The 72,089-nt window shown below is 43.8% G+C and overlaps 1 protein-coding gene across 4 annotated transcripts; it reads right to left on the bottom strand.

The window, feature by feature from the left end:
- Window positions 1–30,981: 30,981 nt before the first annotated feature.
- LOC103639174 (guanine nucleotide exchange factor SPIKE 1) lies at window positions 30,982–60,014 on the bottom strand. Of its 4 annotated transcripts, none has more exons than XM_008661964.3 (31): window positions 59,586–60,014; window positions 59,383–59,489; window positions 57,174–57,336; window positions 56,970–57,088; window positions 56,420–56,532; window positions 56,246–56,301; window positions 56,029–56,126; window positions 55,755–55,892; window positions 55,345–55,659; window positions 55,001–55,264; window positions 54,722–54,889; window positions 54,446–54,637; window positions 54,320–54,363; window positions 52,113–52,182; window positions 51,845–52,006; window positions 51,374–51,481; window positions 51,191–51,228; window positions 47,108–47,252; window positions 43,177–43,303; window positions 42,890–43,083; window positions 42,579–42,709; window positions 41,900–41,975; window positions 41,633–41,743; window positions 40,348–40,530; window positions 39,462–39,605; window positions 33,996–34,169; window positions 33,573–33,920; window positions 33,165–33,494; window positions 32,789–32,974; window positions 31,731–32,705; window positions 30,982–31,623 (listed from the first exon to the last, which is right to left on the bottom strand). In XM_008661964.3, the coding sequence occupies exons 2-31, from the start codon at window positions 59,473–59,475 to the stop codon at window positions 31,369–31,371; spliced, it is 5,520 nt and encodes a 1,839-aa protein (XP_008660186.1). In that variant the 5' UTR covers window positions 59,476–59,489; window positions 59,586–60,014; the 3' UTR covers window positions 30,982–31,368. The 4 variants fall into 4 exon arrangements, with proteins under 4 accessions (XP_008660186.1, XP_020399984.1, XP_008660184.1 ...); XM_020544395.1 differs by having other exon boundaries at window positions 59,571–59,705; XM_008661962.4 differs by having other exon boundaries at window positions 33,573–34,169; window positions 59,586–60,009.
- Window positions 60,015–72,089: the final 12,075 nt, after the last annotated feature.

Below are 72,089 nucleotides of genomic sequence, written 5' to 3' on the forward strand. Positions count from 1 at the left end.
AGTTTTTGTGGCTATAAGGTTAAGTTTTCACAGGATCACCTATTCACCCCCCCTCTAGGTGCTCTCAATTGGTATCAGAGCCGTTCTCTTCAAGAAGGGACTAATCGCCCGAAGAGATGGATCCTAAGGGGAAGGGAATCGTGATCAACGACAAGGAGAAGGAGTCCTTCGTCAACGAGCCAAAGGATGACAAGCCTACTGACTCGGGCTCGGGACACAAGCGAAAAGATGGGAAGAAGAAGAAGACAAGGCGCATCAAGGAGATTGTCTACTACGACGATAGCGATGAGTCTACTTCTTCCCAAAAGGACGACGACAACGACTACAGGAAGACGGTCAATTCGAACTTTTCATTTGATTATTCTCGTATTCCACATAGTTCGAATTCGCATTTGCTTTCCATTCCTCTTGGCAAACCTCCACACTTCGATGGGGAGGACTACGGATTTTGGAGTCACAAAATGCGTAGTCACTTATTCTCTCTCCATCCAAGCATATGGGAGATTGTAGAGAATGGAATGAAATTTGATAGCTCGGATAGCCCTATGCTTATAAATGAACAAATCCATAGAAATGCACAAGCTACTACTGTTCTATTAGCATCTTTGTGCAGGGAAGAGTACAATAAGGTGAGCGGCTTGGACAATGCCAAGCAGATATGGGACACCCTCAAGATCTCTCACGAAGGGAACGACATCACCATGCTCACTAAAATGGAGTTGGTGGAGGGCGAGCTTGGAAGATTTGCGATGATAAGGGGCGAGGAGCCAACCCAAACATACAACCGGCTCAAGACCCTTATCAACAAAATAAGGAGCTATGGAAGCACGCGATGGACGGACCATGACGTCGTCCGACTACTACTAAGGTCCTTTACCATTCTTGATCCTCATTTGGTGAATAATATTTGTGAGAATCCCAGGTACACCAAAATGTCGCCCGAAGAAATCCTTGGAAAATTCGTAAGCGGGCGAATGATGATCAAGGAGGCAAGATACGTGGACGACGCGTTGAACGGTCCAATCCATGAGCCTCAACCCATTGCTCTCAAGGCAACAAGGAGCAAGGAGGCGTTACCTAGCAAGGTGGCGCAAGTTGAGGCGGCAGGGCTAAATGATGAGGAGATGGCCCTCATCATCAAGCGCTTCAAGACGGCGCTTAAGGGTCGCAAGGGACAGCCAAGCAAGACCAAAGCCAAGGGGAAGCGCTCATGCTTCAAATGCGGTAAGATTGGTCATTTTATTGCTAATTGTCCCGATAATGAAAGTGACCAGGAACACGGGAGCAAGAGGGAAAAGAAGAAAAATTACAAGAAGGCCAAGGGCGAGGCACATCTAGGAAAGGAGTGGGACTCGGATTGCTCCTCCTCCGACTCTGACAATGAAGGACTCGCCGCCACCGCCTTCAACAAGTCATCCCTCTTCCCAAACGAGCGTCACACATGCCTCATGGCAAAGGAGAAGAAGGTATGTACTCGAGACAGTAATACTTATGATTCTTCTAGTGATGATGAGTCTAGCGAAGAGGAAATAGATTACTCTAGCTTGTTCAAGGGATTGGATAGAAATAAAATTGATAAAATCAATGAATTGATTGATGCCTTGAATGAGAAGGATAAACTCTTAGAGAAACAAGAGGATTTATTGTATGAAGAACATGATAAATTTGTAGAAACACAAAGATCTCATGCTCTAGAAGTTAAAAGAAATGAAATGCTTTCTTGTGAATTATCTTCTTGCCATGAGACATTTTCTAAATTAAGGAGCATTAATAATGATTTGAATGCTAAGTTAGAGATTGCTAGTAAATCTATCTCTTGTGTAGAAAATGTTGTAACGTGCACTAGGTGTAAAGACATTAACATTGATGCTTATAGTGAACACCTAGCTTGCATTACTAAATTAAATGAAGAGGTAGCTAGTCTTAATGCCCAACTTAAGACTAGCAAAAGTGATTTTGATAAGCTAAAATTTGCAAGGGATGCCTACACGATTGGTAGACACCCCTCAATTAAGGATGGACTTGGCTTCAAGAGAGAAGCCAAGAACTTAACAAGCCATAAGGCTCCCTTCCCCACCAAGGAGAAAGGGAAGGCCCCTATGGCTAGTAGTGCTAAAAAGAACCATGCTTTTATGTACCATGATAGGAGACAAACTAGAAATGCTTATAGGAATTATAATGCTTATGATGATTTTGACTCCCATGCCATGTTTGCTTCTAGTTCTTCCTATATGCATGGTAGAAATATGTCTAGGAGAAATGCTACTCATCATGTGCCTAGAAAGAATATTATTCATGCTCCTAGGAAAGTAGTGAATGAACCTTCTACAATTTATTGTGCTTTAAATGCTTCCTTTGCTATTTGTAGAAAGGATAGGAAAATAGTTGCTAGGAAGTTAGGGGCAAAATGCAAGGGAGACAAAACTTGCATTTGGGTCCCTAAGACAATTGTGACTAACCTTGTAGGACCCAACAAGAGTTGGGTACCTAAGTCCCAAGCCTAAATTTGCCTTGCAGGTTTATGCATCCGGGGGTTCAAGCTGGATTATCGACAACGGATGCACAAACCATATGACGGGGGAGAAGAAGATGTTCACCTCCTACGTCAAGAATAAGGATTCCCAAGATTCAATTATATTCGGTGATGGGAATCAAGGCAAGGTAAAAGGGTTAGGTAAAATTGCAATTTCTAATGAGCACTCTGTCTCTAATGTATTTTTAGTAGAGTCTCTTGGATATAATTTACTATCGGTTAGTCAACTATGCAATATGGGATATAACTGTCTATTTACAAATGTAGATGTGTCTGTCTTTAGAAGAAGTGACGGTTCACTAGCTTTTAAGGGTGTATTAGACGGCAAACTTTATTTAGTTGATTTTGCAAAAGAAGAGGCCGGTCTAGATGCATGCTTAATTGCTAAGACTAGCATGGGCTGGCTGTGGCATCGCCGCTTAGCACATGTGGGAATGAAGAACCTTCACAAACTTCTAAAGGGAGAACACGTGATAGGTTTAACTAACGTGCAATTCGAAAAAGATAGACCTTGTGCAGCATGTCAAGCAGGTAAACAGGTGGGAGGAGCACATCACAGCAAGAATGTGATGACCACATCAAGGCCCCTGGAGCTGCTACATATGGATCTCTTCGGACCCGTCGCCTATCTAAGCATAGGAGGAAGTAAGTATGGTTTAGTTATTGTTGATGACTTTTCCCGCTTCACTTGGGTGTTCTTTTTGCAGGATAAGTCTGAAACCCAAGGGACCCTCAAGCGCTTCCTCAGGAGAGCTCAAAATGAGTTTGAGCTCAAGGTGAAGAAGATAAGGAGCGACAACGGGTCCGAATTCAAGAACCTTCAAGTGGAGGAGTTCCTTGAGGAGGAAGGGATCAAGCACGAGTTCTCCGCTCCCTACACACCACAGCAAAATGGTGTGGTAGAAAGGAAGAACAGGACGCTAATCGACATGGCGAGGACGATGCTTGGAGAATTCAAGACCCCCGAGCGTTTTTGGTCGGAAGCCGTGAACACGGCTTGCCATGCCATCAACAGGGTCTACCTTCATCGCCTTCTCAAGAAGACTTCGTATGAGCTACTAACCGGTAACAAACCCAATGTATCTTACTTTCGTGTATTTGGGAGCAAGTGCTACATTCTAGTGAAGAAAGGTAGAAATTCTAAATTTGCTCCCAAAGCTGTAGAAGGGTTTTTGTTAGGTTATGACTCAAATACAAAGGCGTATAGAGTCTTCAACAAATCATCGGGTTTGGTTGAAGTCTCTAGCGACGTTGTATTTGATGAGACTAATGGCTCTCCAAGAGAGCAAGTTGTTGATTGTGATGATGTAGATGAAGAAGATGTTCCGACAGCCGCTATACGAACCATGGCGATTGGAGAAGTGCGGCCACAGGAACAAGATGAACGAGATCAACCTTCTTCCTCAACAATGGTGCATCCCTCACCTCAAGATGATGAACAGGTTCATCAAAAGGAGGCGTGTGATCAAGGGGGAGCACAAGATGTTCACGTGATGGAGGAAGAAGCGCAACCGGCACCTCCAACCCAAGTTCGAGTGATGATTCAAAGGGATCATCCCGTCGACCAAATTCTGGGTGATATTAGCAAGGGAGTAACTACTCGATCTCGATTAGTTAATTTTTGTGAGCATTACTCTTTTGTCTCTTCTATTGAGCCTTTCAGGGTAGAAGAGGCCTTGCTAGATCCGGACTGGGTGTTGGCCATGCAGGAGGAACTCAACAACTTCAAGCGCAATGAAGTTTAGACTCTGGTGCCTCGTCCTAAGCAAAATGTTGTGGGAACCAAGTGGGTGTTTCACAACAAACAAGACGAGCACGGAGTGGTGACAAGGAACAAGGCTCGACTTGTGGCAAAAGGTTATGCCCAAGTCGCAGGTTTGGACTTTGAGGAGACCTTCGCTCCTGTAGCTAGGCTAGAGTCCATTCGTATCTTGCTAGCATATGCCGCTCACCATTCTTTCAGGTTGTACCAAATGGATGTGAAGAGCGCTTTCCTCAATGGGCCAATCAAGGAGGAGGTGTACGTGGAGCAACCCCCTGGCTTCGAGGATGAACGGTACCCCGACCACGTGTGTAAGCTCTCTAAGGCGCTCTATGGACTTAAGCAAGCCCCAAGAGCATGGTATGAATGCCTTAGAGACTTTTTAATTGCTAATGCTTTCAAGGTTGGGAAAGCCGATCCAACTCTGTTTACTAAGACATGTGATGGTGATTTGTTTGTGTGCCAAATTTATGTCGATGACATAATATTTGGTTCTACTAACCAAAAGTCTAGTGAAGAGTTTAGCAGGGTGATGACGCAGAAATTCGAGATGTCGATGATGGGCGAGTTGAACTACTTCCTTGGGTTCCAAGTGAAGCAACTCAAAGACGGCACCTTCCTCTCCCAAACGAAGTACACTCAAGACTTGCTGAAGCGGTTTGGGATGAAGGACGCCAAGCCCGCAAAGACTCCGATGGGGACCGACGGACACACCGACTTCAACAAAGGAGGTAAGTCCGTTGATCAAAAAGCATACCGGTCAATGATAGGGTCTTTACTTTATTTATGTGCTAGTAGACCGGATATTATGCTTAGCGTATGCATGTGTGCTAGATTTCAATCCGATCCTAAGGAGTGTCACTTAGTGGCGGTGAAGCGAATTCTTAGATATTTGGTTGCTACGCCTTGCTTCGGGCTCTGGTATCCAAAGGGGTCTACCTTTGACTTGGTTGGATACTCAGATTCCGACTATGCTGGATGTAAGGTCGATAGGAAGAGTACATCGGGGACGTGCCAATTCTTAGGAAGGTCCCTGGTGTCGTGGAACTCTAAGAAACAAACTTCCGTTGCCCTATCCACCGCTGAGGCCGAGTATGTTGCCGCAGGACAGTGTTGCGCGCAACTACTTTGGATGAGGCAAACCCTCCGGGACTTTGGCTACAATCTGAGCAAAGTCCCACTCCTATGTGATAATGAGAGTGCTATCCGCATGGCGGAGAATCCTGTTGAGCACAGCCGCACAAAGCACATAGACATCCGGCATCACTTTTTGAGAGACCACCAGCAAAAGGGAGATATCGAAGTATTTCATGTTAGCACCGAGAACCAGCTAGCCGATATCTTTACCAAGCCTCTAGATGAGAAGACCTTTTGCAGGTTGCGTAGTGAGCTAAATGTCTTAGATTCGCGGAACTTGGATTGAATTGTAGCATACATGTATTTATGTTTTTAATCATGTTCCTTTTGCATTTTGTTGCTTATTATGGTGCTCAAGTTGTACAAACACTCCCTGGACCTCACAAGTCCGTTGCAAAGTGATGCACATGTTTAGGGGGAGATGTGTTACAACTTGACCTCTTGAGACTAACCATGTGCTTGAGTCTGATGATTTAGTCTCAAAGGAGGATTGAAAGGGAAAAGGTGGACTTGGACCATGAAAGACTTCCACTGCACTCCGATGAAAAAGAGTAACTTCTCCAAGTTCATCTTTAGACTCTTATTGCCTATTTGCTCTTAATTGAAGATTTTGGTGAGGCAATGGGGTTAAAGGGCCAAGATTGATCCCGTTTTGGTGCTTGATGCCAAAGGGGGAGAAAATAAAGGCCAAAGCAATTGATGGATCAGCTACCACTTGAGGAATTTTGAAAATAGTAGATTAGTGCTTTTGTGTTGTCAAAACTCTTGCATTGTCTCTTTTGTCAAAAGTTGGTCTCTTGTGGGGAGAAATGTTGATTATGGGAAAAAGGGGGAGTTTTTTGGAATCTTGAATCAATTTTCTTTGGAAAACCTCTCTTTGTGTCTCTACAAGTGGATTTGACTTAGAGATAGGATTTTGTGTTTGATTTGCAAAAACAAACCAAATGGTGGCAAAGGATGATCCATATATGCCCAATTGAATCAAAATAAATTTGAGTTTTTATTTGAAGTGATATTGCACTTGTTCTAGTTGCTTTATGTTGTGTTGGCATAAATCACCAAAAAGGGGGAGATTGAAAGGGAAATGTGCCCTTGGGCCATTTCTAAAGTATTTTGGTGATTAAGTGCCAACACAAGTGCTTAAATGTGAATCTATGCCCATGGATAAACAAAGTGCAAATCAAGAGCAAAGGTATGTTTCTAAGTCTTAGTACATTGGTTTTGTGTACTAATATACTTGTCTAAGTATCAGAAACAGAATGAAGAAGAAAAGAGAAGAGTTGGCTGTGTACAGCCAAGAGGCTGTTTCGGTCTGGGGCACCGGACTGTCCGGTGGTGCACCGGACAGTGTCCGGTGCGCCAGGCTACCTCGGGCGAAGTGGCCGCTCTCGGGAATTTGCCGACGGCGTACGGCTAAAATTCACCGGACTGTCCGGTGTGCACCGGACTGTCCGGTGAGCCAACGGTCGGTCGCGCGATCTGCGCGGGACACGTGGCCGAGCCAACGGCTAGAAGGGGGCACCGGACTGTCCGGTGTGCACCGGACATGTCTGGTGCGCCAACGGCTCCCGCATCTGCAACGGTCGGCTGCGCTGTTTAAGGAAGGAAATCGGGCATCGGACTGTCCGGTGCGCCCGACGACAGAAGGCAAGGATGGCCTTCCAGAATTGTTCTCAACGGCTCCTAGCTGCCTTGGGGCTATAAAAGGGACCCCTAGGCGCATGGAGGATAACACCAAGTATTCCTACAACATTCCTAAGCACCAAGACATCGATTCCACGCATTTGGTTCATTGTGATAGCATCTAGAGCTCTTGTTGAGTGGTGAACTCATTGAGTTGTGTTGCGAGCTCTTGTTGTGACTTGTGTGCGTGTTGTTGCTCTGATTTTGTCTTGTGTGCGTTGCTAGTTTCTCCCTTACTCCATATTTCTTTGTGAATCTTAAGTGTAAGGGCGAGAGAGGCTCCAAGTTGTGGAGATTCCTCGCAAACGGGATATTTAAAGGCAAAGCAAAACACCGTGGTATTCAAGTTGGTCTTTGGACCACTTGAGAGGGGTTGATTGCAACCCTCGTCCATTGGGACGCCACAACGTGGAGTAGGCAAGCGTTGGTCTTGGCCGAACCACGGGATAAACCACTGTGTCATCTCTGTGTTTGATCTCTTGTGGTATTGTGTTTTGTTGAGACTCCTTTCTAGCCACTTGGCAATTATTGTGCTAAAACTTAACAAGTTTTTGTGGCTATAAGGTTAAGTTTTCACAGGATCACCTATTCACCCCCCCCCCCTCTAGGTGCTCTCAATCGGTTCTCTTAGGAATCTTGCCACATACTAGGGTGGTACTTTTTGAGGAAACGTCCATTCAAAGCCTTGGGTAAATCCTTGCCTTGTAATGTTTGTAGTAAATAGGCGTTACCAGACATTACCTATTTTACTTTATAAGGACCCTCCCAGCTTGGCGACCATTTCCCAAACTTTCGGTCTTTATTCCTTAGAGGCAGGATAGTCTTCCACACCAGGTCCCCTACTTGAAATGACTTTGCTTTGACCTTCTTATTGTAGGCCCTGGCTACCATGATCTTGTCCTTTTCTATTGCTCCCAAAGCTATCACCCTCTTGTCGGTCACCTCATCAATATTATCCATCATTGAATTATAATAATCAATGACGGTTAGATCATTTTGTCTGGCGAACCTGACAGCATTCAAACTTATTTCCACAGGCAACACTGCTTTCTACCCATAGATAAGCTCAAAAAGAGATACTTTAGTAGCACTATGTTTAGATATTCTGTGAGCCCATAAAGCTTCGGACAAAATCTTATTCCAATGCTTGGGATTATCGGATATCTTCTTTTTTATCAAGTTAATCAATGTCCTATTACTAGACTTGGCATGTCCATTGGCCTGAGCATAATATGGAGATGAATTAAGCAACTTAATTCTATATAATTCAGTAAATTCACGTACCTCTTTTGACATAAAGAAGTTCCTTGATCTGTAGTTAAAGTCTGGGGAATGCCGAATCTATGAATAATATGCTCAGTTATGAACTCAATTACCTCCCTGTGTGTCATTTTTCACCTTCTTTGCCAAACTTAAAGCATCGGCTTGTGACTTCTTAAATATATCTTGAGTGAGAATTTCTCCCAATACTTCGGTTGGAGAGGTTGTAGATAGATCACTCCTTACTAGCATTGTCACAATAGTCTCATATTTCTCCGGAAGTGATCTAAGGAACTTGTGTGTGAAATCCACATCCGGTACATTAAAACCAAGTCCTTTGAGTTCATTTACAATCTCATTCAATCGATTGAACATATCGGATACACTCTCATCTTCTTTCATAATAAATTGCTCAAACTTCCCTTTGCACACATATAGTTTGGCACTCTTCACAATTGTAGTTCCTTCATGAATTTCCATTAGTTTTACCCAAATCTCATGAGCGGTTGTGAGATTCTTGATACGATTGAACTCATTTATATCAAGAGCATCATAAAAGACATTCATGGCTTGATCATTTGTGAGGATATTCTCATTATCACTAACGGATGGTTCATCTTCCTTCAATACAACGAATCCATCTCTAACAATTGGCCAAATTTTTCCACCCATTGCTCTAAGATGCATTGACATTCTTATTTTCCAATAATCATAATTGTTTCCATCAAAGTGCGGTGGCTTCCCAATGTGCACATTGTTGTTACTAGCCATTTTGTCCCACTCCGGGATGATTAGATCCACAAACAATGGAGTCCTCGGCTCTGATACCACTTGTAGGATCTAGGACACCGGCTAGAGGGGGGGGGGTGAATAGACGGTTTTGACTAAAAACCACAATACTAAGTAAATTTAATCAATACAACAAGAGGAATAAATTTACTAGTGTCAATAAGTAAACAATGTATGAAAGGCAACTACGGAGATTGAATACTAGAAGAACAATAAGCAAAACACTAATCAATTGCAAGGCAATAAGTAATGCTAGAAGGAATAGACACCGAAATTTATCCCGTGGTATCGGTGATTTGCCGATCACCCCTAATCCACGTTGAGGTGGACTTCAAGCTCTCACTTGCTCCTCTATCAAGACACGACTTGATCTTTGAGCCAAGTGGACAAGAAATCACTCAATACCTCGATTCCACTAATGTCACCTTTGCCGCTCCGGCGAGGTAGGCGCGAACCCCTCACAATCAACACCGCGGCTTCTCCACAATCTTCTTGGAGAGCTCGACGGAGACAATCACCCGAGCCGTCTAGGAGGCGGCAACCTCCAAGAGTAACAAGCCAACGACGCTTGCTCGGTGTACCACCTAGTGCCTCAAGAATCACCAAATGATGCAAATGCACTAGGAACCCTCAATCTCTCACTAGAATGCAATCTCAAGCAAAGAGTGTGAGAGAGTGAGTTGGAGGATCACAAATGAGCTCAATGTGTGCAAGGAATGGCCAAGAGAGGTCTCACACACGAGCAACCCTTCTATTTATAGTCCCCCATCTAAAACCAACCGTTATGTGCAAAAGGGGGCAGTTCTGTGCAATAGTACGGCTATCTAGCCTACTAATCCGGTTAGGTATCTTCTCTAAACTCCTCAAGACCGGCAAAAGTAAAACCTATATTATACCTTTGCCTTCATCTGATCCACAACCAATGCGTATGACTCTTCAACATTTCAGTTCTATGTGGTCCAACCCTGCATTCTTATTTCTCCAAGAATCGTTAGTCCACAAGTAGTTGTCATTAATTACCAAAACATTATCAAAGGGGCCTAGATGATTCACAATCTCCCCCTTTTTGGTAATTGATGACAACACCACATAGTATATTAAAGAGAAGTTTGGTTTCTCCAAATCTCTCTCATACCAAAGGTATATGATAGATTTTGGAGATGAGTTTCATAGGACTTATCTTGATTTGAAGTTCTGTCCAAAAGATAGATAAATCCCAATAAAAACTCAGTATGCAAGAAAGGCTCCCCCTAAGTGTGTGCAGGATTATTTGAAGTTGAAGATATAACACACATAATATATTTGAGCTTGATGGAGACTTTCCTACAATCATGGTTATCGAGGCATACAAGAGATGATTCGTAGAATGAGCGCAGTAATTATAATCACATCTCGATTGACCACACACAGAGTAATTTGAACTAAAACATAGTTCATCCCACAGAATATTACAGATAATAGTCCACAGACATACGACATAGAGTTAATAGATCAAACCAAGTTCCAAATGCATAAGACATAAACTAAAGCGGCATGAAAAAGTAAAATGCATATGCATGATCTTAATGTCCACATAGAACCACCAACTCCCCCTGAAGGAGACGCCTGACAACTTCTCATCACTTCTTCTCTCCCCCTTTGGCATCAATTGCCACAAAGGAGAGGCCTTACTGATCACTCGGCGGAGGATGCATGTTGTAATAATGAGTGCTGAAGGTATCAAACAGGGAGGAGAACTGGCCAAAGTCCTGCTGGAGCTGCTGCTGCCTCTGACTTATATCATGCAGGTTGTCAGTTGTAGAAAGATTGTCAAACTGACTGGAGAGAGCACCCATGTTATCTTGAAAACTTTGTTGCATATTATTCAGCCTGGACATGATGGGATCAGTGACATTAGTGTGAATTTGATCACGAAAGTCAGAAAATTCAGAGTTGAGCGCATCCCAGTTGCTGTCAAAGCGAGACTGCATGTCATCAAGGCGGTGATCCACATGTGACATCAGGCCATCAAAGCGAGCATCAATATGAGTCTCCAGCCCTTGCTGCATATTGTGAAAATAAGGATCAAAATATCCTGGAGCAGGCTCCCAATAGTGCTGAGGCTGAGGAGGAGGTGGAGGAGGAGGCATCTGCTGTTCCTCAACATTAGGAGCTGCTCCACCCGCATAGCCAGGGTCTTCCTCATCATCTGGGAATGGAGTGAGTGGCCTGGTGAGGAACCCTATCTCATTCTTAAAAGGCCTGAATGGAGTGTGAACAATCTCACATGGGCCCTCAAATCTTGTCTTGGATTTTATGAGAGCCATAATGTAGGGAGCATAAGCCAAGTTTTGATTCTTGTCCATCTTTAAATCATTAAGTTGCCTCATCATGAAAAGAACAATGTTCATGACTTCACCATTCATGATGTGCTGGATTATGTTCCAGAACTTATCTCGAATTTTGCTCTTATCACCACTCTTGGGAAGAATGGTGACTCTGGCAATCTTGTTGATGACAGCAGGATGATGTCTGAGTCCTGCTGTTTCTCCAAACCTCCTGGGTATACCGAGCCTGGCTGGCTCATAAAACTGCACAAAATCCTCAAAATTATCTTCAGTATAAAGATCCACCCCAGCAGAAATGGTGCCATAGTTCAGACTGTTGGCAGCGGCAAAGTCAGCAAAAGAAGCAGAATACCGCTTGAAGCCAGTCATCCATGTGATAGATTCTTCTGCAATATCAATCTCGGAGGTAGCCAAGAATTGCTTAACTGCCATTTCATTGAAATCAGTGCGCTGCCCCATAAACTGATATAACCCACATGTTTCAAATTTGGGAATGAGACCCTCCATGACTGATTGACTGAGCAAGAAGGACCAATCAATCACCTGATGCTTATGAAAGTTGGTATCCACCAGGGTGCCCCAAAAGACATCAAACTGCAGCTGAGTGTGGAAAAACTGAATATTTGTATCTGATGGCAGAGCATACTGGTTCACAGTCCGTCTAGAGCAGTACTCAGCCATAGAAAATCTCCGCTTGGGGTAAGTCCATCCTTGGATATCAATGGGATAATCAGGGTGAACATGAAGAAAATCTTCAGCATCCATGGATTCAGTGCCCCCAGCTGAGGATTGGGCCTCTGAATCAGTGGTCGGTGTATAGTCATCATCATTGCCACGAGGGCGCTTGGATTTAAAGCGACCTGCAAGTTTCTTGCGGAGACCACCAAAACCACTGCAACAAGGTGACAGACATCCATAGATAAATAATTGCTACCAATCACCACTTATAAAAAGGAATGGAATGGTAATGCTCTGCCAGGGTCCGGACGGTCCGCGCTAGGGGGCCGGACTGTCCGCGCCAGAGGCCCGGACGGTCCGCGTCCACCGGGCGGACGGTCCGCGACCGACCAGGGGCGACTCCAAGAACCCTAGCCGCCACAAGAGTTTAATTTGATGATTTTGCAGATAATACCCAGCAAAACAAGTTCAAAATTTTGCAAAGCATTGATATTGGGGAGAACTATCAATCCCACCAATCAGATTTTGAAATCCACTGCTCAATTTCAGATCAGAGAAGAAACCCAAATAATCTCAAAGTTGATAAAATTTGATTAACTCCACAAGATTTGAAGATACCGTGATGAAGACATGTTGAGGGAATGTTGCTGCAAGCTGTCGGACTGTCCGCACGCAACTGCACTTCACGGTCCGCGCACACTCGACACAAGAAAGTATATGGCGAGTGGAGAGCAAGAGAGATAGAGCGAGTGAGCACAACTGGCAAGTCTGCGGGCACTGTCCCTTTTTCTGCCCTGTCGCGGACGGTCCGCGCTAGGGCGGCGGACGGTCCGCGCCCTGAGGATCTCAGACGGTCTGCGAGGCTGTTCGGACTGTCCATTTCCTGATTCCGCGGACGGTCCGCGGTCCATGGGCGGACGGTCCGCGGCCTGACACTCATTTTTCCAACTTCTGTCCACTTTCTGATTTTGAATTCCGAAACCGAATTGGTGCTCATATATGGACATTTTGACCAATCCAAGAGTTGGTATGCATGCATAGACATATGATGTAATTGAGTAATGCAAAATTTTTGAATTAAACTATCTAGAGCAATTAGAAATGAAAAATGCACAAATAATACCAAATAAATAGCATAAAGAACATACTTAGACCCGAGATGCAAGATGACACATGTGTGATCAACTTCAAGCCACATTTGAGATATCGATCACATTCATTTCACTTCTTAGAGAACAAAATCTTGTTTCATCCAAAGGTTTTGTAAAAATGTCTGCCAATTGATCATCGGTGCCAATGGAATAAATAGAGATGTCTCCCTTGCCAACATGATCCCTTAAAAAGTGATGCCGTATATCAATATGCTTGGTTCTTGAGTGTTGGACCGGATTGGTAGCTAATTTTACCGCACTCTCATTATCACACATAAGAGGCACATTCTTGAAAATAATTCCATAGTCCAATAAGGTTTGTTTCATCCATAATAGTTGAGCGCAACAATTTCCGGCCGATATATATTCCTCCTCGGCGGTAGATAGAGCAACCGAATTTTGTTTCTTAGAAGACCATGAAACAAGAGATCTACCAAGAAATTGACAACAACCGGAGGTGCTTTTTCTATCAACTTTGCATCCCGCATAGTCCGAATCCGAATATCCAATTAATTCAAATTGAGCACCTTTGGGATACCATAGACCAATATTGGGAGTATACTTTAAATATCTTAGAATTCTTTTAGCGGCCTTCAAGTGAATCTCTCTAGGAGAAGCTTGAAATCGAGCACACATGCATACACTAAACATAACATCGGGCCTAGATGCGGTAATATAAAGCAAACTACCAATTATTGAACGATAAAGTTTTTGATCAACCATAGTACCTCCTTCATCTAAGTCTAGATGACCATTTGTTGCCATTGGAGTCTTGATAGGCTTAGCATTTTCTAAACCAAACTTCTTGAGCATGTCCTTCAAATATTTTGATTGACTTATAAAAATTCCATCTTTCAATTGTTTGATTTGAAGGCCAAGAAAGAAGCTCAATTCTCCTATCATAGACATTTCAAATTCTTTTGACATCATTTTTCCGAACTCCTCACAAAATAATTCATTAGTAGATCCAAAAATAATATCATCAACATAGATTTGACAAACAAATAAATCTTTGCCAATTCTTTTAGTGAATAGAGTAGTGTCAACCTTCCCAATTTTGAAGTCTTTGGAAAGCAAGAAATCCCTAAGCCTTTCATACCAAGCGCGAGGAGCTTGCTTAAGCCCATAGAGAGCTTTAGAAAGCTTGAACACATGGTTAGGTCTTTTGGGGTCCTCAAAATCGGGAGGTTGTTCAACATACACTAGTTCACTAATCTTACCATTTAGGAAGGCGCTCTTTACATCCATTTGGTAGAGCTTGATATTGTGTGCACAAGCATAAGCAAGTAGAATCTGGATTGCTTCTAATCTTGCTACGGGAGCAAATGTCTCCCCAAAATCCAATCCTTCAATTTGAGTATATCCTTGTGCAACTAATCTTGCCTTGTTTCTTACTACCACACCATCTTCATTGTGCTTGTTGCGAAATACCCATTTTGTACCAATAACATTGTGGTTCTTTGGTCTCTCAACAAGCTCCCAAACTTCATTTCGAGCGAAGTTATTTAATTCTTCATGCATTGCATTCACCCAATCAACATTAAGTAGAGCTTCATCTACACGGTTAGGTTCCACACAAGATACAAAAGAGAAATGTTCACAAAACGAAGCTATGCGAGAGCGAGTTTGAACACCCTTACTAATATCACCCACAATTTGATCAACCGGGTGATCCTTCACAATGGAATGATGAATTCTTGATACCGTTTGATAATTGCTTGTTGAAGCATTAGGAGGAATTGGAGGTCTTGAAATACCTTGATCATGAGTATCAATGGTTTCATTGAGTTGTTGGCTTTGGTGATCTTCCTCATTTATAGTTGAAGATGAGGGAATGACAACCACACTATTTTCATCATCATCTTCTTTTGGTTTTATTTCACCAATGGCCATTGTTTTCATTGCATTTATCAATTGAGTTCCCCCAACATCATCGAGGTTATCATTCTCATCTTGAGACCCATTTGTTTCATCGAATTCAACATCATATGCTTCCTCAATAATACCATGAGTTTTGTTGAAGACTCTATAAGCCTTACTATTTGATGAATATCCAAGAAGAAAACCCTCATCACATTTCTTCTCAAATTTAGAAAGCCGGCTTCCCTTTCTTAAAATATAACATTTGCAACCGAATACCCTAAAATATGAGATATTTGGCTTTCTACCAATGAGCAATTCATATGGAGTTTTCTTCAAGAGCTTGTGACAATATAGTCTATTTGATGAATGACAAGCGGTATTTATTGCCTCGGCCCAATAAGAATCCGATATATTATATTCCGCTAACATAGACCTTGCCATATCAATAAGAGTTCTATTCTTTCTTTCAACAATACCGTTTTGTTCTGGGGTATATTTGGAAGAGAATTCATGCTTGATACCCTTGTCATCACAATATTGATCAATTCTTGCATTTTTGAATTCCGACCCATTATCACTTCTAACCTTTTTGATGTCGAAATCAAATTGATTTTGAGCCAATATAGCAAATGACTTGAATGTTTCAAACACATTGGATTTGTCTCGTAGAAAATAAACCCAAGTAAATCTTGAATAGTCATCCACAATCACAAGACAATAAGAATTACCACCAATACTTACAAAAGATGTGGGCCCAAATAAATCCATGTGAAGTAATTCCAAAGGTCGATGAGTGGACATTTGACTTTTATTTGGATGAGTATTTGCCACTTGCTTACCGGCTTGACAAGAGCTACACAATTTGTTCTTTTCAAACTTCACATCTTTTAAGCCTCGAACTAAGTCATGCTTGGTTAACCGATTGAGTTGCTTCATCCCAACATGACCAAGTCTTCTATGCCATAACCAACCTAGTGAAGCTTTTGAAAATAAGCAAGTTGTGAGCTTTGCCTCATTAGATGAGAAATCAACAAGATAAAGATTTTCATGTCTAAAACCTTTAAATTTAAGATTGCTACCATCAACACTAGAGATAATAACATCTTCAACCGTGAAATTGCAACAAAATCCTAAATCACATAATTGAGCTACGGAAAGTAAATTAAAATTCAAAGACTCAACCAATAGCACATTTGATATAGAATGATCATTTGAAATAGCAATTTTACCCAAACCTTTAACCTTTCCTTTACGATTATCTCCAAATGTGATACTATCATAATTTGAGCAATCTTCATCACTCATTTGGGTAAACATCTTCGTATCCCCGGTCATGTGTTGAGTACATCCACTATCCAACACCCAATGATTCCCTCCCGCCTTGTAGTTTACCTTAGCATCTCCCTTTGCCATGAGACAATGGGGGGATGAGAAGAGTGAGGGAGCTTCCTTGATGGCAATTCCGGCATTAAGCTTGGATGAGGTGTCATCATCATCATCATCCGAGCTATCATCCGAGTCCCATTCAACTAAGTAGGCTTTGCCATCTTTCTTCTTGTTATAGTATTTCTTTTTCTTCTTGTCACTTTCATCTTTGCCCTTCTTCTTCTTGCTTGGACAATTCATGGCAATGTGACCGGGTTCCCCACACTCAAAACATTTTCTATCATTGAAAGCATTTCTTCTAGATGTTTGACCTCTTCTAGGTTGACCTCTTTTCATCTTCATGAATTTATTGAATTTCCTTACAAATAAAGCCATGTCACCATCACTCTCACTTTCATTTTCTTCATCATTGCTATCTTCCTTTTCAATTGCCTTTGAGGCCTTGGCTTTGAGAGCAATAGATTCATTTTTCACCTTCTTTGCCAAACTTAAAGCATCGGCTTGTGACTTCTTAAATATATCTTGAGTGAGAATTTCTCCCAATACTTCGGTTGGAGAGGTTGTAAATAGATCACTCCTTACTAGCATTGTCACAATAGTCTCATATTTCTCCGGAAGTGATCTAAGGAACTTGTGTGTGAAATCCACATCCGGTACATTAAAACCAAGTCCTTTGAGTTCATTTACAATCTCATTCAATCGATTGAACATATCGGATACACTCTCATCTTCTTTCATAATAAATTGCTCAAACTTCCCTTTGCACACATATAGTTTGGCACTCTTCACAATTGTAGTTCCTTCATGAATTTCCATTAGTTTTACCCAAATCTCATGAGCGGTTGTGAGATTCTTGATACGATTGAACTCATTTATATCAAGAGCATCATAAAAGACATTCATGGCTTGATCATTTGTGAGGATATTCTCATTATCACTAACGGATGGTTCATCTTCCTTCAATACAACGAATCCATCTCTAACAATTGGCCAAATTTTTCCACCCATTGCTCTAAGATGCATTGACATTCTTATTTTCCAATAATCATAATTGTTTCCATCAAAGTGCGGTGGCTTCCCAATGTGCACATTGTTGTTACTAGCCATTTTGTCCCACTCCGGGATGATTAGATCCACAAACAATGGAGTCCTCGGCTCTGATACCACTTGTAGGATCTAGGACACCGGCTAGAGGGGGGGTGAATAGACGGTTTTGACTAAAAACCACAATACTAAGTAAATTTAATCAATACAACAAGAGGAATAAATTTACTAGTGTCAATAAGTAAACAATGTATGAAAGGCAACTACGGAGATTGAATACTAGAAGAACAATAAGCAAAACACTAATCAATTGCAAGGCAATAAGTAATGCTAGAAGGAATAGACACCGAAATTTATCCCGTGGTATCGGTGATTTGCCGATCACCCCTAATCCACGTTGAGGTGGACTTCAAGCTCTCACTTGCTCCTCTATCAAGACACGACTTGATCTTTGAGCCAAGTGGACAAGAAATCACTCAATACCTCGATTCCACTAATGTCACCTTTGCCGCTCCGGCGAGGTAGGCGCGAACCCCTCACAATCAACACCGCGGCTTCTCCACAATCTTCTTGGAGAGCTCGACGGAGACAATCACCCGAGCCGTCTAGGAGGCGGCAACCTCCAAGAGTAACAAGCCAACGACGCTTGCTCGGTGTACCACCTAGTGCCTCAAGAATCACCAAATGATGCAAATGCACTAGGAACCCTCAATCTCTCACTAGAATGCAATCTCAAGCAAAGAGTGTGAGAGAGTGAGTTGGAGGATCACAAATGAGCTCAATGTGTGCAAGGAATGGCCAAGAGAGGTCTCACACACGAGCAACCCTTCTATTTATAGTCCCCCATCTAAAACCAACCGTTATGTGCAAAAGGGGGCAGTTCTGCGCACACGCGGACCGTCCGCGCCCTAGGGCCGGACGGTCCGCCGTACACCATAACGGCTATAATGACCGTTGAAACATGTCAGAGCAGACTCAAAAGGTGGGTCCGGACAGTCCGCCCTTCAAGGCCGGACCGTCCGCGACCTGGCAATTTCAAACACCCGAGCCTCGGATCAAACGGAGTTAACACACGCGGACCGTCCGGCTATAAATCCCGGACCGTCCGCGACCTGAGACAGTACTGTCCGGACTGGTCCCCCGGACCGTCCGTAGTACAAATCAATAAAAACACATAGTCCCTGTCCAAAAAGAGTTATACACAGGCGGACCGTCCGCGCCTCACAGGCGGACCGTCCGGCTATAATTCAGGGACTGACCCGAAGCCACCTTCCTCTGGTCAGGACTGCGGACGGTCCGGCCCTAAGGCCCGGACGGTCCGCAGTGCAAAAAGAACACAGAGACAACACAAATGGTCAAACCTCGGACCCTCTGGAGGATCGTGGACGGTCCGCCCCCAAGGGCCGGACAGTCCGCGTGACCAAGACTTCTCAAATCTCAAACATCCTTTTGAATGAACTTTTAACTCACTAAATGAGAAGCGCTGTTAGTCCTTATGCAAATGCAACTACTTGATGCTTTATGAGGCACTAAGTTTTACACAGATCTAAGTCATTGACCCCTCTTAATAGTACGGCTATCTAGCCTACTAATCCGGTCAGGTATCTTCTCTAAACTCCTCAAGACCGGCAAAAGTAAAACCTATATTATACCTTTGCCTTCATCTGATCCACAACCAATGCGTATGACTCTTCAACATTTCAGTTCTATGTGGTCCAACCCTGCATTCTTATTTCTCCAAGAATCGTTAGTCCACAAGTAGTTGTCATTAATTACCAAAACATTATCAAAGGGGCCTAGATGATTCACAGTGGAGTAGGCAAGCGTTGGTCTTGGCCGAACCACGGGATAAACCACTGTGTCATCTCTGTGTTTGATCTCTTGTGGTATTGTGTTTTGTTGAGACTCCTTTCTAGCCACTTGGCAATTATTGTGCTAACACTTAACAAGTTTTTGTGGCTATAAGGTTAAGTTTTCACAGGATCACCTATTCACCCCCCCCCCCCTCTAGGTGCTCTCAATCGGTTCTCTTAGGAATCTTGCCACATACTAGGGTGGTACTTTTTGAGGAAACGTCCATTCAAAGCCTTGGGTAAATCCTTGCCTTGTAATGTTTATAGTAAATAGGCGTTACCAGACATTACCTATTTTACTTTATAAGGACCCTCCCAGCTTGGCGACCATTTCCCAAACTTTCGATCTTTATTCCTTAGAGGCAGGATAGTCTTCCACACCAGGTCCCCTACTTGAAATGACTTTGCTTTGACCTTCTTATTGTAGGCCCTGGCTACCATGATCTTGTCCTTTTCTATTGCTCCCAAAGCTATCACCCTCTTGTCGGTCACCTCATCAATATTATCCATCATTGAATTATAATAATCAATGACGGTTAGATCATTTTGTCTGGCGAACCTGACAGCATTCAAACTTATTTCCACAGGCAACACTGCTTTCTACCCATAGATAAGCTCAAAAAGAGATACTTTAGTAGCACTATGTTTAGATATTCTGTGAGCCCATAAAGCTTCGGACAAAATCTTATTCCAATGCTTGGGATTATCGGATATCTTCTTTTTTATCAAGTTAATCAATGTCCTATTACTAGACTTGGCATGTCCATTGGCCTGAGCATAATATGGAGATGAATTAAGCAACTTAATTCTATATAATTCAGTAAATTCACGTACCTCTTTTGACATAAAGAAGTTCCTTGATCTGTAGTTAAAGTCTGGGGAATGCCGAATCTATGAATAATATGCTCAGTTATGAACTCAATTACCTCCCTGTGTGTCATGTTTTTGAGAGCAACGACTTTAGTCCATTTGGTAAAGTAATCAGTGGCAACTAACATGAACCGATGCCCCTTTGAGGATGAAGGATGAATTTCCCCTATAAAGTCTAATCCCCATCCCCTAAAAGGCCAAGGCTTGATGATAGGATGTAATTCGGCTGCAGGGACCAACTGTAGATCGTCGAATTTTTGACACACTTGGCATCCTTTGTAGTACTTGAAATAATCAGCTATCATGTTAGGCCAATAAAAACCAGACCTTCGCAACAACCACTTCATCTTTGGAGCCAATTGATGGGTACCACAAATTCCTTCATGTACTTCGGCTATGGCTAATATAGCATCATCTGACCCAAGCACTTAAGCAGGACGTCGTTGACTGTTCAGCGGTAAAGTTCATCACTCATCAAAACATACTTGAAGGTTGTACGCCAAATGTTCTTATCTGTCCTGATATTGGGATTTTGTAAATAATTAGTTATGGGCGTCCTCCAATCACTTGCATCGGCTTTATTATCAGCCGAATCAATTAGGAGAACTTTCCTGGTAACTCCGGACAGTCCGGAGTCTCTACTCGAACGGTCCGCGACCTGGGGAATTGGCCCTGCACCGGTTATCAGATTTTTAGTGTTGTGAAATCTCCCTTGCTTTATCCGATAACCTGATGCATCTTGTGCCAAATTGTTAGCTCTATGATTCTCAACTCTAGAGATATGCCGAATACTGAATTAGTCAAAAGAATGAATTATGCCCCAACATTTTTTAAGGTAAGTATTTAGAGTACCATCAAAACATTGATATTCTTCTAACACCTGTTGGACGACCTACTGAGAATCACCAAATGCCTTCACATGTTTTACTCCGATACAATTTAAAAGTTCCAAGCTGAACAAAAGGGCCTCATATTCGGCTTGATTGTTAGTGCAATAAGTTTTCAATCGGCTAGAGAAGTCGAAGGAGACATCACTTGGTGAAACAAGTACTATGTCAATTCCTTGCCCTTCAATGCAAACCGATCCATCAAAATATAAAGTTCAAGAAGTAATAGTGAGGTATGACATGTCTAGTTTATGAGTATCATTAATCCGATGTTCTACAATAAAATCCGCTATGACCTGGCCTCTCATAGATTTCAATGATTCATAGGCCAAGTCATATTCTATGAGTGCATAAGCCCACTTACCAATTCTTACACTCATAATTGGGTTATGCAACATGTACTTGATCACATCGGCTTAACCAAAAACAATTCAATGACTAGACAGTAAATAACATCTACACATGGTGCATGCATAAAACAAGCATAAGCATAACTTCTCAATAAAAGTGTACCTTGTCTCAGCATCCACCAACCTCCGACTTAGATATGTCACCACATGCTCCTTTCCTTCAGTTTCCTGTGTCAGAACAGCACCAATGACCTTATCTTCAGTTGCAATGTATAATCGGAATGGTACTCCTGCTTGTGGTGCTTTTAATACGGGAGCCGAAGACAGATATTTTTTAATGAGATCAAATGCTTCCTGCTGCTCTACCCCCAAGCAAATTCGGCATCATTTTTAAGCCGAAGGATAGGGGTGAAGGCATCAATCTTTCCGGCTAGGTTAGAAATAAACCTTCGTAAATAATTCACCTTACCGAGAAACTTCTGCACTTCGACCTTACAGGTCGGAGGTCCCACATTCCGAATAGACTTGATTCGGTCAGGGTCTATCTCTATACCATGTTCATGGATGACAAATCCTAAAAACTTACCAGCCGACACTCCAAAAGCACATTTACGTGGGTTCATTTTCAAACCATACCGACGCATATTATCAAAGGCTTTGCGCAAATCAGCTAAATGAGAACTAAACTCAACCGATTTTACTACAATATCATCAATGTAGACTTCCATAGTGTTTCCCAACAGTTCGTGAAAGATCAAATTCATAGCCCTCTGATAAGTAGCACCGGCATTTTTAGACCAAATGTCATGACAACCCACTCAAATAAACCAATGAAGTCTGTACATATAAAGGCATTTTAGACGCATCCTCTTCGGCCATGAAAATCTGATTATATCCGGCATTACCATCAAGAAAGCTAATAATTATATTTCCTGATGCATTATTGATTAATATGTAAGCTATGGGCATGAGATACTCATCTTTAGGAGTTGCTCTATTTAAATTGCGAAAATCAATGCATACTCTAAGCTTACCTGACTCCTTCTTCTCCACCGGCACAATATTGGAGACCCACTCTGCGTATCTGCACGGTCTAATAAAATTAGCTTCTAGCAGCCGGTGGATTTCGTCCTTGATTCGTGGGAGAAGATCGGGACGAAATGTTCTAGCTCTCTGCTTGAAAGGTCTGAAACCGGACTTAATGGGCAGCCGATGCTCTACGATCTCTCGGCTTAATCCTAGCATCTCAGTGTAATTCCAAGCGAAGCAATCCGAATATTCCTTCAATAGACCGATCATCTCATTTCTAGGATCGGTCTCCAGGGTCTTGTTTACAAAAGTCGGCCTTGGAGTTTTACCATCTCCTATGTCGATCTCCTCCAAAGGATCGGCCGATGTAAACCCCTGTTCTAGTTTATTGAGATCTCTGAATTCCTCTATCATGTCTCCCACAGAGGAATCAGATGATCTTTGTGTGATGGCGGACCCTCCGGTCTTGGGGGCCGGATCATTCGTAATACTGTCTTTACGCTATGGTAGAAGTTCGGTCTTGAAGTCCGAACTGTTTTGTGAAAGACCAGACCATCCAGCCTTAGAAGTCGAACTGTCCGTGACCAAGGACTCATGAATTTTGTGTGTACTCATCATTTAAACTTTATTTAGGATTTAGCCGATTCTCCATCGGCTCTAGCATTATAGGAATGAAACCTTTCTTATCTATACTTATAAACTGATAATCAGAAAAATCTACTCCTGTGAGACATGTAGCAGTCTCATAAGTCCAGAGTACAGGGGCATCGACCACAGCGATACAGGCCGATACATCAGCATGTACTTGTTCTATATCATCGCCTACCCATTGTATAAATTGGTTGGCATGAATCCAATCTCTGCCTAGGATTAGACTATAATTTCCTTCTACATCAGCGACGAAGATTGCAGCAGCAAGGGTCTTAGTCCCGATGGTTAATTCAATGGACGTGACTCCCCTGGCTTTGATCGAACTATCAGTTCCAACACCGCTAAGGGTCATGTTGGTCTTGACAAGTTCATCATCTTGTTTACCTAACATTCTGTACAATGAATAAGACATTAGATTTACAGCCGCCCCTCCATCTACCAACATTTTAGCAATCGGTATCCCATCAATGTGACCGCGCACGAAGAGCGGCTTTAAATGATTTACCGATTCCTTTGGTTTAGTAAAGGCGGCTTCTTTAGGACCAAAATCAAACTGGGCAACAACAGGTTCATCGTCACCGACAATAGTACAATTGGCGGAAAATGTAATAACATTTACACTCATACCTGGGCGTTCTGGAGAAGCTTCGTAGTCGACCAGGTCTTCTCCCAGTAGGTTGTCCTCCTCCATTGATGTTGGTACGTCGTCGGAGGCGTCCTGGTGTGGTGCGGATGGTCCAGACTCAGGGGTCGGACGGTCCGCGCCTTCTGTAGCTGGTCCAGCCTTTTTAGCCGGGCTGTCTGCCATACCTGCAGGGTGCTGCACAAGTGCTGTTTTATTTTCTATTTTTGTGGTCATTTGCTTTTCCTCAACGGCCTTTGGTCTCCATTTCTTTTGCGGTGGCGGGTACTATGGATGTGTGTCATTGAATATCTTTTCCGTCTCCTTTTCCTGGTTCTCTTTTGCTCTTAGGCGTTGCAATTTTCGCTTTTGGGACCGTGTCAATCCCGTTGGGCACCATCGAGGCATGGAGTATTTTGGATCGGCTGTTTTGATGCTAGTCGTATCTTCTTTTTTGGTTGTGTTGGCCGATTCACCAAAAATAATCGGCCTTTCATTATCTTCCTGTATGATGACATCTGCAGTACCTATTTTGATGATATCCTTTTTTGTTGTTCTTTCGGTCGCTGCATTCCTGTATGATGACATTTGCAGTACTTATTTTGATGATATCCTTTTTTGTTGTTCTTTCGGTCGCTGCAGGTATATGCCCTCTGTCGGATTGGTCGACCTTTGAGGCCGAGTACTCCGATAATCTTGTTGGGTCTGTGTCTGGTGACCGGATTGAGCGACGCTCAATCGGTCTTGTGCTAGAGGTGCCAACCTGTTGAATACAGATATTTGGGGTGTCCCCCAAGCGGGGTACTGTGGCATCCCAAATGGATATGATGTCATGCCCCACATTTGATTTGGGACATATGGTGGAGGTAAATATGTGTATGGATATGGCATAGGTGGATAAGGGGGTGGAGGTGTCCATGTAGGTGTGTTAGGTCTCAATTGGATAGTATGACCTTCCATTTCTTCCGATTGGTGGGGTGGTCCAATCGGTCTTACCTGACATTGCTCACGAATGGGCGAGCGAGGTCGCTTTGCTGGTCGGTCACTGGGGTCGGCCTTTTTTTCACATATTTGGACAATAGTTGATCGAAAGTCGGGCCAGATTTGACCAGCCGACCAGCTGCTTTAAATGTATTTGTTTTCCACGTACCTATCTCGGGTCATCGTGGTTTGAAGGTACGCGGTCGTTGCGGGTCTTGAGTATGATCGAACTGTCCGCTGGAATTCTCCGGACCGTCCGGTGTGGTCCCGGATCGTCTGCGCCTGTGCGTCAGACCGTCCGAGATGCGCAGCACGGGCTCCTGCTCCTTGGTCTGCGCTTGCCCCCCAGCGCTGGAGGTCGTGATGGTCACCTTAAGAGTCTCCCCTCCATCGGGATTCTTCTCGGCCACCACTTTCCTGCAAGAAATTTTGTGATTGTCATCGGTCTCTCTTGTGTTGCCGATGATTATCTCTTTGTCTTTGCCCTTATCGGATGTGTTTGGCCAAACCAGGATCCTTTTGCCCTCAAAATCGATCAAGTTCATCGGAAAGGGCTCCGTGTACACCTGCATTTCCTGAAATTTCAATCGTCCTTTGTTAATGGCCGATTGAATCTATCGACGGAATACATTACAATCATTAGTGGCATGAGAAAATGAGTTACGTCACTTGCAGTATGCACGACGTTTCAGCTCGTCGGTGGATGGAACAGTGTGATTTATTTTAATATTGCCATTTTTAGTAATTTATCAAATATTTTATCACATTTACCAACATTAAATATAAATTTAACCTCCTCTTGTCGTTTCTTTTGAACCGGCTGCAAGGAGGAACAAGCCGAATATTTGGCCTGCTTTGGCCAAACCATTTCAGCAGTGTATACTTCTGTTGATTCGTCGTCCGAGCTACTTTGGTCGCACTCTACTATATGGACATTGTGACTAATGGTTTTGGCAGTCTCTTTGCTTCGGCTTTCACAGGCCAAAGCTCTTTGGTGTAATTGTGCTAGCGTGAAAAATTGGATGCCTTCTAATTTTTCTTTTAAATAATATCGCAGTCCATTAAAGGCTAATCCTGCTAGCTGTTTTTCTGCTAAGTGTATTTGGAAGCATCGTTTTCTTGTATCTCGGAACCTCCGGATGTATTCATTAACCAATTCATCCTTCCCCTATCGCAGGGCCACTAGGTCTACCAAATCTAACTCATAGTCACCAGAGAAAAAATAGTCATGGAATTTTTGTTCTAACTCCCCCCATGACGAAATAGAATTAGGAGGTAAAGTGGCGTACCATGCGAACGCGGTTCCTGGTAAAGACAATGAAAATAAACGCACGCAAAATGCTTCTGTGTCGGCCAATTCTCCTAATTGTGCTAAGAAATGGCCTATATGTTCGCGCGTGTTTTTTCCTTGGTCACCCGAAAATTTTGCGAATTCGGGTATCCTGGTTCCCTGGGGTATGGGTGGTGATCAAATCGGTTGTCATAAGGTTTTCGATATGATTGCCCCCATATACCATGCTTACTCCAAGCTTATCCCGGAATGCCCCGGTTATTTCCTCCCTCAATATATCGATGGCAGCCGGTGTGAGACCACCGGCTCTCTGGTGAAACATAGGTGGGGTTGGCTGGATATTAGCGTGTTGTCATCCCCCCATTAGTTTGAGCTATGTGGTGCATTGCCATTTACCCTATATGACTCATAGAATTGATCGTTCCTTTTCGGCCTTCTAGGCGGGGCCGGAAATCTTTCCTAGGCTCGGGATTTTGTGTTAATAGGCTGATGCATCGCATTGTGTGATGGGAAGTGTTGCTGGGATGGGTGAGGATTCAGGTAACAATCCTCCTCAAAAGACTCATGTGCGGACTGTCCGGACATGTACCCGGACCGTCCGTGATTATATGCGGACCGTCCGTCGTTGTATGCGGACCGTCCGACTGGGTAGTTTAGATTTTGTGCCATATGTGGTGGCTCGGGTACATGTCTGGGTAACTCATTAAAAATGGGCCCGGCCGTTGCTGTCCCGGACGGTCCGCGCTCACGTGCGGACGGTCCGGGCATGTGCAGATCGGTTGATTTACTGCCGATCTGCGGTTGCTCAGTGTATGTATCCATCGGCATCCCATAAAGGGGTTGTGACTGGTCGTGATAACTTATAGCCGATGTATTACGTGTGTTACCCCCTAATTCAACCTTGTGCGAAGGAAAATCTGCAATACTAGATTTATCAAATACACGTACTAGTCTCCTATAATCGTTTTGTATACCCCCTATGATATTTTGCATTTGTTCTCGTTGTTCGTCTACATAATTCTTAAGAGATTGTATCTCGTTTGTATTACTTACATTGGGAATATCTGGTGTGGGTCGGAGCGAAGCCGGATCCGTCGCCCGTTGTCGAATGACTTTATTGTTCCTGTCCACCTTGAAGTTGGCCAGGAACTTCGCCCTCGCCTCCTGAATCAGCTGCTCCTTATGCTCCTCGAACTGGAGCTGTTCGTCAGCCGGCAAGGTTTCCCAAGTCGGCTCTATAATGTTGCTGGGGGAGACTTCAGAACTATCCCTTGAACCGACCATTGAGGGCCGATTTGATGGGTCTAGACGTGTTTTTCCCCAGCGGAGTCGCTAAAAAGTATGTTGACGCCTTTTTCGGGCGCCAAACACTCAACAAGAACCAGCAGCGACGCTCTCTACACAGGGGCCGAACGGTCCACGGCCTGGTGCGAGGCTAGGGTTTCCTGCCTGATGGACGAACGGTCCGCGCGTGCGCAGAGGCGGCGGAAGATCGCCGGCGGCGCCTGGATCTTGCTCCAGGGAGGGACCCCGTCGGGGAGGAGAGATCCTAAGTGATGTCTAGGCTCGGGCAGACCGACCTAGACTCCTCTAATCGACGTAGAGTCGAAAAGAAGCGGAGAATTTGGGGATTGAGAGACTAAACTAGAACTAGACTAGAACTACTCCTAATTGTACATGAAATAAATGTGAAATAGAAGTGTTATTGATTCGATTGATAATTATAAATCGGCTGTATACCTCTCTATTTATAGAGGAGGGGGGCTGGACCCTTTACAAACTAATTTTCGAGCTAATTCCGCGAATCTAGCTAACAACCATAGCACAAAACTCGGAACCCTAATCTGTTCTGCGCACGCGCGGACCGTCCGGCCCCCAGGCGTGGAGCGTCCGGCCTCAGGACCGGACCGTCCGTAGCTTAATTTAGTGCCCAACATGCTTCAGCGCTAATCGATTACATCGGATAGATGAAATACGATTATGTGGATCGACACTTCGGCAGTGGCCCCACTAAGGGCTTGTTCGGTTAGCTCTCAATCCATGTGGATTGAGCGGGATTGGATGGGTTTGAATCCCAAACAAGTCAAACTTCTTCACAATTTTTCCAATCCCATCCAATCCATGTGTATTGGGAATAACCGAACAAGCCCTAACATGTACATCTCCATCTCTTATCTGTTTCTTTTTTTCTTCTACTTCAATTAAGCATGTGAGTTGTTGTTTGAAACGAACTCTCAATCAATCAAATATGCAATAATACTGATCACACACGTTATGTTTTTTTGTCTTTATACTTTGTAAATTAAAGTGTATCTAAAATCCGTGCTAAGTTCAACATCTCCGATCACATGGAGAGCTGGATTGGTGGTTTCGATAAAAATTGTCCATCGTGTGTACAAATACATCGTACTTGGAAGCGTGTTCAAGTTTCCAAAAACGTGGACAACCTTTTGCTCACGTGCACATTGCCGTACGTGTTGCACTTATTAATGGACATGCTGATGTGCAGGCAATGATGCCGATTAAGCTTGGAATTAGGGGGAAAGCAGCACGCGCCTACCTCTCGCACTGAAAAGTGGCCTACCATTCGCTGTGTTCTGATTAGCCGCGCTCTCGTTTTTTTTTCCCTCCCCTCAAAGCTTACCTCTGTCTGTCCTTCAAAGCGGCCTACCCTACGTACAGTTTCTACTACTACTAGGGAGGACGATGACCGCATCTGCTATCATCAATTTGCGCAAAGAAAAGACGCGCCGCTTTAAAGAACCAAAGAGCGCACAAAGCTGTTGCCGGCCGCTGCACTGCATGCCAAGTTCTGTTCTGTGTATAAAAGAGGTGGTGAGGCGGCGGGGTCGTGGAGGTACGGTCCTGATGAAACAACAGGATCAGATTTTGGCAGTTGGCGTAGACAAGCAGGACCGCGTAGGCTGCTATAGAACATGTGTCGGTCGGTCGGTACTACGGCGATCTCGGGCCATTGGCGCTCTGCACTGTGCAGTCTGTGCCGCCATGATTGTTGACCTGTGAGCATGCATGCATGCTGCTGCTGCTGCTGCCCTAGATCGACAACAGGAACAGGCAATGTCAATCTGGAGATGACCTAGCTATTTCAAATCCAACTTCCAAAGATGACCGGGATCAGATCAGACAACCCATCCTTAAACTACCCGAATAGCGGTGCACGAGCACGAGCACGATCATTGGGTCCACACACACTCTTGGGGATTTTTTCGCAAAGCGGCGACGAGGCGACTGCCCTGCCCGCCGAGCTCGCTCGCTCGCTCGCCGAAAGGGTTGGAGAGTGGAGCGGTCGCCAGCAACACCTCGCCGCTGCTTCCGCCTTTACATCACGTCGAGACTGCAGACTGCAAAGGCAAGGGGCACGCCGCACGGTGTGGGGCGCACGTACGTGCTGCGTCTGCGTGCCGGTGCCGAGGCTGCTTTTAAAGGAGAGCTGGCCGCAGAGAAATTCATCCGAGCTACAGCTAGGCCGAGAGATGCAGAGGGCCGGGCCTCCGCACCGGCGACCCGGGCCCCCTGCTCAGCTCCGATCGAGCTGCTGCTGCTCCACTCTGCCGAACGGCAGCGCGCGCCCTCTGGCTCTGCGTCTGCGGTCTGCCCCTCGGCACGGCACGGCACGGCAGTCGTCATCGTCAGTGTGATTCAGCTCCCATGTGCCCGCGCCCAGTCGCTGCCTGTCCTCGCGACGCGCGCATCCGGGGTGGCATGGCAATCATGAAAGTGAGATAGAAATGGGTGGATACCGGAGGATATTACTACTGCTGCCGCTCTGAGCCACGGTCACGGGGCACGGGAGCTGTCAAGGAAAGGCAGAGACGAGACGAGAGGGGTGTCGTGTTTTTTTTTACGTGCTCACTTTTGGGCGCTTTGAGGCAGGGAAAAAGCCAAAAAGCACGTCATGTGCGTGCGCGAAAGGGACCCTCTGGAATTCAGGATCCGATGAAGGTGGAACCGGAAGATGAACAGCAAGGGGAAGCATTCGCGCTGCGCCCACCTCACCTGCTCTAAAGCTCATCAGTTGCAAACAGCATGAGCTAGAGAGGTTTATCCTTCAAGAGTCTAGACTTCACTCGAGTGATTCAAGGCCTCCTCTTACCTAACTTTTCTGTACAATCCAAAGATCTACATAGCCTTCTTCCCTGCGGCAAGGTTAGGTTTAAGTTTTCATGGTCCATGGGTTACCTGAACCCGAAAAGTTTACAAGGATTACGAGAGAAAAGCCTAGCCCAAAAGTTTACAAAGGATTACGACGTTTTTTTAGACGTCGTGCGCCCTCACATCACATGCTGCCGGAGATGACTTCGTACTTTATAGGGAAGACTGAAGAGGGGAACCCTTGGCTTGTCTACAGCCGAAATGAGTTCGTAATTTTGTACCAGTACAGAGGCATTGCACTGTGAGTTAGAACCATGGATCTGTACTTGCCTGGAGACAAATGGTATTATGTTAATGTTCAGAGATATGTAGACAGTTCATAGCTATGCACTTGCATTACGAGGCCACGTTAAAGTGCACTGGTCATTTTTATTCCATTTTACTTTTATTGCGTTCATTTTGTGAGACCAATTTCTCATTGTTGCAATTAAACGTATTGCTTACGTTGCGCGTTTCAAATATAGGGTATTCAAGATGATGTAAAGTGTTGTGCGAAAGACAGATTTAGGAAGGAGGTAGGTCTAGGATGCTGCCCCCACCTCCCATGAGAATGCAGATCAAATTTAAGCGGGCTCCTTGAAATGTTCCAAATCTTGTTCAACCATGGAACATGAGCAATTTAAGGCGTCATTATACACTAGGAACAATAAACAAACTACAGTTATGGGAACGACTTCAATAACACAAGGCTTCAAATCGTGCATAAACAAATTGCGAGGATGCCCTCGACAGCAGCAAATTTCCTACAGGGAAAAAAATACATATCACCCAGAATAGGCACTATTGTATCACTACAGAACATTACATATAACTGTTGTAAAATGTCGGCTCGCTGTGATACAGTAGCAAACCGCAAAAAACATGGCACTCAGCATATAACTGGTGCATAACAGATAACACTAGGTTATACAAACTTTACACTCCAAAATCAGGAATCGGTGCAACTATACAACCAAAACTAATGGAAATATGGACATTTGGTGGGAACCTGCAACTGAAAGAATGAATCATTCACATGCTACCTAATTTCTGGCTTGTTACAGTTCTATCATAGCTCGGAGAGTATAGCAGGGATATAATGAGATAGCTCAGCGGTGAGTGACTGGAACCCATTGACAAGTTGGGTGTGGAATTCCTGGTCTTCTTCCCCTATCAATCTGAAATGCACACGGATTGCACGCTTGCAGACAGCCATGAATTCAAGCAATGCGGCGATGAGCTGCTGCAGTTCTTGGGATCTGAGCCTAGTTGCTGGCTCGCCAGATAAGAATGCAGTGCACACACTTAATACCCCACTGTTGACCTGCATGGTGATGTCAAAAGAATTGGCCAAAAGAAGCAAGAAAATGAGCAAACGGTAGTGACACTCATAAATCTTCCGAATTCTGCAAAAAGTAGATTCAGCCTCACCTGCACAGCCACACTTCCTTGGAGTATCCTTTGCAAGCTTTGAAGCCTTGGGAGTTGATCACCTTCAGAACTCCGTGGTTCTTCTAGTTCATTTCTCAATGCAGCTGTTCTTGTTTCGATCATTCCAATCGCATTCTCGACAGGAGAGAACTCCAGAGATTCAGATTTGGTGACTGGCAGACGGTTCACCAAAGCAGGAAAGGAACCCTCTGTCTGGAGCACAGTACGCCTCTTCCACTGGTCTTCTAGACCACCTTGTGTTTTTCCATTTTTTGTGAATGGTGTATCGAAAAGAAAACGGTCAAAAACACGTGCACGTACAGTACCAGTAGATAAAGAAAAAATCCTTTCCCTCCTGCTACCCAAGTCCTCATCCTCCATTACAGGATCAACAGCAGTGATCTGTAAATAGCAGACGCCAGGCTGCAACTCATCAGCATTGACTTGTCTAGAATCTGGAATTATATGTAAAGTGTGACTCCCATCCATTTTAACCTCATATATATGACTAAGCTTCTCCATAATATCACCAAGACGTACATCTCGTGGTTCTCTAAATACATACTCCTTTTTATTGAGCTTGCCGAAACGCTCACCATAGAAACCAACTCGGTAGTATGTGGCATCAATGAATGGTATAGGACTTGCCTCCTGTTCAAGAATTGACTCATAGATGTTTGTGAGTGATGTATGACATTTGGCCAGCTGTCCATAAGCCCTTCTGCTTTTATACACAGGAATTATGAGTTCCTGAATGCTTGCACAAAAATGATAAAGTTCAGCTTGTGTGAAGAGTTTATTGGCAAGTTGAAGATATTTAACCGCTGAGTCCACTGTTAATTTGGATGCACCATATCCCTCAACTTCAGCTGCAGATGCTTCTGCACTCACATCAGTGTTGACGATAGGGCAAATCTTGTGTAGCGAAGTAACATGCTCCTTGCTCCACACAGCATCATTCCTTCCAACAAGTGCCTGTAAGAAAGTCTCAGAGGTTATAACTTCATATATGTCAAGACTGCTGGAATAAAAGTTACTACAGGTGCAAAGATCACAACCTGCATGATCACGCCAGCTGCAGCAACTGCACATTGTGCTGCTTCAGCCCATGATTGCATCTCCTGGTGTGCATCACACAAATGCTGCAACCACATAATGTGAAGATCTGGAACGGGCGCATAGGCCATAGCTAGTTTATAGAAACCCTCAGCAGCTGCATACCTGTCTACAGTCACTACAGAATCCTACAAGAATTATTTGGATTTACATGTCGTCAGTTGTATAGGACTCAAATGAAGTGGCAGAGCCAAGCATATTACAATTACTGATGTGTTAATGTCTTAAATCTAATTCCCTATTGCAGATCACAAATTGCCATTTTCAGCGGACAAATAATCGATTGCACACTAGAATTCATTGGTGAACTTTGCTTACCAAGAGGGCGTGTTCCAGACCAGCATCAAGGGCCTGGACTAGACATTTAGAGAGATGTTTCACCTCTGCCCAAGACCACATATTATCAGAGGAACCATCAGGGGCCGCCTCCAATGCAGTAACAGGGAGGCCACAATCTTTCAACAGATCCTTGCTTCTTACATCAGCCATTTCCTCCAGTGATTTTCTAAGGCGCCGAGCTTCACCACTTTCTTCAAGAGAACCATCGGATTTCATTTGAGTCACTTGCACATCAGACAACAACTCTGACAAAGTAATTGTCAACATGACTCTCAACCTTGTAGTGTTCTTGAAATAGTTGAATGCGTTCTAGAACCACAAGGACATCTATATCAGTATCATTCAATTGAAGACCAGATAAAGCTAAAATTCAGTTAAGCAGCTTACCCTAACGAGAATCTGCAACCCAACAACAGCTCTTTTCCTAATAGAATCATTTCGAAAAACAGCAAGCCGCAAAAGATGAAAAGCAATTTGCTTCAAGAAGCGGTCATTCTCCCTTGCCATTAGTGTTGCACCATGAAGATTAAATATGTTGTAGACCACAGGAAGGAAAGCCTTCCAAAATGCCAAGGGTTGGCTCCTAGATAAAAGACCCATTACGATAGATGTTACACAATCTAGCTTCGCATAATCAGTAGTGATGCTTCTAGTGCCTGCAGCAGCTGAAAACTTCTCGGTTATTCTCAACACTTCGAGGCTCACAGCAGTACTGAGATTTTCTTCCCAAAGTTCCTGTAGGAATCGTTTCAGGTTAAAGAGAAACGTGTAACCTGCAACACCACATATGATAATATGTATAGAATATACCAATTTTTGTCTCAGTACTGGATGCAGAGACTCTCTCAATGCCCTGGCGGTTGACCCAATTCTTGAAGATTGTGCTTGAGCAAGTGCTTCCCTCAATGAATAGGGTTGATTAGGGGAACTTAATTGAGGGCTAACCCTGTTCCACATGTACCCATTTTCTGGTGTTCCCTGAGGCTACATTAAATAACAGGGATCATTATGAAAAGAACTAATATCAAACTGGCTGTAAATTGAGGAGGTACTTTATTCACATCAGTTTAGAAAGTATATGTGCATGCAACTGTTTTCAAATCGTTCGATTAATCAACAAATCATCCCTAAACATCAATTAGGTGAAGCAATTCGATTAGTTTCCTTGGTCACTCGATCAGACGACTAACCATCAACTAGTCACAAGTCACAACCAAGTCGGTGCTTTCTAGTCGGACCGTCTGCGAAAGGGCCTCTTGCTGAGTTGGTTAGGTGGTCTGAGCAGCAGTGCAGCACTCCCCAGGTCCTGAGCTTAGTAAGCCCGCTCCCGTATCGACGGGGTTGAGGAACGAGAACATGGTACGATACTTTAAAAAGTTTTTAACACTACGGGGTCGAGATTGTTCCCGTGTTCCTGGAATAGAACAGAAAACCCTAACCTAATGGGCAGGGAATATATTAATATATAGTCAAGGTATGGGCCAAGGTCCATTACATGGTACACAAACACAATACGCTAACAATGACTAGTCGATGCCATCGTACGATTCATCACCTAATCTGTGACCAGACGACTAGAGTCCATATCATGATTTAAAACCATTGCTCAACATGGTCAATTCCACTGTTGCAGGCAGTGGCATGGAACCATTAGATGTTTGGTTTCAGGAACCACCCCCCATAATAGACGAGGTGGTGCATTATGACTTCATCCCAAGAATTGGTGCAATTACTCCATCCCACATGCCTACACTAATTACTAGCTTTGTGAGGGATGAGGCTATGGTGAATCAACCCATTCCATTCCACAACCCAAACAAAGAAAAATCCCTCGTTGTCCCCGTCCACTCACGTGGTGGTGGTGGGGTTGGGGGTGGGGAGGGGGGAGCCTGCTGCCTTGGGTTCGGGATTTTCTCGACCGGGACCTGTGTTAAGGTCTCTTCTTCAGCCTGTGAAGGGGTTCTGTGCGCCTTGAGTGCCGGCCCTGGGCTAAAACCGGGAGGGTGGTTATCCCTCCCTGACCGAGTTTTTTTTAAGAGTGTGATGGACGTCCAATTCCTTTTTTCTCGAACCACGTAGCAGAGCTGCGTGTCATTTCATTAAGAAAGAAAAAGAGATAGCCCCTAGGAGATTAGGCTCCCCCAGGGGTGTACAGAGAATGTGATGGACGTCCAATTCCTCAATCCAAACTTCCCCATTGTCATATATCTGTATGTTCAAGTCTCAATAGACATCGTATTAGCAACTGTTATTCCAGATTTTGGCAACCAAAAACACATTCAAGTCCCTTCGAAGCATTCTATAAAAATTTAACCAAACAGCATAACCAACCGAGGGTACTTCCTCCGAAAATTATACACAATCAGATTCTGCCATCACTTCTTAAGTCATATAGATCCTATGCTCATGCAACAACAACAAAGCCTTTTAGTCCCAAACAAGTTAGGGTAGACTAGAGTTTAAAACACAACAGAACCCATAACTCAAGGTTCGGACATATGGATAGCTATTTTACATGCAGTCCTACTCAAGACTAAATATTTGGGTATATTCCATCCTTCCAAGTCTCTTTTTACCGCCTCTTCCCATGTCAACTTCAGTCTTACTAATTCTCTCTTTCCGTTGCTATCATGCTTTAGGATCGCATTACGCACTAACGCCACTAGAGGTCTACGTTGGACATATCCAAACCATCTTAACAGATGTTGAACAAACTTTTTTCAATTAGTGCTACCCCTAGTCTATCATGTATATCATTGTTCTAGACTCAATCCCTTCTTATATGGCCACAAATCAACACAACATACACATTTACGCAATACTTATCTGCTAAATATGTCGTTTTTATAGGACAACATTCTGCACCATACAACGTAGCAGGTTTAATCACCGTCCTATAAAACTTGTATTTTAGCTTGTGGTACCCTCTTGTCATATAGAACGCCATATGCTTGACGACACTTTATCCACCCTGCTTTAATTCTATGGCTAACATCTTCATCAATATCCCCATCTCTCTATAACATTGATCATAAATACCTAATGGTTGCCTTCCTAGACACTCTTTGACCTTCCAAAATGGCATCTCGTTCCTCATGCACGGTAGTGCCAAAATCACATCCCATATATTCCATTTTAGTTCTATTGAGTCTAAAACTTGTGGATTCTAGAGTCTCTCGCCACAACTTAGTTTCATATTTACTCCTTCACTACATCATTCGTAAAAAGCATACAAGAGATACCACTTTGTATGTCCCTTCTGGCCTTATCCGTCACCAAGACAAAAAGGTCAGGGCTCAAAGGTGACCTTTGATGTAGTCTTATTCTAATCGGAAAGTCATTTGTATCCCCATCACTTGTTCGAACACTAGTCACAACACTGTTGTACATGTCTTTAATGAGCCCAACATACTTCATTGGAACTTTATGTTTGCCCAAAGCCCACCACGCAACCTTGCTTGGTATTTACATGTGTAGATCCTTCTTTTGCTCCCTTTACTGCTCGATCACTTGTCCTATTAAGAAAGCGACTTCCATGGTTGACCTTCTAGGCATGAAACCAAATTGATTCAAAAAAATCTTGTTATTCCTCTCGGACAATGCTCAATAATTCTCTCACATAACTTCATAGTATGGCTCATTAATTTAATTCCCTAGTAATTAGTATAACTTTGAATATCTCCCTTATTCTTGTAGATCGATACCAATATACTTCTCCACTCATCAGGCATCTTGTTCGACTGGAAGATATGGTTGAACTACTTGATTAGTTAGCCAAACTATAGCTATGTCCCCGAGGCATCTCCATACCTCAATTGGGATACCATCAAGACTCATCGCCTTACCCCCCCCAATCCTTTTCAATGCCTCTCTAACCTTTGATTCTTAGATCCTACGCTCAAAGCGCCTATTGGTATCATCAAAATAGTCATACAACTGAAAGGTTGTGTCCCCATTCTCTCATTGTACAATTTATCAAAATACTCTCACTATACACGTTCACCAAGAGGTGCTATGTTTCATCTTTAATGCACTTAACTTGGTTGAAGTCTCTTGTATTCCTCTCACGAACCCTATCCATCTTATATATGTCCTTCCCTCCTTTCTTCGTACTCAAGTGTTGGTAAAGATCCTCATACACCCTACCCTTTGCCACACTTACAACTCGATTTGTAGTCTTCTTTGCTACCTTGTACTTCTCTATGTTGTCCACACTCCTATCATGGTACAGACATATGTAGCATTCTTTCTTTTCCTTAATAGCCCTTTAAACTTCCTCATTCCACCATCAAGTATATTTAGCTTCGCCTCCAATCCCTTTAGTTACTCCACGCACCTCTGAGGTCACCTTCCGAATGCGGGTTGCCATCTTCTCCCACTGTTGTTTGTATCATCTTTTTCCTTCCAAGTGCCCTGTTTGATGGTCCTTTCCTTGAAGGCTCCTGCCTTCTCACCTTTCAGTTTCTACCAATTTATTCTCGCAATATTGGCTTGTTTATACCTACAGGCACACACCTGAAAACGAAAGACTGCTACCACAAGCTTATGTTGAAAGACAACACACTCCTAGATATTACCTTACAATCCAAGCATGCTCATTTATCCTCTTCTTGTGAGGACAAAGTCAATCTGACTATAGTGTTGGCCACTACTATATGTCACTAAATGAGTCTCTCGTCCTAGAGAAAGTGTTGGCTATCAACACTATGTCAAAAGCTACCGCAAAGTCCAAGACTTACTCTCCCTCCCGATTCCTACTACCATACCCAAAACCTCATACCCAAAGCCTCCATAAACCGCCTCAAAACCTACACTTGTTATACCTATATGTCCATTGAGGTCTCCTCCTATGAAAAGCTTCTCACTAATAGGTATACCTTCAACCATGCCATCTAAGTCTTCCCAGAAAAGTCTCTTAGCACTCTCATTGTTGCCTACTTGCGAGAGTACGCGCTAATTACGTTCAAGATCCTATGCTCATGGTTTCAGGAAATTCTGTGAAACATCCAATTCCTGAATTCATCTTCTAAGCTTTGTTGCTACTGCAATGCAGCCATTCAGAACCATAATCTCTGTACAGACTACAGAAACTACAGTACAGTAGCCATAACACAAAGTTGTACACGCCACCGCAAATATGAGCTCAGATGCCAAGCAGCAAGCACCTACATCTATGTCCCCGGCAAGCTCTGTCTGCTGGACATGAGATACAATTGCTGGATCTGGTAGCGAACCTAATATTCTTGCTGCAATAGTACTAAGGTTGAAGGAGTGGTCCTGTAGTGAGGGTAGCATTTTCTCAATATTCAAATGGCAGACCTAGTGCCGGAGGCTCCCACATGAGTGGTGTCTGTAGAAGAGATAAACCGAGGCAAGCCTTCCCCACAAATACGGAGAGGTTGCTTTGAATAGATAAACCAAAATAAGTAGTAAAAAACTAAGAAACGTGTTAAACAGATCAAAGAAAAAAGTTCTATAGGGATCAAACTAGATCATTTCTAGGCTGGTTTGAGTTGATGATGCTTATTATCCACATTTTTTGCAACACCATATTAGTTTGCAAGTAGCCACAAAAAACTAAGCAACAGTCCTGAACAGCCTGTGCTGCATTTGTTCGTTCGATTGATTTTTCACCGGAAACTCGAGTAGCTAGCTAGCACAGAGACGATGGTTCTCTGTCACTGACGATTGTTTAACGTATTTGTTTGCTGGGAAGAACTTGTTTGGAGCTGGAAAAGAGACGATCTCACACAGTCAAATGGGCTATGTCGCTGCTACTGAACAATCCAGGGACACTCGAGAAGGCACAGTCGAATGAGCGATGTCGAATGCCACCTGTGGGAAAACCCTAACTCTAGTATAGGGTGGGGATATGTATTAATAGACTTGGTATTGGGCCTGGCCCATTATAGAGGGGCGAAAGGGTAAATACACAGGGAAGACTCCCAAACCCTAATACAGTTCTAACACCACCAACGAGGTGAAAGCGGCGGTGGCCGAGTCGTCCGAGTTGCTGGCAGCCATCGGCGGGTCTTGCTGCACTGCACGCGGTGAGATGGTGCTTGGCAACTCGGCGAATATTTACGCCAAGAAGCTGTGGTTTTGGGACACGGAATAAATTAAGAGCACACATTGGGAACTGCTGGACATGGTTTTTCCTGCTTTTCTCCTAAAATGAGGTTTTAGGAATACTGTTTGGAGGCTGTTGAAGATGCTCTAAGCCACTAATTCCTATCCAATTCCTAGCCACGTCAACTAGGGCTGGAGAACAATTACCCTTATTTCATGCCTTGAAGCCTCCGACAAATATGCATTGACTGATGGGGATAATCGCTCAGAGTACTTTGGGGGTGCAGGGCGCTCAACATCTGGGCTCCGAGAACTAGCACCAAGTAGCATGCTGCCTCCTGTTTTGTTGTGCTGCAGAGAAAAAATCAAGATATTTAACTTCAAATAAATTATTAAGAATTAACACGGCTCAATGGAACAAAGCAAATGCATGAGTACATGACAAAGAGTAAACAAAATACATAGATCTTATTTAACAATATGTGATATCTTCGTGTTAAATAGTCATTTTTGCCATAGTACTGAATAAACAGGTGTGGACGAGTAGAGTAAGTGTAATTTGAACTAGCACACATACTTGTTAACTTAAATATGCATGCATAACATAATGCATTTCAGATTCATAGGATGTCCATGCATGAAAAATAGAAAAGGTATGAACTCAATATTGAATTTGCATTCAGATATACTACAATCAATCATCCGCAAAGGTATTTATATGAATGACATCAAGAGCATACCACAAAATCAAAGCCCACATTAACAGAATACTCCTTCCGTTCCAATTTATAATTAGTTTGACCTTTTTACCCTAAGTTTGACCGGCTCGTCTTATTCAAAAAATTCCATAATTATTGTTAATTTTTACAGTGATATCTTCTAGCATATTATATACTTTAAGTATGCATTTGGATTTTTTATTTTTTCGCAAAAAAAATGAACAAGACGAGCCAGTCAAACTTGGCACAAAAAAGTCAACAAAATTATAATTTGGGACGGAGGGAGTACTAATAATAACTCTGATAGGCAGTAGAAGTGCTATTCTTATACCGAAAATATTTTTGGAATTCTAAAAACTCTTCATACTACTAACCTCAAAATGGGTTATACATTCTTCAAGAAGCTTGAAGAACAATCTGGTTCTAGCAATGCTTTGTTGCCATGCTTTGATAAGAGTTGCATCATCCAAGTTCCTTACAATTTGCAAAATGACAACTAGCACTTCACGCTTTTCGATGGCATTCAGATTATAGAAAACAGGCATCTCATCAAGGATCTAAAACAAAGAGTAATTTTTCATAAGCAAAGAAATATGTAATGAAAATATTTCACTTCCTCTGACACAAATATAAGTCCATCTAAGTGGTTTCTCATAATGATTCTAACAATATTGTGTTACCGATGACCAATCTATACAAAAAAAAATATCCAAATCCAAGTTGAAGAAGTTTGACTTAGGCAAACCTAGATGGACTTATATTTGTGATAAAAAAAGCATATACTAAATCATGTGAGATAAAAGGGGCACGATGGGGATGGGGCGCATCAACGGTAACAATGGACACATGCGCTTTTGAGTGTGCTTGACTAACATGGTGGTTCAGGTTGGGTAAAGTGAGAGCCTATATGGAGTTGTTGTCAGGGGGGCCCTCGACCAATCCATATCCTGATGCTCACTATCTCCTTTCAGCCGGCTTCAATTTGATAGAAGAGAGTGAGCACCATGCTATGGATTGGTCAAATATAGTAGTGAACACTCTGTACATAGTAAGGGCTCTGACTGGTGACTGGACTGGCATCCATAGTAGTATTACAACATAAAACGCACGGGAATACGGGATCATAATCTTCGTCGGATACAAATATAAGGCTATGGCCAGCAGATCGTGCATATGACCGTACAAAACATTGTTTTGCATTGTAGACTGCATTGTTCGCATAATGGAGTTTGAAATGAGAGATATGGATGAGTAAGCTGCTGGAGATAGCCTAAGTCCATCTAAGTGATTTCTCATAATGAATCTAACAGTATCAATCTTGTGTTACCGATGACCGATCTATACCAAAAAAATTATATATCCAAAACAAAGTTGAAGTTTGACTCGGGCAAACCTATATGGACTTATATTTGTGATCAGAAGAAGCATATACTAAATCATGTGATGGAACTGTTAAATAGGACTCTATTTTCCTACTGCAACTCTATTTCTCTATTGTATATAGATAGGACTCTATGTTGTACTGGTGTATATGCTGGCCTTAGGGTCTCATTGAATACAAGTGCTATTCATAACAAGAACAACATATTTTCTCAAATAACATGTTGATTACTGATATCATTACATGATAGCTAGTTTTGAAGTGTACAAGGCACATACCTGCCCTATAAGAGAGAAGTACAGCTGAGCAATGTACAGCTTGTCTTCACTTTTTTGATAGCGTGCATCAAATTCATGTTTGCATATAAGGACAACCAGAATCCGAGCAGCCTGCGAGGGGTGCAAAACAGTATGTTTATACATAATAAAGAATATTATTGCCTATTACAAATTTATGTATGTTCAAAAAATTCTGAGTTCATATGGAGGGTTGCTAAAGCGTGGTAATAAAAATAAATTTTGTTTTCTCAGAACTGAGCTTCCTACCTTCGCTCGTTGAGACAAATCATCATGGTCTAAGGTCAGAAAGATCTCTTGAATAAGAACTGACGAGAGATAGTTTCTGTAAAACAAAATTGCTTTGTTCAAAACACAGTTCCCAAAAAATGAACATGATTACATGAGAAAAAATGTAGAATGTTCTCCATCCATGAGTGGACATGGATATGACTGATCATTTGTTGTTAGGATATGGACATGACCGATTATGCAACCATTTTCCATTAGTTCTCTAGCAGTATATGATAAAGATACAATGCTACTTCTGATGAATCAGGTAGTATCATTCTCATGTGAATGATAAAAAAAACTCAGTGTATGATTGTGGTCAGTTTTAGAAGTTTGGTTTGGATGGCATCTTGGACCAGGACAAAGTCAACATATCTATGTTGATTAATTTAAAATCTAAAAGCAAGAGACACAGGTTGGGTGATTCAAGTGCAATACTTCAGATCAGATGGTAAGTTTAGAATCTTAATAGAATTACTGCTCAAAAAATAATTAGTGGTCCATGAAAAGAAATATGGTAGCAACTTCACTAGAATCAATCTAGCAACTTCACTAGTAAGACAGTTCGAAAATTTACATCCTCAAGAAAATACGGAAAACATATCAGCATTGTCAACACTCAACAGCTGCTTGCAAATGCAATATTTCAACAAACTACCTATCAGAGGGATCCCGCCCAGGCATCTCAACGAATAGATCATGGTCGCATATTATCTGCAGGAATGTCAATTTGCAGTCATGAAGGACTGCTTGACAAACTCCTGCAAACTTGTCCATGTACAACGAAACCTGAAGAATAGATACATTTGTTTTCAGCACCATATAAAACATCGATGCGCACAGAAACTTTCTTGTGGCAAAGCATTAGTGCTTTTGCAATTCAGGGACACTCTGAGAATAAATAAACATAAATATAAATAATAAAGAACCAGGGAGAGAGCACAAACTTTAAATGATTTCCTAACTTACCAGCTCAAAAACTTGGCGAGGCTCAATTATTGATAAAAGATCATAGCAAAAGAAAGCAAGCGTGCTGTTCAAGCGTTTTGCCAAGCTTAAACCCTTTTTACAGCGTTCATGAACCTCAGTTAGAAGGCAATCAAAGAGCTGCATGATGCACCTGAAGACACCTTCTTTCAATTGTAGCGGTGGGACATCTTCACCTATAGCATGGTCGGAAACAATCAATTGTTCTAGAACTAAATATACATGTAGGGATTTATAAAAACAGTTGCTAAACAATACGGTTATTGTACCTAATGGAAGGTTGTGGTAGAAGAGACGACTTTGTTCCAATCCCATTGATTTTACAATAAGCTCCAGAAAAAACCAAGCCATTGCCAACACATCATCATACACAGGACCAACTCTATAACCTTTCGCCTAAAAGACAAAAGAGTAAGTAGTGACTAGTGAGAGCAGTACAACCATGTAATTATGTTTCAAAAAAATAGACTTGTTGTGGATGCCTTCATAGGCAAGACCTACAGCCGCCGGCCCTGGCCAGAGAAGGCGCAGCCAGCCCAGCCAGCGCCTAAAGGGACTGAAGGAGATAAGCACTAGAGATAGATCTGTTAGTTGCTATCTTTAGAGATGTGGCTGAGGATATTAGCACTAGAGATAGGAATAGATATGGCTGGATTATAGCTATATTTGTTAGAGAGTTGAGCTATAAATAGAGGGCTCCTGTCCTGTGGCAAGGCTGAGGCAGAGAAGAAATACCCTTAAGCCTGCCGCAAGTAGGGGTTCTCCCTCTCCTCCCAAATCTGATGTAATCCTTCCTCTTGAGCAATAAACAACCTGGTTTACAACATCCTGGTAATCAGAGCCACAGATATTGTGTGCAGCACCAACACCACCCTTGCGCCACCTCCCAGACGCCCAACCCCACCACCACCCTGCGCCACCTCCCAGCTGCTGCCACCATTTCCTGCACCACCTCCCAGCCGTCATCATGTCCTCCGCCGATGCCACCAACTCTGCTACTGTTGACAACCTCTCCACCCAGCTGCAGTGCCTCACCACCACCATGCAGGAAGTGCTTCACAAGATCACTGGCAAACCAGCCAGCTGATGGACATGGAGGATAAGGTGACCGGCCTGTCCACTGAGGTCTCCCTCAAGGCTGATCAGGGTTGTCTCCACATCACTGTCAACAATGTCCAGCCGAAGCAATGGTGGGCAGCTACAAGAAGCCATGTGAGCAGCACCAGCCCGTGTTCCAGCCGAAATCCTCTACGGCCGATGGTAGGACCAGCGCCTTCATCAACACCGCCACTCACAAGCTGTGTTTCCCCAAGTACGACGGCTCCAAAGACCCGTTGTCATGGCTCCACCGCTACGAGCAGTTCTTCCGCGTTGCATTGCATGCACCCTTGAGCCAGAGAAGGTATGGTTGGCTTCATTCTACATGCAGGGAGCCATTCAACAACAGTATTACAGTACTACAGGCTGGAATACAACCAGGTGTCCCGTCCTGGGCACGTTTTGCAACCTCGCTGACATCCGCTTCAGGCTCCCGACGCGCAGCAATCTCCTGGGCGAGCTGTGCCATCTTCGCCTTCAGGGATTGCTCAACTAGTACGTCGACGTGTTCTACCAGTGCCTCACCCGCTGCAACGACCTTTAAGTCACTGCAGATTTCCATCTTCATGGCAATACTGGGCGAACCGCTTTAGGCCAACGTCGAGCTGGACGCACCAAGTACCATGGAGGAGTCAGCGGCCCTAGCCCACGCCTATATACAGCGCAACACGGTGGTGCCCTCGGCTGCCACACCGCCAGCACATCGCTCACACCGCTCCACGACATTTGTGACGCTTCCTGTTGTGAGTCCATCGCCTCAACTCCAGGCTACGGTCGATGCTCCAAGGGCGCCACTCAAGACTCGTCCCCATGTTAGCGGGTGCATGATCAGGCTCACGCTTGACGAGACTGCCCACCGCCGGGAAGAGAGCCTCTGCTTCAACTGCCTGGAGAAATTCTCGAGGGGCCATCTGAAGACCTGCATGACGTGGGCGACGCTAACCCCCTCGACAATGCTTTCAACAACAACAGTGACGCGGAGATCTCCCTCAATGCCTTGTCTGGCACTTGTACAGGTGAGACCTTTTGGCTGGCCAAACGTGCAGGACCAAACGACCATGGCCCTAGTCGACTCAGGCTCCACTCACTACTTCATTGGTGCCCAGGTCGCACGCCATCTCAACCTGATGCCCACAGCTCCTAACAGCACAACGGTGGGGTGGCCAACAGTGGGCGACTGCCCTGCCTCGAGGTTTGGTTCGTGCTCTCGTTCTCCATCCACACCAAACCGTTGTACATCGACTTCCTCGTCATCGCCTTGAAGGGGTATGAGGCGGTGCTTGGGTGCAACTGGTTGCGCACCCTTGGGCCCATCGTCTGGGACTTTACGCACCTCTCCATGAAGTTCTGGCGTCTTGACCATCGAGTCAAGTGGGTGGGGATAGGCAGCCCCAACCCGCAAGCGCTCACTTATTCCACCGACATCTTGCAGCTCCTTCTGGTCGAATTCGAGGACATCTTCACCGAACGCACGAATCTACCTCCTGCATGGCCGTTTGACCACCACATCCACCTCATGTCGTCGACTCCACCTATCCGCAACTACTAAAGGATGAGATCGAGAAGCAGTGTGCCGACATGCTTCGCCATGGCATCATCAGTCCCAGTACGTCGTCGTTCTCCACGCCATCCTACTCGTACACAAGAAAGACAAGACCTAAAGGTTCCATTCTCCACGCCAGTCCTACTCATCCGCATGAAAGACGAGACCTAGCAGTTTTGTGTCGACTGTCGTGCCATCAATACCAAGATCGTCAGGGACAAGTTCCCCATCCCGGTCGTCGAGCTGCTAGACAAGCTCAAAGGGGGTCGCTTCTTCACCAAGGAGGGCCTCCACAACGGCTATCACCAGGTGTTCATGCACCCTAACGGCACCGCCGAGACAACGTTCCAGACGCATCATGGCTACTTTGAGTTCTTGATCATGCGTTCGGGCTCACCAATTCTCCCTCCACCTTCCAGACACTGATAAATGACGTGCTACGAGCCTACCTCCGATGGTTCGCGTTTGTAGTTTTTTATGACATTCTTATCTTCAGCAACACATGGGTCGAGCACTTACAACACATCCGGCTCATCCTCCTACATCAGCACAAGCGTGCTGCAAAGCTAGCAAGTGTTCTTTTGTGAGAGGCGACAATATCATACTTGAGCTACATCATCTATTCATCTCCAGGGGCGACGCGGCCATGGACCCAACCAAGGTAGAGGTCGTCCAGGCTTGGCCGTGCCCGATGACGGTCAAGGGTCTACAACACTTCCTCACCTCACGAGTTACTACCGTAAATTCATCTAGAATTACAATTTGGTAGCCTGCCCGATCACGTTCCTGCTAAAGAAGGAAGCCTTCGCTTGGGATGTTGTTGCCGCTTAGGCCTTCAACGCCCTCAATCAGGCCCTGTTCGTTGGTCCCACTCTCCAGCTGCCCTACTTCAACACCTTGTTCATCGTCAACTGCGACGCATCTGACAACAGTTTCGATGTCGTACTTCATCAAGACGACAGCCAGATCGTGTTCTACAACCATCCCATCAAGGATGCCTACTCCTCCTTCAAGCTTGAGGAGCCTGTCGCGAGTGGGGGTTCTCCCTCTCCCCCCAAATCTGATGCAATCTTTCCTCTTGAGCAATAAAGACACTGGTTTACAACAAGACTGAACAGCAGAAGTGCCTCTTGGTCATCCAGAGTAAAGAAAATTTGTAAATAATAGAGAAATTGCAAACATAGCACTGGATCCAACCCCAGTTTGCCCTTTTACTTGTAGCCCTTTTGATTTGAAAAATTGAAACAATGTGAATTTCTTGAGGCTTCATAAGTTACAAAATACAGGGTGGTCAAACAATGGTGTGGCAACATGGCAGCATTCAAGATATGAGATATTTTAGAAGTAACATGGCAGATACAATTTAAACATGGAAATAATTGATAGAGCAAGTAAAATAAACAATAAAACCTTTTAGTCCCAAGCTAGTTGGGCTAGGCTTGAGATCAAAAGCAACAGCCACTACCAACAAGGATATAGGAAGTAAAAGATGTATTAGTGATAGACCAAGCACAACAAACATAATAACAGATAGCTCAGACTAGAGAATCCAGGCTAACCTTACTCCTAGCAAGACTTCCCCAAACAGTAGACAGACCAGGATACACAGGTGCTTGCCGACCGCCGAAGTCATCAAAAGCAAAATCAACATAATTAATAAGGAATCTATTTCTCTCAGCCCCATCTGATGACTCCTGCTGCACACTGCAAGAGACATGAATAATCTGTAATTCAATTTAAGATATAAGTGTGATCCTAACTTGTGAGTGCTGAGCTGTTGCAAACCAAAAATTAACAGTTTTCCTATTTACTGTAGCGGGTAGATAGTGGAAGACGGATGCTAAAGAAAAAGAATCACAAATGGTATTCTTAGATAACTGGATCCCATAAATTAAAACCATACTTAAGAGGGCACTGTTACCATATTCTTGTGCAATATGCTTCAAAAGATAACTATACACCATAATGTCAAAGCTTAACAACTTCTCGCATCTAAAAAAACTCGACCTGCGAGGGTAAGACAGCCCACTGCCATTATTAAGAAGACCTTATCACGCAAGACAAGAAAACCCCTGAACCCCTACCCCACCCATACATAGCGGCACCCTAGCCCATGTGAGAACATGACCGCGACCAGGCCTTAGACATGTGCTTTGGTATGGAACAAACGAGGGGATTTTTTTAACCACGGCCTGAAATCCGCTCCCACGGGGAGTCAAACGCATGACTGAGGAGTGCTACTCAGACCACCTAAACAACTTCTCACATCTGGACTGTAACTTGCAAGTGAAATCTAAAAGCAATAGAGGAGTGAATATTTGGTAGAGTTAGAATTAGCTTAATTAGAGCCAAGATTAGTATCCATTCATAAGAGGACCCCTGAAGCACAGTACAGCATTCCAATATTTAACACGTACAGGCCATGTTTTTTTACCGGGACGTACATGCCATGTTAACAGGATTCCGATATTTAACACATGCGGACCATCTTTAGTAGCTAAAGTTCATAGGAAGATAATACGTTTTACAAAATACAAGGACAATATGGGGTTTCCAGTAAAATGACACCCTTGATCCAAACGCTTGATTTTCTCTCCTCCAGCAAATATTTGGTCACCAAGGTCATTTTAGACTGTTTTGGTCATGGTTATTAAAGCGGTAAAACGTTAAAACGTTATGAACCAACTTTTCAACGTTTAAACGTTTAAGCGAACGTTGAAACGTCTTTTCAGACTTGACCAAGAATTTCAAATATAGAATAAGTTCATACATAAGTTGAGTTCACAAACCAAATAGCATTAGCATAAAAAGAAACAGGTCAAGTTCAACAACATAAGTTCAACCACACTTTAGCTATTTGTTGCCATTGAAATTGAAATTCACTGCCACACTTTAGCTAAATGCCCCCAAAATCAGTAGAATGGCAGACAATACCTAGCTTGTGGCTTCCTGCAACACACACAGTAGAATTGTATTATACATTTATACTGTTGCAGCCACACTGGGCAGCGGCAGCTGGAGCACTGCGAATTGGCTGGTGGCTGCTTCACTGCGCACTGGCTGGTTGCTGGCGGCTGGCTGGAGCACTACGCACTGGCTGGTGGCTGGCGGCTGGAGCACTGCGCACTGGCTGGGGGCAAGGGCAACGGCTGGAGCATTGCTGCACTGGGCGGCGGCGCCTGGACCTGAAGCAATGGCACCATGGCGCCTGTAGGTGGAGGGAAGAGGGAGGACCGGAGGAGGGAGGAGGGGGACCGGCGGCTTACCTGCAGAGCGGCGGTGGAGGACGGCCGGCGTCTGGCGTCCCGCGTCTGGCTCTGGCGGCTGGCTGGCGGCTGGGCGTGATCCTTACAGGCAAGGCAGCTGGGCTGGCATCTGAGTTGGTGGCTGGTTGGTTAAAGGCCCACAAACACTTAGAACGTCCACAGAACGGTTAAAACGTCCAAAACGCGTGTTCCGACGTTTAAACGTCGCTTAAACGTCCAAAACGGACGTTCTACGCGATTTTTTTAAAACGTACGGACGTTTTAACTCCTAATCACGTTTTGGCGCTTAAACGACGCTTAATCGTCGTTTAAACGACGCTTTAATAACCATGGTTTTGGTGAAGCTTTGGGGCTGAAAGTCACTATGCAAAAGAGTTCGGCTATCCCTATAAGTTGTAATGATGCAACTCTGCAAGTCAGTTCTAATCCCCTTCAATGCAAATTGGGTCATTCCCCTGCAAATACTAGGGACTTCCCATCTCCAACCGGAAGCTAAGAAGATCGGACCTCTTGGACTGGGTGGAGAAGATTGTTGATAGACTTCCCAGCTGGAAGGCTAATCTTCTTAATCTTGCTAGAAGAACAACCCTTGTCAAATCCGTTTTATCTGTCATTCCGGTTTATAGGAAGGAGGTTAATGGAGGTAGTTGCTTGGTGGCTTGGGATAAGGTGACTAGGGCCTTTATGCCTTGGAGGACTAGGTGTACCGAATCTTCGTTATATGGGTTGGGCATTGCAACTCGGATGGCTTTGGTTTCAAAAAACAGACCCCTCTAAACCCTGGAACGGATTGAAGTTTCCTATCCAGAAACAAGTTTGTGGCTTCTTTGCCATCTCAGTGGTGACCTTGGTTGGTAATGGGCGGAATACGATTTTCTAGAAGGATCGATGGCTCAATGGGGACACCATTGCTGATTTGGCTCCAGAAGTGGCTGCTGCGGTTGCTCCTAAGGTGGCATGCTCTAAAACAGTTGCTCAATGCCTACCTAACAGGGGCTAGGTCAGGGATATCAAGTCGGTGTTGTCCATCAATGGTATCCAGCAGTATTTTCTCCTTTCGGATTTATTGGAGAATGTGTTCCTCACTGAGGAAGGTGATCGACATCTTTAGAGGCATACTTCAAACGGGACCTTCTCATCCAAATCTTGTTATCGAGCCTTCTTCTGGGGGTCTAAGACTTTGGAGGTCTTGGGCTCCCCAGAAATGCAAGTTCTTCCTTTGGCTAGCAATGAGAAACAAATGTTGGACTGTTGATAATCTGGAGAAGAGAGGACTGCAGCACCCGGGCAGTTGCCTCTTGTGCGACCAGGAAAGCGAAACGATACAACACATCCTCACTAGTTGTGTTTTCGCCAGGCAATTCTGGTATCATCTCTTTGCTTCCTTTGGGATGTGTCACCTCTCACCTAGGGCTGATGAAGATTCGTTTGAGGAATGGAGGAGGACCAGCAAGTGCATAAGGAAAGAAAAGAGAAAAGGGATCAACAACGCCATCATTTTGGGTGCTTGGTGCTTTGGCTGCAGAGGAATATAACGGTTTTTTATGGGGATCTTCCCTCCATTCAAAAAAACATCGACCGGGGAGGAAAAGACCATCCTCCTAGTATTATATTAAAAAGAGATCAAAACATGGTCCCAACCAAGAAAATCCCTGAACCCTGGCACCCCATCACTAACGAACTGTCACCGCCCACTCTACAACGGCCCAGCCGGAGGGTGACGCGCAGGCCGGTAGCGGGCGGGGCACAGCGAGGGGATTTTGTTTAACCAAACCAAAAATTCACCCCCTAGGAGGATCGAACCCAGGACCTGGAGGTGCTACTTGAAAGCCTTAACCATTACGCTAGAGGCCCTTTCGCATCTTCCCTCCATTCAGAAGGTGCAGCAACAGTTCAGTGATGAACTTGCTTGTTGGATCATGGTTGGCGCCAAGGGTTTGGGTCAGCTTGGACTTCCTAACTTCATGAGAAGTGTTGGATGGAGTCCTTTTACTCTTTTGTAATCTTTTTCTTTTGTTTAGAATTGTGTCCCTGTTGTAAGTCTATTTTCTCTCTCTAATATAAAGATGTGCAGCTCTCCTGCTCGTTCCAGAAAAAACGACAGAGAATAGGAATTCAAGAAGTTCAATCCACATGGATTGTTGGTAGCCAAGTACTCCCTCTGTTCCAAATTGTAAGTCATAATGGCTTTTCTAGGTACATAGTTTTTGCTATGTACATATACATATGCATCATGTCTAGATAAGTAATAAAAGTTATGCATCTAAAAAAAGCCAGAACGACTTATAATTTGGAAGGACGTAGTACTTAATAGGGAAACAAGCATAGCAAAAATGGTAGTAGTAACTTCAATAAAACAAGAAAAATCAAAATTACCGGGTTAAAATGTTAACCATGGCTCGAAACGCAGCAACCTGCAAAACAACAATGTTGTAGTCATAAATACATTAGCATAGAATACCAAGTGTAAATATATATGACAGAGTATATTCAGTTACAATATGTAGGTTCAGAAAATTGTGTAAAATAATTATGCACAAGATGTAACGAACCAACAACCTGAAGGGTCTCACCGCCATCGCCAATAAGATGAAGCAGCATGTTAAGTATTGGTTGCAGAAATTGTAATAATGCAGTAGATTCAACGTTTTTCAAACTATTTATGGCCTGCAAAAATCTCATCCCGAAATCAGTCAGTGTATAGCACTGGTATCTACTGCAAAGTACTTTTAACATGGAAGGTTATGCAAAAGCAATGCAAGGAAACAATTCTTTGAGGAAAATAAATTACAAAGAAAAATTACTAACCCTAAACCATCTTTCATAAAGAAAATTGGTGTTAGGAAAAGAAAGGAAAAATAGGTTCCGCTGCCTTCTAAAACTTGATTATATTTGGCTACTTCTAGACATATAAGCACAGAAGATAAAACATCTGCTAACCACAAAAGCAAAATCTCTAGCTTCTGTTTTAATTATGAAAGCAAAAACATCAACCCTCCACATTAAGTTGGCCAGAAGCAGAATAGTTACCTCAAGAAGCTCAGAACCCCATGGGGGACTTGTATGTAGAGTATGGCGGTCATATTCAACAAAAAAGTCTCTTATCCTTTCATTAACCGGGAACAATGAAGAACAGAGCCTTAAACGCAACTTGAAAACAGTTTTTCCATCTTCCAGATAGTCCATTCTCTCCTGTATAAAAAATGAAAATTAGAGAAGAATCTAACCACAGATACTTACATAGATGGAATTTCTGTGATTAAGGTGGAACCGAGAAACAGATAATCAAGAAGCAGACCTTTCCACTTCCCTGCAGGTAATGTGGAACGAGCTCTCTCAAAATTGGCAAGGATACATCTGAAAGTAACCTAATAGATGCAGAAAAGTTGCAGTGTATCAGTTCCAATTGATTATCACTTGACCACAATTTTCTTTAGCATAGTCAAAAAGGTGACATACAATACACATCCATGTTAGTAAATCATGTATCACTGCAGTGCTCCATTAGTATAAAACAAATCTAAGCACTGTTGCTGATTGAGCAACACCTGCCATAGAGGAGTGACACCTTCTGGATGCCAAGTAGACAGATTAACGCTAATCAGGGAGGGTTTGAACCTCAAGTGAACTACTCCCTCTGTCCCAGAAGAGTGAAATTCGCCACAGATCCCTGAAGTTGACTGTAGGTGCCATATAAGTCCCAAAAGTCTAAAATGCATTTTGGGGTCCCTAAAGTTAGTTCGGATTTCATCCAGGTCCAAACAAAAGTTTACCCGACATGCTAGCTGACGTGGCATACAAACTCGGTGCTTAGATAGCTCTAACATATGGACCAACGCGTCAACGACAAGACGGTCTTAGATGATTCTTATATGAAAATTGTAGCCCTCGATAAGATATATAAATTTCTAGTTTTGAGTTTGTTTCATTTGAGATCGTCAAAAAATATTATAAAGTTTCAGCAGCATATTAATTGTGTACCAAACTTGTCGACTTAGAAAAATCATATCTTTCTTGTTGTATATGAAAATTGTAGCTCTTCATGAGATCTACATATTCAGAGTTTTGAATTTTGTCATTTGAGGTAATGAGGTTGCTAAGATGCTCAAAAAATAATATAAATTTTCAGGAGCAAATTAATCATGTACCAAGCTTGTCACCTAGGAGACATCATCTTTCTTATATGTTGTTGGCTAAAGATGATTTGTATATAAAAATTATAGCTCTCAATGGGATCAATATATTCATAGCTCTCGATGAGGTTGTATTTCGAATGACAAGATTCAAAACTATGAATATATATATCTGATCGAGAGCTACAATTTCATACATAAAGCATCTTTATCCAACACCATACAAAAAAAAGATAAGATTTTTCTAAGGTACAAGTTTGGTGCATGGTTAATATGCTGCTAAAACTTTATAATGTTTTTTGAGCATCTTAACAATCTCAAATGAAAAAATAAAACCTCAACTAGAAAGTTATAGATCCACCGAGGGCAACAATTTTCATATAAGAATCGTCTTCATCTGAGGCCGTATGAAAAAGATACAAATTTTCTAAGATTGGGCCTTGCCGCACATGGGTCACATCTATCAGATCCATCTATGCGTTGAGTCAGCATACCACATCAGTACCAGTTCAGTAAACACCCATTTGGATCTAGATGAGACCCGAACTAACTTTAGGGACTTAAATAATACATTTTGATATTTTAGGGGCTTATATGACACCTACAGGACCTGTGGTAAATTTCACTCGTCCTAAAAAGAATGGAATCGTGAGGTTCAAAACTTGTCCAGAAAAGAATGTAAATGTAGTACTGCAGACACCAGCTTTTCGTGTGGGATCCGTCTGTCAAAAAAATAAGTCCCCAAATGCACCCACTGCCAAGCAACCCTAGTCATCCATCTCCACAGTCATTCTCATCCACACACCTCTGGTTGTTTGCCTGATGAGTAAAATAATATTCTGAACTTGTGCAGAACTGTTCCGATGCAACTATTGCTTCTACGAACCAGCACGTGGGAGGGGCACATGCATAATTTCAAAACTAATTTGGCCCCAATACTTGATATTTACATTTTTTTATTGGGACAGAGGGAGTACTTAGCAAATTTAGAGACATGGAACCGCAGGCCTTAGGGGACCTAAGGGAGATACACAAACTATGAAGATGTGTTCCAGAAAATGTTATTAACGACTTTTTCTTAAAAATGCTTTCAAATAATTATATTTTCGATAGTTTTAAATAAGAAATGCTTACAAAAGTTTAAAGGAAAGAATGGAAGGAGTGCAGCATATGAACTATTGTCCCTAAGCATACTAACTTCATGCACTTACATGATATTAGCTATGGATCACATAAATTGAATAAGTTCAAAGGCTAAAACAGTAATGGCTGAGAATGGGATGTGGTCTCATATTGGAAGCAGCTGACAAGTGACAAAGAGTAATATAATGTTGCTACTACACTGAAAAATAATTGAGTAGATGATGCATACTGAATATGTGTCGACAGTGGAAGTACAGAATGCCCAACGATCACCTGAAGAAATAAAGAACATGTCAGAAATGAGCAAACTAAACAACTAAGCATAATCCATACTAATAAGCAACATGCTGCATACTGGTTTTGGTGCTTCAAGTTTCATTTGAAGATCTACATGGAAAAATGTGAACACAAGATGATGCTGGGGTGTCAAAAGAGCAGGTAGGCTGATTTTAACTTCATCATGGTAGGAAGCCATTCTTGTTCCAACAGCAATCTGTGTATGGCCCCACTTCTGTAGCATCATATTCCGCTCCCTAGGATGAACAGCCTGGAAGCCCACGTCTCTAATGGATAAGGATGTTTGAATAGACACCAACATTCAACATCAGGACAAATAATTCAGCAAGCAAACCTCTAATGGAGGCTTTCGGATGTCAGAATCGTCCTTTCTCAGTTCCACTCTAACAAACAGGTTTCTTTTGCGGCTCAAGCTAACAGTCAATGGGTACACATAGAGGCAATGAAAAAGTTGTGAAAACGGCTCACTTCGGGTCAGCATCCGAAAGTCAAAAGCTTCAAACTGCAATAAGAAAGTGCATCTCCTCTAAGCAGAACAACATGAATAACACAAGAATGTATCACAAATGAACAGAAAAGTGTTATCCTATATGACCAGTACCCAGCCACTTACATTGTCACCATTCTCAGCATTAGAAATGATTCCATTGTGATGAGCATCTTTCTGGGCAATGGCAATAGAATTCACAAAACTGTGAATCCCATCAAAGCTACTTCTGTTGCTTCTGCCATTATTGATGTCACCAGCATCATTCAAATCATTGGCCATGCTTCCGCCTTCAGAAGTGTTATCCACATCATTGTGGCCACCATGAAGTTTTTCCACTTCTAATCTCAATACACCTTTCACTGGTTTATGTACTTTCCGTTTTGGATCCTATAGGAGACAAAAGTTATAACTATTTAGCATAACAAATTACAAATATTAACTGCATGTGCTGCACTGATCCTTCTTACTTGGAGGGAGTCCACTATATAGCTTTCCTTCACTTTGTTTAGGTTTGATATCTCTACAATAACTGAGCTTCCACTCGAGTAATGGTTTACTTTTCCATCTAAAGTAAGCTTTAAAATAGGGTCCACAATACTATCTTGAGAAGTTGATCCTGGTAAACTTGTTGCTAAAGGACTGCTAGGAGAAGCAGCATCACTAAGACCACCCGCATGGTTACCTTCAAACAGAGGAATCATGGCCCATGCAAATGACTCTTTACAAGGCATAATTCGAGACCATACTTGCAGCTTTTGCTTCTCTTTCTCAGCTAAGTGCACCTGACAAAGAATGGGTGCAGGAATAACATGAGAACACGCAATCGATGTAGGCAGCACAACACTAATATTATAATGAATAACGCTTTTTAACTTACAGGCTCTTTACGAGAATAAACAGAAGGTGTTACTCCCCCTTCTTCAGTAGCAGCCTTTTCCAATTGAATCAAAAGGCAGACTGATGGTGAAGGTGTGTCCAATGAAAAAACGCCTCGACGATCCAAAGAACCCTGAGCCTGTTAAGCCCAGAGGAAGTTAAATGATCAGTAATAATAGAAATTTGATTAGTGTAAACTTAACAAACATGCTACAATATTCTATATATGCAGATATAAAACAAGAAGAAGAAAGCAACTTGCATTGAGAGCTTACATCCTGCATATCTGTTGGAAGTATGTGAAAGTAGAAGTCTTCTGACAGTTTTTCTCTTCTATCTCTGTTATACAAGCAAATCGTTCCACTGAAAGGTTCTAAACACACATGATAGATCGTGAAAACAGAAAGTTAAGATTGTGCGGTTGAGTGTAAATGAGATAAATTACAGTAAAGAAGTTAAGAAGCAATCACAAAATATTCTAGTTTTGCTCACCAACTAATCCAGCTTGGAATGACAAAGATAGTACCTTGACAGTTATCTTCAAGCCACTATAAACAGTGCAAAACAATTTAAAACGGGATTAATTAATAAGCATTGATCACCAGAAGAAGGGGTGGGGAGAGAGAAATGATGGATGCATTGGTTTAGTCTGTGGGCTGAAGCAACCTGTTGCTTATTGCTGGTATACTTTCTGGCACCCTTTGGCCAAATATCAAAGACCTCTCATTCTCCCAATCAAATGCAGGCTCATATGCTGGCAGTGGTGACAGACTACAGTGCTGAGAAAAACACAGATGATAAAGATACTGTTAATGTTCAACATCAAGATGAGAATTGATACTGATTGCAATAACTTGGAGGAAAAATTGTCACATGAGAGCTTTAAAGAATAAAAACACATGGTATGTTATTTCGAAAGGCTTAAAATGATTTTACCGGTCTTCAACCAGTATTATAGCTCCATTGACAGAAATCGTTTGCACAGGAAGCAAAGGAAATCAGAAAGCGGTGGAAAAGGTACTAAAAGTGATTGGACGCGAAGGATTACTGACAAAAAATACATAAAGAATCAAGCATGACATAGTTCTTATCCAATGTGAGTAGCCCATTATAAAAGCACTAAGATTAATTGCAGACTATAGGCCAGCACAAAAGAAAACATGGGAAGCAAAGGACAAATCTATCCAGTACAGAAGTCCAGAGACGATGCCCTTACCACTTTTGAAGATGAAGCAGATGATTCGGTTTCATACATTTGCCTCCCTGAGGTGCTTGGCATATCATCTTCGGTAGGATCTTCAGGCTTGAAATGTCTTGCGTTGCAAAGCTGCAATTCTGTGACACAGAGCAAGAATATAAAACTTTTCCAAGATACATGTGAAATTAATACAGCCATTTGGCAGCAAGGAAGATGGATTACCTGTTTCTATGTCTGTATCAGGTCCCTCGAAAATTTGATTTTGGAAAGATGGTGGTGCAACACTCTCATAGCGTCCATATTTGCAGTCATCCTTCACAAAATCAGCCTTGTAGCACTGTACCAGATCATTTAGATGTGGCCACTGATCTAAGCTTTCATTAAGCTGAAAATAGAAACGGTGCTTAGTTTCTGTCAGATGAAAAGATACTTAGCTCTTTGGCATCACCTGAAACTCTTAAATCAAGAATCGTTGCTTGATTTTGGAGCTATAATAAAAGAAGAAAATGAATTACTAGCGACAGAATGGACTGCACTAATGCGCAGGGGATAATAAATGCTTTTAAAATCACCCAGGCTGCCTCCGCATTACCTCAATGATCCTGACCAACACATGTGCAAGCACATTTATAAGACCTTGTTCAGCAGTTTACCCATATGGTCAGCTAAGACACTGTTTTACACTGTTTTCTATTGTAGGCTGCACTGTTCACATAGTAGAGTTTGAATATGGATATGGGAATGGGTAAGCTGCTAGGGATAGCCTAATGCCAATTTTGGCTATTGAAACGGTTGGGTAATTCTATCACAAAATGCCATGCGCACAACAAAGAACAAAAAAGGCATGTTGTAGCCCTCTGTTTTCGTGCCAAAATGATCCATTTGTAGAAAATAATTCCCGAATAGTACCAATCCAAAAAATAATAATACACACTTTGAGTACCGAACATATACAGCTATTATTTATCCAACATGGATAACCCAACTGAAGACTCCAAGCAATTCGAAGATCCTTGTGCAGCACAAAATGCAGGTTTCACCTTAGCAATGCGATACTTGTGGCACTGCACCACTAAGCGTCACTGACATCGGTTTATACTCCTGAGCTATGGGGTGTTTGGCATAGCTCTGCTCCACTTCAGAGAAGTTCTGCTCCAAAACTCAGGGTGGAGCAGTTTTGATCCGGAGTCTAGGTTGTTTTCTCATAACCAGTGGCAACCTTCATACTCAATGTCTAGGTTGCTTTTTTAAGGATTTCAGAGTAGCAGAAAAGATGCTCCAAAAAATTGTATTGTAGCTCTCAAAACTTCATAGAGTTTACAATTCTAGAGTTGGGGTGTTTAGCTAGCTGTTCCTTGGAGTTTTGCTCTGGAGCCATGCCAAACACCCTCTATGTATCAAGGAGATTGCGCCAGCCCTCTTTGATAATGTTCCTCCCCATGTCGCTAACAAAAGACTAGTCTGTGATGATCTACCTAATGGCCATTGGATATCAGATTTGCATGGTGCTATAACTTTTAGGGTCCTCGCTGATTTTCTGGACCTTTGTGAAGTCCTTGCTGATTTTCTGGACCTTTGAGAAATCCTTGCTGTTTTTGCTATGCAAAATGATGTCACTGATAGGCACAAGTGGAAATTTAGTGCATCTGGCGCTTACTCTGGTGGCTCGGCCTACAGAGCCTTATTTCAGGGCTCAGTTGCTTTTGAGCCTGCTGAGAGTGTGTGGAAGACCTGGGCACCTGGTAAATGTAGGTTTTTCATGTGGCTTGTTGAGCGTGACAGATGTTGGACTGTAGAGACAGACTAGCTAAGTGTGGGCTTTCGCATCTAGAGCGTTGTACCCTTTGTGATCAAGAGAAGCGGAGAGCGTCAATCACATGCTTGTGGAGTGTTTTTTCTCCAGACAAATCTGGTTTGAGCTGCTCAAGCTTGGTGGCCTCCAAAATCTATGCCCACAGCAGAATGAGTAGCTCAAGAGTCGCCGATCAGTTGAGAAAGGGCTACAGTTGCCTGTTGTTCTTAGTGCTTGGATGATCTAGAAACATCGAAATAGTTGTGTTTTTTATGGACGTGGTCATAATTTTGGGCATTTTTCTCCTTCTTAATATAATTTATTAATGTGCATGTGCAGCTCTTCCGCATATTCGAGGGGGGAGGGGGGGGGAGCTTTCACCGAAGCTAGCATTAACGCATTCAGAAACCCCTAAACCCTAACCACCAAGCAGCATGACATTGAGATCCCGTCCGCCATTCAACCGCATTTCAGACGCCTCGCGCTTCCCTCAACACTACGTTGACTAGTGACTACACAACAACACAGCAATCCCCCCCCCCCTCCCCAAAAAAAAAAACCAATAAAATCACACCGGCGCCATCAAATCAGCCACCCTGGGCCACAAGCACGGACGAGCAGGGAGTTAGCGAGACGTACCAAAGGATCCAGTTCCAGGTTCCCCGACCACGCCTGCCGCGAAATCCGCTTGAACCGCTGCCCTTCACCCGCCGTAGCCACCGCGGGCTCCATCACCGTCACCTGACCTGTCATTCAACCAGTACACCAAGCAAGCGCAAATCAGCACGAGTTGAACGCAACCAACACCCACCGACCCATCAACCGACCGACGAAATTCCCACCCGGAACGCGAGAGCTCTCCAACCCGGAGCTCAGGATCCCACGCGAGCGGCGCAGATCCGGGCGAGGGAGGCGTGCCGGAGAAGCGACGGAGGCAGCACGAGTCCTCTCGCTCCCACTGGCTGCAACAACCAGAGCGCGAGAGGGCGGGGAGAAGAAAAGGCGAGGAGGATGCTATGCTAGCTACTACCGCCGCCGCCACTCATTGCCCATTTGCCGCCACTCATTCCCCATTTGCTTCCACTCGCCACCTTCTGCTCCGCTGTGCTCTGTCTGCTACTCTGCTCTGCGCTGCCCAGTCCCAGCGACGTGAGGGTTTGGTGGAGTGGGGGTGAAGGGAAGCGAAGGAAGCGGGTGGAGTTGGGGGGAGGGTGTCTGGGTGTGTTTTTTTTTTAATGGAAGGAGGGGGAAACGAGGCGTAAAATACAAAGTGTTAAGTAACCCTAGTTAGGGTTATATGGGCAAATACCGGCTTTGCCCCTGAGGGGTCTCACATCTCTATATAAGGAACATGTACACCCCATCATATTACAGAGATTAGAAAGAGGCCAGAGGCCCAACCCTATATCTAGTGTCCCGTGTGTTTCCTCTGTCGTGCTTATGGGAAGGGAGACGAGTTCTCTACAGCTTCTTGCGCCTCTACTGCTGACGGGAGGGAAGAGAGCGGATCTGGTGATCCGTGGTAACGTAGTTCTCAACACGTTATCAGCACGCTCTACCTCGACGTTGCTATGGATCAGATCTGCATCAACTCTACGTCAAACCGGCAGGTCATCGGTCTAGCCGAACTGTCCTACGCGACAGGCTTCGATTTTTCCTCTACGTAATGGAACGGTATGTTTACTGTTCTTAATCTGTTGTTGTGCACTAGTTGTGATCCATGCGCGATGAACTGTCATTGTCGTCGTGGTGCTGTGCCCGTGCTCGTGCCCACACCGAAAGGCGCGCCCACGCCCGCACAGGGCCACACCTACGTTAGAAGATGCACTCGCGCAGGGACCGCCAGGCGCGCCAGCAGCCGCGCCTACCGAGACGGAGGTCCATCCATCACACTGGTGTGATTCCCTTCCGAAGAGGCAAATATCGTCGACGAGGCGTTTCCTCAGTCGAACGTCGGCCCGGCCTGGCACGCCACCTGCAGTCGCTGCTCCTGCGTGTTCTCGCGATGGAGATCTACGCTACGCCGCACGCCAACTCGTGCTGGACGCCGCGTCGCCGCCGGGTAGCTCCTGTTTGCAGCAGCCACGGGCAGGCCAGGGACGGTGTCATCGCAGACAGATTTGCCAGCCTGGATCTCGCGATCCCCTGTTTCCCACAGCATTCGTGCTGCAGAGTTTCATGGATCCGTACCCACGCACCAGCGCAGGCCGCCACACGCCACCCGCTGCCCTTCGAGATCCATAGGAAGGTGAGCGACTGAATGGACCAACCACCTTTCGCTTATTCCTCGGTCTGGCCACCGTGCTCGCGCAACTGCCTGCGCAAGACCCGCGCATGCATCACGAGATGCACTGGCAACGGAGCACGCACGCATGACGTTTCCACCTTGCACATGTACGTATGAAACCAAGTCGTGCATGTTGTGCTACTGGCAAGCAGGGAAAAGAAAATTCCGATGGCATGCATGTTTGCATGCGTTCAATACATGTGTTTATTGGTGTGTTTTTCCATACGCACACGATTAAAAGGAAAGAATAAAACATTTTATATTTTAGATTCCACTTTAATTAATTATTTTCCGCAGTAAATAATTAGTAGAAAAATACATGCTTGAATATGGTAAAATGATAGTTACACCTGATGTGTTATGCTCATGCATTAATTTTGGTGTTCATTTTTCTGCTTTTATTTCTCATATGAGATATTTAGTAGAAAAATATTAAAATGCATATAAAGTCTATATTGTGCATACTTAAATCGCTCTAAATATTTATATTATATTGAGCTTTTGAACTCACGCTGAGCGATTAAATTGTATAGTGGGTACTCGGACACGCCGATCAGGCTGCGTTATTAACCGGCTGAGTTATGGCATCAGCTATGCATTGGTTGCGCCCTGGCAACACGACGCAGTATTTGTGTCGTACGAACTTGGCTACGTCATGTGATTGCTATGTAGCACTCTCGTTTATTCGGACAGCTCCCGTTGAGTCGACCCGCCATCACTGAGTCGCGTATTTTTCGCATGCCCTGTAGGCACTGTCTGTCTGCCGTGATCATTGAGCCACAATTGCGCCTATTGCGCACGTTGCGTGGATTTATCGTGTACCCCAATTACCGAGCCATAATTGTGCCTGTTGCGCTTATTACGAAGGCTTGCTATACTGTCGTAGCCCTGATGGCCGCACACGCGTTGACACCAGATACGCTAGAGCTTGTACTCGCGTGGATTGTGGTGGGTTGTTCAAGGTCCTAAAGTCACATTATGTGCAACCTTCGTAAACAATTTTGTTTTCACTTTATATTTTGTTTGATTGTGTTGTGTGGCATCATATATTTATTTATATCGCCAAGTGGCCATAACAACTATATTAAATCTGGAAAATTAAATCAAAATACAATGAAACACAGATAAGTTAAATCTCTGCTCTCTCCTCGTGCATAAAGTTTTACCCGAAGTAACCTGAAGAAATTCAATATTAATGCATGAAAGCCTTTTTGGCACAGAAAACATCACAAATTGGGATTTTATTCGTAAGCAATAAGACCTTGTCAGATGAATAAATGCTAGAGTCTCAGTCATACATTGCTCAACCAGATGTTGGCACATTGCTATTTGTCGCTGAACGGCATGAAGCGAACTTTGAGATAAATGGCTAGTACCTTAGCAACACGAAGTTGCGAGTACATCGAAAGGTAATTCTGAGAATTTTTTCACAACGTTGGTGTGAAAAAACATTGTGTGTTCTCGTCGAACCACTTTACTTGTTCCATCTAGGACCTCTATGCTTGTGTCGCATACATCTCTCGAAATTGTAAATACTTATAGTCACTGAATTGACTTGGGATAGTCCTTTGACAATTTGGTATACACTGTAAGCTAAATGGTAAAGGTCGATCCTGAATGGACACATACCTGGGGTTTATGTAGCCGAACTACATTGAATTCCACCCTTTGGCATGCTTACCATTATCTACCTCCGATCTACCAGAAGTGAGAAGAGTAGACAAATAACTATGAAATCCCACATCACAACAGAGCGTGAAGCCAAATTAGACATTAACATGTCCTTGGTCCTCGGAGCCAGAAGAGTCATATGTCTTGACCAATAGACTACTAGTGATGATAATTTGTGATAGAAATATGAAGATCTTGTAGAGACCTATTGTATCCTCTCTACTCCTGATGATTTCTTCATATGAGAGCAGTAATATCTGTTGTTGAAGATGGATCCTGGCGGACACCAGTCCTATTTTCATTCTTGCCAAGCAGTTATCATCATTTGCTTCATCAAAAGCTAGTTATATGGTGATTTTCCCAGATAAAATGAATTCTTGGCCCTGTCTGTTCTATTCCAAAGCTTCTCTTTTTGCTGAACAACGAAGAGATCGAAATAATGCTTTATAGAACAATTTGGTATATAATATGAGGAGAAATATTTGCCTTGCTGGCATCACCACAAATAATTAATTATTGTTATAAGTTCTCTCTCAAAATTATTATACCTAAAAATGTTGCATTAATCGATATCCAATTTCAGAGCGGTATGAGTAATTGGGTAAACCATGGGCAATGATAAAACGAGCTGGACTATACATTTCTGCACATAAAAATCTCTGCTTGGCAGCATTGGCCTGATGTCGTGCACTTTACTACCAATATAAACACACATTTTCCTATGTGCCTCAAAGCACAATGCAACCGGTGAATGTCTTTGTGAGTGTTAGATCCTGATGTTCATTTTACTTGTTGATCTGAAGTCAGCTAATGGCTCCAAATGACGAATGGTATTCATGAGCCCCTGAAGGACCCTTATAGATAAAATAGTGTTGTGCATGTTAGTCTAAATCTTAATGATTGACTATGCATTTGGTAATAATAACAATAAGTTGGCAGAATTGTAACCATGAAGCAACTTGTTGTTGCGTGTCTCGCTGGATGTTGAGACTAACCCTTCATGTTGAAGGATAAATATGTAGTATTCATGCCACTACATTAATGTCCAAAGCTCACTGCATAAAACTCCTATCTGTAATGTGCGTAAGATTTCCCAAATAAATCACCACAATAGCATACATTGCCCACAATTGGATGATTGCGGTTGGGGATTTTATATGTATGCTTTTAGAACATCTCGGCATTAGGGGGAGGAATGCCCATATAGTGTAATGCCTCAATATTCTATTAAACGCACAAAAGTCAAACTGAACCTGTCGTTCGGTGTGTACTCCTTTGTATATGGAGTTTGCCAGAAATCGTTGAGGAGTAACCATATTGGTCTGAATGCTTCTACCTGATGTAGATGTGGATATACCCGGGATTAATATCATATCCACATTTGACTTATTGGCATTTGATCTATTCTGCGGGGACGCCTGCGAATATGATCTATCAGCCTTAGTCAAAGCATATGTTTCTAATTGCAGATTCACGTGGTCTGTGATAACTCTCCTCCGATTAATTCACCCTGATGGTGATTTGCCTCACGAAGAGGTTCATCTTGATGATGAAATTCCTAGCAATGTGCGCAATATCATTATGCTGGGAATACAGAACAATGAATCTTTCGTTTTGGGAAATAACGGAGATCATTATTAAATGTGGGAGACAAATATGTCGACACCTATCTTGCCCCTCTAGATTGCAAATGGATCCAAAACAAAGTCCTAGGCATGAGTGCTTTAAGCTCTCTTATCGGGTCATTGATAAATGCAATCGAGGCTGAACCAATAATCGCAAAATGAAAGTCGCGAGCTTGAAGTTCGGACATTTATGGGCACTATTGAAATAATGTGTGGTGAATGCGATGGTTCAAGTGGTCTTGTGAGAGACTCATCCCACATATGTGTTGAATAAACACTGTTCCGCTATGTAATATATCTGGCAAATGGCATGAATTAAAATATGCAGTTAATAGGATTCTGAAGATCCATCATGAGATCCTAGGAGGACTCATATATTTGAATTATAAATATGCAACATATAAATCTCATACCGAATAATACATTCTTGATGAATGATCACTCTCCTATGTAGGGAGAATATCTCGTAGTTGAGACTATCGTTCCCAGATGGAACCTATCCAGAAGAAACAAAGTCTGTGTTGAACACCAAAGTTTGATAATCCCTATAAAGGGATAAAGACCCATACAGACCCGAAAAGGAATAAGATGAGGTACCAAAGGACTTGAAGTTCACTGAATAAGCACATGTGCATTCCATGAGTTTTACTCATGGTAATTTCCACTAGATGTGGAATTACGGTATCCTCTAAAGCCCTGATGGTAGAAACCTATAAGGTTTAGGTGTTGCTGACAAAATATCCCCATTGTGCCAGAATGACAGACTATAACGATGTATCTGATCGATGAAAAATCCCTGATGGATTACGATCTTAGATGGACTTTTGTTACACCATCATAGATGTTGCAATGGATGAACACCTCGAGCGATGTGTCATATTTAGAATATGTACTATTGCAACTATATTATCCCCTAAGTCCTATTGAAGGACATGTTATTTGCTTTGCACAACTATGTATAAATTGTGGTGTAAGATAGAAAATGATAGCACCCCAACCTCATCGATTCTCGTTATTCCAGATGAACAATGAGACGTATATCTTGAAGAATATGCTTGAGTTATGAGGGATAACGACTTTGACAGATGTCATCGTCAGGGGGAGCGAATGTTTATATTGATCACAATCGTGAGACAATAAATGTCATATTCTATGCCCTGAAGGTATGAGCTTGATGATCAATATGTGAACCTTTATGTAACTTTCTATCAAATATATAGATCTACTCGATCGAACACCATCAGTCAAAGTGGCTTATTTATATTGATACGTGCACTTACCTCGTATATCCTAGAAGTGAGTAGAGGTGAAGTTCCTGTAATAGTCCTTGCAAGGATATGCAATCCGTTTGCTAAATCTTTATGTGCATATACTTCCAGAAGAAGATGTTTTGCTTTATTGATACGGTTTTGCAAGGATCAGGGGGAGCACATTTCTAAAGTTAGCCCTTGTAGAAGATTCGATAGAATCTAGATCCCAGAGGATCGAAATCTGTCCTGATGACAGCTGTTGTACTCTTTTTCCCTTGGTGAGTTTTCTTGAAGTTTCTCACATGAGGTTTTTAATGAGGCAACAAAGTGCAAATGCAATTTGTATCACCATGCACTCTTTCTCCATATTTTTCCCACTGGGTTTTTCGGAGTTTTAACGAGGCATGTGTTGGTCGCGGTATTCGCCCAAGGGGGAGTGTTAAGTAACCCTAGTTAGGGTTATATGGGCAAATACCGGCTTTGCCCCTGAGGGGTCTCACATCTCTATATAAGGAACATGTACACCCCATCATATTACAGAGATTAGAAAGAGGCCAGAGGCCCAACCCTATATCTAGTGTCCCGTGTGTTTCCTCTGTCGTGCTTATGGGAAGGGAGACGAGTTCTCTACAGCTTCTTGCGCCTCTACTGCTGACGGGAGGGAAGAGAGCGGATCTGGTGATCCGTGGTAACGTAGTTCTCAACACAAAGATCTGGTTTGGCTCGTTTTAGATACAGTATATATCTTTTGAAATGCCCTTCTGCCAGTGCTGCTGTGTACTCTCACTGTGCAGTTGCAGTGCAGCGGTTGTCGCACACAAGAGTGTCAACAGGCTGAAAGACAACTGCGCTTGCGCTGCAACTGCTAGGGAAAACGTGTGTGGCCTCGCCACGCCACTCGCCAGGACCGGGCTACTACTAGCTAAGTAGCTAGACCGCGCAGCCGGCGGTGGCTGGTCGGTGCATCTAGCAATAGTAGCATGACTAGAAAAATAACGCATACGTGAAACCAAAGGAACTCGGAGACAGGGAGAGAGCACGAGAGCCTTTTTTCCGTTTTTCTATTCGATGATGTGCGGGCGTCGCCGTCGGCTTTGTACTCGGGCTTCTGCCCCCACGCCACGCCACTACGCTCCACTCCACTTCGCGGCAGGCGGCACTCCCCGTGATCCCTTCGAAACCCCGCAAAAAACCACCGTGCCCTCTCGCTGTCTGTCCCTCGAGCTCTGGTGGCGTCCAGCCTCCGTATTTCTACCTGTCCCTGCTCCGTTTCCACCTACGGCACCTAGGGCTGGAAACGAGCCGAGCCGAGGCTCGGCTCGGCTCGGTGAGGCTCGGTGGAATAGCGAGCCGAGTCAGGCTCGGCTCGGTCACTTAGCGAGCTCGGTAATGAGGCTCGGCTCGGCTCGATATAGGCTCGCGAGCCGGCTCGGCTCGGCTCGCGAGCCTGTACACTCAAATACTCAACAACATTAATTATAGTCATTAGCTCAAATTTGAAGCACAATATGTTCCATGTAATAAAAAATTATGTCCCTGCACTCTAGTTCCTTGTGAGTTGTGACCAAAACAGCATAATTACACACTGGTCAACGGAGATTCGAGTAAGCAGTAGTTTGGACCGAGCCTCGAGCCGGCTCGCGAGCCTCACCGAGCCGGCTCGGCTCGGCTCGTTAGTGTAGCGAGCCGCAGAATTAGGCTCGACTCGGGCTCGTTTAGGCTCGCGAGCCTCACCGAGCCGAGCCTGATCGAGCCCGAGCCGGCTCGCGAGCCTCGAGCTTTTTTTCCAGCCCTAACGGCACCACACCATCCTTTCAAGGTAACTTTTTCAGAGGCCCACGTCCATGTCCACGGGCTGATGCTGCTCCGTCCGGTTTCTCGCGGCGCTTCTGTCCTCTGCTCCGGCGTCCGGCCGGGGTCGCGGTTCGACGGGCTAGGCGGCTAGGCCAGGCCACCAGCCGTATCGAGCCGGATGCTGACACTTTACGAGATGGCACTCGGGTCGGGCTCTAGATTTGTTTTGCGTGGCGTCCGTTAGTTGCGGTGGTCTAGATTTGGTCGGTCGCCGAATTGTATATACGTCGGCCACCAACCTCTAGACGGACTGAATTCCGAAGCAACAGCCTCTTTTACGAGATATCGATCGCTAGCTCCTGGTAAAGCGTTCTCGAGGCCAGGATTGCAAATGCTAGCTGTAGTCAACTACTAGTCATCTCAATATGCTGGGTATCTCCATGCTCGATCTGCGAACTCGGTAAAATCCGGTACCATGATTAGCATAGCAAATCCTTATTAAAAAAGACTTGCGAATTATACGGCATGCCTGCTTCAAACAGTCTATATCGATCGAGCTTGTTTCGCAACGGACGGATCATGCATAGGGGACGGGAAATGTGGGCACTACATGGCCATTTGATACCGTTGTCCCATGCGGATGTCACATTCTACCCATACCCACATATCCCATAATGCGTGGCGCCAACGAGATGTGGGCCTTTTCGTCCTTGGGAGGGAGGAGGACACGGGAGGTGAGGTGATTACGGCGGCCTGCTGATGCTTGCAAGTTTTGTCCGCTCGGGGCTTTGTCTATGCAACCTCCCGCAAGCGGCAACGCCTCACTGAACGAGCAGTCGAGAGGCCTATCTTTTCTTAAAATCTGGCTGTGGGGAAAATCTGGCTATGGGAAGAATCTGAGTATCATTACGATTACGTGTGAAGAAAGATAAAGTTATTCATAGAGCTCAGGATCTAGAAAGTGACGGATTCCTACTATTACAACGACTCAACCGATTATGTGTTTATGTTGATTTTAGATAGTTTTTGCTCAAACGAATTTTATAGAAGCTGGCTGAAAAGCTGAGTTTGACAGTCCACAGCAGCTTTTGGTGGCCAGAAGCTGCATGCCAGAAACCGAAATAAACAGGCCCCAGGTCGACCGCAGCATCGTATCAGGGGCCCTCGCGCAGTCCCGCGTCCTGTGTCCACCAGGCATGATTAGAGGAAACACGCATGATTGATTAGAGCAGCTAAGTGAGCTTTCAGTTGGAGTGGTTTTTGTGGTTCGGTTGACGACGTCAGTTTGGCGAAACCACGGAGGGTTAAGTTGTCGAGCATCGGAGCATGATGGAGAGCAGCAGGTCCTACAGCTACCCTCTCATCATAGCTCCAGGCTGTTTGGCCAACGAACGAAGCTGCTTGTTTTTTTCTTTTTCTTCTTTTGCACACCCAGATCCAGGTGAGCTATGGCAGGACGTGTTGCCTGCATACATTCCTTTTCTTTTTACTACCGATATAATAATTATATATATTAACCAAAGAGGTAGATCTGACAAAGAGCGTATGGTCGAATAAGAATCGAATCTCACAGGGACAGGCAGAAAGGATTGTCTCGCTAAAGAGCTGCTGTTTACAACTAGGAGCTCTCCGAATCTGTCTCCGTCCGTGGCCGCCTTTCAGTTTCGTCAGCGACGAAGAGAAGCAGAGCTCTCGCCAGTCGCCACTCGCCACCGCGCGGGACCCGACGCGAGCGAAGCGATCGCCGGTTGCGGTTGGGCCCTTGGGGCTTGAGCACTGAAGCGCATCTAGGTCGATTTGGCCCATCAAATACGCTACACCGATATATAGGTCGATGCAAGTTGCAACTGGAAACAGTGGGCTGGGCTGCCCCCATCGAGCTCGCGCAGCAGCCCCAGCATGCTGAATGTCCCCGCGTGTTCAAGCTGGGTTGTTTCTGTTGACGCATTTTGGATTCCAACCAAACATATTTTGCTTCCAATACCAGGGTATTATTAAATATTATAGTATTATCTCAAAACTGTAAAAATACCAAGCTTCCAAGCTGGATCTAAGACAATGTTCCAAACGTGAATCCTCTGTTACTTAGTCAGCTAATAAGTTATTAACTGAATTAGCTGGCTAATTATTAGCTCAGGTTGTTCCAAACCTAAAGCTAATAAACTGTTCTAACAATCTAAATGTCATTATTACTCATGTCTCTTTTTTTTGTTTCAAATGATATTTCTCGTCAGCACGCTACTATTGGTATGAATATTTGTAAAACAACAAAACTACAAATACAAATTTCAAATATTATAAGTAGCATAGAAATTTTGACTCTTCCTATAAGGAAAAATCGAGTGGACATGCACAGAGCCGTTCCTGACTTTTTAGAGGCTCGGGGCGAAATCCGAAATAGAGGCCCCATACACACACAATATATATAATATTCAACGTATATAAATTATTATGCACTGTTTTGAAGTTTTTAATATGACAACTATAAAATATAGTCAAAAACACATACTTGTTACCTGATGTCGTTAAAAATATCTTCTAACATTTTGTGATATAAATCATCGCTTATACCATTAAGATCAATCTCATCCAATTACTTCTTTTCAATACATATAATCACCAAACCATTTAACCTCTCTTAAGTCATTGTTGACCTTAAATAGTTCACAAAAATATTTCAATTTTAAAAATCTTCTCTCCGTCGATGTAACACTACCGGAAATGGGCGCTTTACCGAGTGCCTGAAGCACTCGACAAATCCTTAAAAACACTCAGCAAAGGCTTTGCCGAGTGTGACACTCGGCAAAGAAGTCTCGGCAAACAGTGCATCGGCAAAGCCTTCTTTGCCGAGTACTTTTTCTCGGGCACTCGACAAAGACAAGTGGTTGTTACGGTGATGGGTGACGGAGACGGCGTCTTTGCCGAGTGTCTTTCCAGAAGCACTCGGCAAAGAGCCCGCCAGGGAGGGTCCCCATGTCAGGCTCTTTGCCGAGTGCTCTGTGCGGCACTCGGCAAAGCCGGCCTCTTTGTCGAGTGCCAGAGACATAACACTCGACAAAGTCCCTAAACCGGTGCCCAGGTCTCTGCTCTTTGCCGAGTGTTATGACTGTAAATCATCTAGGCCCCTTTGGTAATGTTTTGGTAATTAATGACAACTACTTGTGGACTAACGATTCTTGGAGAAATAAGAATGCAGGGTTGGACCACATAGAACAGGAAATGTTGAAGAGTCATACGCATTGATTGTGGATCAGATGAAGGCAAAGGTATAATATAGGTTTTACTTTTGCCGGTCTTGAGGAGTTTAGAGAAGATACCTGACCGGATTAGTAGGCTAGATAGCCGTACTATTAAGAGGGGTCAATGACTTAGATCTGTGTAAAACTTAGTGCCTCATAGAGCATCAAGTAGTTGCATTTGCATGAGGACTAACAGCGCTTCTCATCTCGTGAGTTAAAAGTTCATTCAAAAGCATGTTTGAGATTTGAGAAGTCTTGGTCGCGCGGACTGTCCGGCCCTTGGGGGCGGACCGTCCGCGACCCTCTAGAGAGTCCGAAGTCTTACCATTTGTGTTGTCACTGTGTTCTATTGTACTACGGACCGTCCGGGCCTTAGGGCCGGACCGTCCGCAGTCCTGACCAAAGGAAGGTAGCTTCGGGTCAGTCCCTGAATTATAGGCGGACGGTCCGCCTGTGAGGGGCGGACGGTCCGCATGTGTCCAACTCGTTTTTGGACAGGGACTGTGTGTTTTTATAGATTTGTACTACGGACGGTCCGGGGGACCAGTCCGGACAGTACTGTCTCAGGTCGCGGACGGTCCGGGATTTATAGCCGGACGGTCCGCGTGTGTTAACTCCGTTTGATCCGAGGCTCGGGTGTTTGAATCTGCCAGGTCACGGACGGTCCGGCCTTGAAGGGCGGACTGTCCGGACCCACCTTTTGAGACAGCTCTGACATGTTTCAACGGTCATTATAGCCGTTATGTTGTACGGCGGACCGTCCGGCCCTAGGGCGCGGACGGTCCGCGTGTGCGCAGAATTGCCCCCCTTTGCACATAACGGTTGGTTTTAGATGGAGGGCTATAAATAGAAGGGTAGCTCGTGTGAGAGAGCTCTCTTGGCCATTCCTTGCACACATTGAGCTCATTTGTGATCCTCCAACTCACTCTCTCACACTCTTTGCTTGAGATTGCATTCTAGTGAGAGATTGAGGGTTCCTAGTGCATTTGCATCATTTGGTGATTCTTGAGGCACTAGGTGGTACACCGAGCAAGCGTCATTGGCTTGTTACTCTTGGAGGTTGCCGCCTTGTAGACGGCTCGGGTGATTGCCTCCGTCGAGCTCTCCAAGAAGATTGTGGAGAAGCCGCGGTGTTGATTGTGAGGGGTTCGCGCCTACCTCGCCGGAGCGGCAAAGGTGACATTAGTGGAATCGAGGTATTGAGTGATTTCTTGTCCACTTGGCTCAAAGATCAAGTCGTGTCTTGATAGAGGAGCAAGTGAGAGCTTGAAGTCCACCTCAACATGGATTAGGGGTGATCGGCAAATCACCGATACCACGGGATAAATTTCGGTGTCTATTCCTTCTAGCATTACTTATTGCCTTGCAATTGATTAGTGTTTTGCTTATTGTTCTTCAAGTATTCAATCTCCGTAGTTGTCTTTCATACATTGTTTACTTATTGACACTAGTGAATTTATTCCTCTTGTCGTATTGATTA

This window comes from Zea mays, chromosome 9, assembly GCF_902167145.1.
Source record: "Zea mays cultivar B73 chromosome 9, Zm-B73-REFERENCE-NAM-5.0, whole genome shotgun sequence".
Classification (NCBI taxonomy): Eukaryota; Viridiplantae; Streptophyta; class Magnoliopsida; order Poales; family Poaceae; genus Zea; species Zea mays.

Coding starts and splice junctions, on each gene's coding strand:
- LOC103639174 (XM_008661962.4), bottom strand. CDS start 59,475: ATGGAGCCCGCGGTGGCTACGGCGGGTGAAGGGCAGCGGTTCAAGCGG. Junction 52,183..54,319: donor CCACTGTCGACACATATTCA/GTATGCATCATC, acceptor TGCATCTATTAG/GTTACTTTCAGATGTATCCT. Junction 34,170..39,461: donor CTTCAAGGCATGAAATAAGG/GTAATTGTTCTC, acceptor TATTTAATGTAG/CCTCAGGGAACACCAGAAAA.